Below are 70,608 nucleotides of genomic sequence, written 5' to 3' on the forward strand. Positions count from 1 at the left end.
AACAAATTATTTATTTATTCATTATTTTTGCCTTTATTGATCATTTTCTTTGGAAACGTTTGGGTGTCTGATCAGTTTCTCTCAGCATTCCCTGATGTTATTGTCATTGCATCAGGACTTTTCATTATGGTGACACAGTCACTGACATGAAGAGCTGCTTTAGAGGAACGAGCCATTCATTCTGAATTAGTTCTGAATCTCTTTTGCAGGTTTGCTAGTTTCTGGTGGTGTGGAAATTTTCTTTAAAAATGAGTGAGGGGAAACTCAAGAACCAGAGAAAGAATATATTCTTAATCAGTGTTTATTCGAAGGCTTAACAGCGTTCGAAGTCTCTTCTCACTGAACGAAGTCAGGAGAGAGAGCACCGAGCAAAATACAGCTTACAGTTTTATAGGGAGATCAAGTAAGCTTAAGAGTGACTCATCTAATTCCTGTTCTAGGTTAAAAGTAATCTTGTCATGAAGTGGGGTTTGCAGTGGAGAGGAGAGACGCAGGTAGACCCAGGATGTAGATGAAAATGGTGATTTATTGATTAACAAATGCTCAGTCAAGGATGACAGGTGGCACAGAAGAGGGGTTAGCATACAGCTAATTACCAGTAGCAACTGAAGACACTGAAGACTGAATACGAAAGCTAAGCTAACCAGGACCATACAGTTCAACTGGCAAGCACGCAGTAGACAACAACTGACATAAGACGAGGACCCGAAAAGAGACAAAGACAACAGGTGGGTTTAAATGCACTGAGAGGGTGATCGAGGAACGAGACACAGCTGGGATCAGTCAACAGGGGAAGACGCAGAGACAGAAACTCACAAGTCAGAAACTGAACACAGAAAAACCTTACAGTAAATACACAGAAACACAGATCAGATAAGGGCAGCTACCAGATGTCCAAACCCAACAAGGGTGGGTGTAGGGGTGCTGGACAGGGGGCTAGAGTCCAGAAAACAAAAAACCCAATCCAAACAAAAAAACTACCCAACCAGGGTGGGTGAAAAACCAGGAGGCATGGAGGCAGGTCCGGCGGCCGTCACCGGCACAGGAAGTGGAGTCGAAGAGGCGGGTCCAGCGGTCGCCGCAGGAAGAGGAGTCGAGGAGGCGTTCCAGTGGTCGCCGTCGCCGCAGGAGGCCTTCAGGCCCGTGGGACCGGCTGGAGGCTCTGGAAGGCTGGCAGAGGGGCGGGCCGGCTGGAGCAGAGGGAAGCTCAGGAGGCGGAGGCTCGGATGGAGCACAGGGAAGCTCAGGAGGCGGAGGCTCAGGCAGAGCACAGGGAAGCTCGGACAGAGCACAGGGAAGCTCAGACGGAGCACAGGGAGCACTGGGAATCTAAAACTAAGTAGTGACTGTTCCTGTCAAGTATTCCTGGATTCTATGTTCGTAGTTATTCTCATTCTAATTCTTCTTCCATTTCTGGGCTGTACAATATTGATCTAAAAAGGCATCACTCCACAGTTTCTAACAAAATAAGCTAATAGATGGATAAAAGTAACTAAGTAGTGATTGTTCCTGTTAAGTATTTCTGGATTCAAGTTCATAGTTATTGCAATTCTAACAAAATAAAACAAAAAAGAGCATAGGTCAATAGGGCTAATGGCAACATTCAGACAAAACGAAGAAAACAGACGTGTGAAGGCGGTGACGTCACAGAGCCATGAAACCACGTTGCTGAGGCTCCTGACGAAGCGCAATAAAGATGTTGTTATTGGGTGCTGTGGTGGCACAGGAGCAAAGCCCAATCCATGTATTGAGGCTTTAGTTCTCATGCCGGTGGTTCGATTCCTGGCCTGGTGACATTTGTAGCATGTCTTCCCCCTCTCTCATAACCATCTTTCCTGTCAAACTACTTTCAAATAAAGGCCACAACAAAACCTTTAAAAAGAAAAAGATGTTATCAAGGCATGATGTCCTTGGGAGCACTCAGCTCCACAGCTGCATGGGTAACAGGAGGGGGTGAGGTGGGAAGAGCGTTATATTCACATATTTTCAAGGAGATTGGAAATATGCAGCCCTTCCAAGGCCACACGGGGAAAGCCAGTTCAGAAACAGAATGTCTTAGGTAGGGAAGATTATAAATTTCAGTCTTCCCTAAAGTCTCTCCGATACATTTCAGTTCCCAATCATCCACTTCTCCAAAATCAATTCCATTCTGTTAGTGAGTTTTAGAGTCCTGAGCTGGGCTGCGAGTCTCAGCAAATTTCACATCCAACTTGCGTCTCTTTCCACATCAACAGTCCGAGTGTTCTCTAGTTCGATCAAGTCCATCACAAATTTTTCGAAAATCCAGGAATCCACAAGCTCCAAACAGCAGAAATCCTGTTATCATGAATGAATCCAGGGTGAATCCTGCTGGGTGAGTCCCCACAGAACAAGAGGGCTCTCCTGTGCCCAGACTTCTCATCAAAACTTTGATCAATTGCATTGAGAGATCGGTTGACCAGATCTATAATTTGTAGATTCGGAGGATGTGCAAAGAAAAGCTAAAAAAATATAGATCAAGACAGGACAAAAACAGAGCACGCAGGGCAGGCAAGGGCAGGGAGGGAGCAGAGGAAAAAAGCGTCCGCCTTCACCGAGAGCAAGAGAGCAACCAAGTATCACCCATTTTCCCCTCTGTGCACCACCCAGGTCCTTTACCAGTATCAGGACCCAACTCATTATCTTGAGAAATAATGAGCTTTGGTTAAATATAAAATGGGGCTTTAATGCATAAAAATTATCAAATGTTGCAGAAATCCAAATGGATCAGATACAGAGGGATGCTCACCATCCAGCACTGGGCTCCACTCATCTCACCTTAGGGGTGACACCAAGTAGAACAAAGATTGTAACAAGTTCTGCCTATTTTCTCCTCATTCTGCTCCCTCTCTAAGGTCTTGGCCTGCCTTAATCAATTTTTGTTTATGTGTGAATGTCACCAGTCTTAAATGTTATGGTTATATCAGTGTGCAGCCATGTGCATGTGAGCAGATAAAACAGAGAAAATAAAAAGAGTCCTTTTGTCCATAACAAAGTGTTCCTTATCATTTTTTGTAACATTTCTTGTCTATAAAATCACAAGATTCATAGTTTCTTTTACGAAGAACATTTAGTTCCATTACACAAAATGAAAAACAGTGCAAGACATTCAGAACCAGTACAAAATAGAGGTTTTATTTCACTGCAACAATGTAACACACCAGTCAGTGCATATGATCACGTATCCAGACTTTTTCCACTCCATAACAAGCAGAGAGGCATATTCACTAATAGACTTCCTTATGATACCCTTCATCTCCGTCTCAGACAAGACCTCCTGCAGCTAATAATGTGCTGGTGCTAGGCATCGATAAGGCAAGCGAAACGGCTGGTCATCAGTCAAGTGAATGAGATGGACAAAATCCCTAGTGTCCCCACAATCCAGTTTTCCCCTGGAGAACACATCCTGGTAAGAAACCACAAGTTCAGCCAGCCTTCTCTTGAACTCATCTGACACCTCACAGCTCTCTATGTTGACGTCATGTAGACCACAGTCTCTCAGCATCTGTACAGGATCAGAACTGTAATGTGGTGAGCTTGTTCAAACAGTAGACTGGCGCAGTATCATAGGTTTGTCTTTTGGGTTGAGAACCTTCATAGGGACTGTTGGAATATTAATTTTATTATGCTAGTTTAATTCTAGAGTTAACTTTAACCATATGTTTAAATATTAGACAAAATCAACATTGTTTTGAGCAGGCCTAAATTGACATTAAAAGTAGGTTAATGATTCAATCAACATAATCTGATCAGTAGAATACTGTTCTTATTCATACTACCATGATTTGTTAAAAGTAGTTAAATTGTAGTTTTTATATTAAATCACAGCCCTGATCAGTATGCAAATCATGCATTAATTAGAAAATGTGTGTGCAACGGAAGTCGTCTTACAAATGTAGTTTAAACTTATCCTGTATGTTTTTGGAAGTTAAGTAAATGAGAACTCTGCAAATGTATATGTCTAGGGTCAAAGGACCATTAATATAAGTGTCTTAGCTTTCCTTTGAACCCAGCAACCATTCACAGAGACATGAAATATGCTTTTCTGAAGGCAAAACTTTCTCTGTGTTTAGCTTAGCGTTCAGGCCAGAGTCATAAAAAACACTCTGTCACACTTAGGCAAAGAAAGAAAGTTCATAAAGAAAGTTGTAAATCAAATAAAAGCCTTTGCATTGTTTGTACCAGGTAAAAGGCAACCCTTGTACATTACATTACAGAAAAGGAAGAACACGCCTCCTTAAGGCCCCAATATACTCTGGAGTACTTCAGTCCGCGCAGGCAAGGACTCGAAGCGGACGTCCGCCCGACATGTCCGCGCAAGGATAGATATTTATGACCGCGTACACTTACTGAGTGTCGCACAGTGAACTATATTGGATTATATTGGGGCCTTTAGAAAAAGCTGGGTTCCGGAACTTTAAAAGCGGATCATTGGGGTCTCCTCACATGTTCTCCAGGGATGGGTCCATTCTTGAAAATGTTTCCCAGTGTTTTCTTTTTGTATTTTGTCTTTTGTCTCATGTAATTATGTCTTGATTTATTGGTTTGTGATTTCTAGGATGAGTTGTGTGAGTTTATGCATCTGATTGTTCACTATATTCTGCCATGATTGTACGTAGAACAGCTCGTGTCTTTCTATTGTTTTTTTATGGTTCCGCTGATGCACATGACATTCATGGACCCAGGGAATGAGAAAAAACAATGAGCAGAAGGAGGTTTTTGATATATTATTATATATGATATATTGTGTAATTCTCTCAAAAGGACCCAACAATTCTCCCACATGGGTGTGACTATATGACCCACCAAAATCCACTGCAAAAACAGAAAATGAACCTAGTATTTTCAATATAGTTTCTAGTGTAAATCTCTCAGTTCACTTGAAATAAGGCAAAACCTACAAATAACTTTGCAGCCAAATTTAGGATCTGCTTGTTTTAAGTCAATTCCTTAAAATTGATGAAAGTTTGTGATTAATTGGTTGATTATTTAAGTTATAAGAGGGGAAATGTTTGGATATTAGTGAAATATTTTGTCAATGGAACAACTTTTTCAAGTTTCTTTAGAATGATTAGATGTTAAAGTTACTCTGTATGCAGATGACAGAGCAGATCAGTGTCCATCCTGTGATTGGACAGATCAGTGTCCGTCCTGTGATTGGACAGATCAGTGTCCATCCTGTGATTGGTGGCTTTCTCTCCAGCAGGAAGTTGTGAACATAGTTTAAAAGCTGCTGCAGGACTGCAGACAGTCACAGAAAGCTGGACCAGCAATGGCTCTGCTGAAGGTTCTGCTGCTGTTGGGGTTGGGTGAGTCAGAAACACTGGACACACTGGGGAAACTTCCTCTGGTTCCAGGGAGGCTGCTCCTCTCTGTGACTCTCAAACTTCCCTCTGATTCTGTTTCAGATTGAAACTTTTTTGCATATGAACTGTGATGCTTTTTAATCTTTAACTGTTTTCCCTTTTCTGCTCCAGCAGCCATGTTTGCACCTGGTTTCTGAATAAGGCCCTAATTTTTCTTCTTCAGGTGTTTCAGTGAACTCAGCCATTTCTCTGCAGAAGAGAGTCATTGGAGGTCATGACTGTGATGACACGGACCGGCATTATCATGTTCGGCTAGAAATGACCAATGGTACTCAAACGACCTTCTGTGGAGGATCTCTGATCCACCCTATGTGGATCCTGACTGCAGCTGCCTGCTGGAAGTCAGAGACGGGGTGGTAGGAAAGATTCATGAAGACCCTTTTATCTGCAAATGATCAGGTTTTCTGTGTGTTAATTATAATCTTATCTTTTCTGTAGGAATAATGTAGCAAAGTTAAATGTTCATCCACGGACTGCTAAACAGACGCATTTCAGAGCCATAGACCTTAATGTGGTTTATACTTCTGAAAACGGGAAGCATGAAATCATGTTGCTGAAGCTTCCGAGACCAGTTACAGGTGTCCCACTTGTTCCGCTACCAGACTGCAGTAAACGCCCTAAAGTGTAAGTCTTTCTCTGATCAAAAACATGACTTAAGGTTTTCTGTCTCCACTTCTCCATTCCTGCTGCCTCTGCTTCAGCACACCTGAGTCAGGTAATCAGGCCACCAGTTTATCTCAGGTGTGTTGGACCAGAGACACATGTAAAGGACCACAGGACACTGAGGACTGGAGGAGGACAGTCCTGTGTCAGAGTATGAAGTTCTTCATGGATTTATTTTCTATCCTTCCATTGTTCTTCATAACAATACATTTTCTACATTATCTTGTATTTTTACATTTTATTCTAATTGTGTTTCAGTGGTGCTATTGTTCAGCTGGCAGGAGAGGGAGCAACAACAACCGGCCCCAACAATCAGCGATGTGAGAGAAATATTAAAGTTATGAGAATAAAATCTTTGTTTCTGTCTCTACAGAGAAGGTTGAGTGAAGAACATGTTTATGATTCTCATGTTTCTCTCCAGTACCTAATGATGCTACTGCAACACGTCTTCAGTGTGTCAACATGGAAGTTGCTGGCAGTCCCCAATTTGTGGCCATTTATGGGCATGTATTTTCTGCTGCAGCACCAAGCAAGGATGTATCTCGTGTAAGTTTGATTCTTCAATATCTCTCTGCAGTGATTAGAAGACTTTTCTGTTTTACAACAGAAATAAATATATTAATATATTTTTTTCTACAGGGTGACGTTGGTTCAGCTGTGGTGTTCAACAACATGATATATGGTGTGATTACTCCAGTTGTACCAGAGCAAGCATTTCAGATTCGGGTTTTCATCACGGATGTGTGTGAATACATTGGGTGGATAAGAACAACAATTGGGCTTCAATAAAACAAACTCATGAAATATAACTCTCATCAAATTTCCTCTCAGATATAATTTCATTATAGTATCTTGATCAGTTTGATCCACATGTTTGTAGAATCAGAATAAATCAATAGTTTTGTTTTTTCTCATCTCACCTTGATCTCCCTAATGGATGTTTCTCTGTCTCAGAAATGAACAATAAATCAATAAATGCATGAAAAAGAAACATTTCCTGGCTGATCGTCTTTATATTCATGGTTCAGTTTGTTCAGTTGATATTTTCCCTGAACTGAGTCTAAAAATGTAACAAGTTTTAAATCACATGAAGGGGAACACCAGAAGTAATATATTTTGTTCACTTTGTATCTTTTATATCAGAACTGAACATGCAGCATCTAAACTCTGCAGCTCTGGAGTTACTATTCCTGATTTATTTCTAGAGAACTTTAAACTCCAACAAGACCAAAGAGCTGTGCACAAAAATAATGAAACAGAAGTCACATAAAACAACAACTAACTAATATTGAAATCCTAAATCATTTAAAATGATTTAAATATATCATTTCTAATAAAGGTACAAAGGAAAAAATTAAATGTTTAATACTTCAAAATCTATTACAGTATATCCTAAGTATATCCTCTCTAAGGTCTTGGCCTGCCTTAATCAATTTTTGTTTATGTGTGAATGTCACCAGTCTTAAATGTTATGGTTATTGTCAGTGTGCAGCCGTGTGCATGTAAGCAGATAAAACAGAGAAAATACAAAGAGTCCTTTTGTCCATAACAAAGTGTTCCTTCTCAATTACTTGTAACATTTCTTGTCTATAAAATCACAAGATTCATAGTTTCTTTTACGAAGAACATTTAGTTCCATTACACAAAATGAAAAACAGTGCAAGACATTCAGAACCAATACAAAATAGAGTTTTTTCACTGCAACAATGTAACACACCAGTCAGTGCATATGATCATGTATCAGTCAAGTGAATGAGATGGACAAAATCCCTAGTCTCCCCACAATCCAGTTTTCCCCTGGAGAACACATCCTGGTAAGAAACCACAAGTTCAGCCAGCCTTCTCTTGAACTCATCTGACAGCTCACAGCTCTCTATGTCGATGTCATGTAGACCACAGTCTCAGCATCTATACAGGATCAGAACTGTAATGTGGTGAGCTTGTTGAAACAGTAGAATGGCTGCAGTCCAGTTCAGAGTTCTGCTGACTAAACACAAAGTTCTCCACAGCAACACATAGGAAGATGTCAGCGATTTTAGCATTGCGGCGCAGTATCATAGGTTTGTCTATTGGGTTGAGAACCTTCCTAGAGACCCAACAATCCCCCCACATGGGTGTGACTCCCCGACCCACCAAAATGTTTTTGGGACTGGAATGAGCAGATGACGACTCGACGATCACAGTGCCCCCTAATGTCAGTGGTGCAGTGGACGGCAGCTTTCCCCAAACCACATACTCCTGGCGAGGAAGGAGGGTGACAGCCTGTCTGAGCCTACCTGTTCCAATCTTGTCAGGTAAAGCAGAGGTTGACCACTGTGAAACACAACTCAGCAGCTGCAAAATCTCTTCACACTCTGTGTTTGCAGGATCTGATGTAATGAGTTCCCAATACCTCGAATCAGTTTTCATTCTTTGAATAAGGGACACATTGCTACCAATGATTTAATCATGTTGCCCAGGTATCAAAAATGTTGGTACTGTAAATCTAAAATCATAGATCTCAATGTTCAACTCATAGGTGCACCGAGGCTGCATGAGAAGGCCTCCACACCCGACCACCACTGGGATTTTAAGAAGGTTCAGATCAATACCCACCGCTCTTAATTTTCTCTCTGCCTTCATGCTCAATGTGCATGACATACTCCCAGAGTCCAACATACCCTTCAGTGTAGATTAAACTGAGACTGAGGCATAAAACAAATCATTAGCTCTCTGAACTCAGTGTGACCCCAAGAAAACATAACAAAACTAAAGTAAATTTCTGCTATTTTGCAATCGTAGGTTCACTTAAATATTTACATTATGGAATGAATTCATTTATTCATTCATATTCAGATATTGCAACAGTGATGATAAAAATTTACTTAATAGATCTATAAATAAACTGGATGTATTTAGATGAAAAATAAACAGTACACACCTCTCCGTCAGGACATGACAAAAGGGGAGGGCCTAAGGGACACAAACCATTTAAAGACAAAACCACAGAAGAAGAAAAAAAAGGAGGGGCTTCCAGTCTTAAAGCAACATGGTTAAAATAATGACAGAGATTTTTTAAAGATGTTTCATTTCAGTAAGGAACAACATGAATTACCAAAAAAGAAAGACACTTTGTATACTACATAATGTACACTAGCATTGAGGCTAGCATGAAGAATAGCATGGAGGCTAGTATGGAAGCCAGCATGGAAGCTAGCAAAGATGCTAGCATGGAGGCTAGCTCTCCCACACCCTGAACATCTAAAGGCTTCACTTAAGATTAAGTTTTGTATTTTGTCGTTTAATATGTAGTGATTGATTGGAAAATATGTTTATTTTAAGGCTGATTGTTTGCTTTTGTTGAATTTTTAAAATGTTGTGGCATGGTTTGAGCCTGTTGCTAACAAAATATTTCACTTTGACCCTAAGTGCTGCTGTTCAGTCCCGACTTCACAAATGAATGAAAGTGATTAATGACTGTAAAAGCAAAGAATCATGGTTGATGAAAGAGGTTTGTGCCTTTAATAAAAAGTCACATCGGTTAATATTTTACCATAGGTTTCTTTTTTTAAATGTATTTTAAAAATCTGAATTGTTCTAATTTAATTGGGTACATTTCTGAGTTTTATTTTTTTGTTGTAAATTTTCATTTACAACAAATGCATTAGGTTCAGCACTGTGATGAAATAAAAGAAGCAAACCCTTTCCTATTTGTATAGATGGTGTTTGGAGAATTATCCTTTCTCCGTACTAAATTCTTGATGTATGAGGTTGAGTGGGTGGAAATCTTGATTTCCATTTATTATTAGCAAAATACAGCTGGTCTATAGTTCATGCTATTTTTAAAGGGATAGCAGAACAAAATGGCATCAAACAACAGTTTGTAATTGGGGCCTGCCCATGCAATCCATGGCAGGAACATATTGTTCTACACCAGGGGTCCCCAAACTTTTTCCTGTCAATTTGTAACAGAAAAAGTGTGAAGATTGCAGGAGTGCCTAAATGTAAAAATTTGTTGTTTTCCAGAAAGCACAATCAAATAACCCTCTCTGGGTTTTGCACAGAAAAAATCCAGGAAATAACACTATTTATGAAATAAATACCATATTTTTTCCAGACTATAAGCCGCACCGGACTATAAGCCAACACCCCAAAGTTTTTTTTAAAAAACCAGTAAACATATAAGCCACAGATATCTCTGCTGCTCCAAGTTTCCACAATGCAGCAGCAGCAGAGGGGGGCGGACACCCAAAATTTGAGTCATAACAGGTCAATTGAATATCACATTTATTACAGATGAAAAAGAAAAAGTAGCCAAGTTTAGATTTAACTGACCTGATTACGGTAGTTTCCGAACGGTAACTAACAGTAAAAGTGCTGATCCTTTGTGTCTGCTACTAGCATCTGCTAAATGAAAATAGGTGCTTTCTTCTTTGGATTTCAATGGCAGCTTGCATCCATTATTGTTGCACTACTGCCATCTACTAGATCCTAATATCTATACCTCAAATTCTCATACTGATCCCAGTATTATTTTTTTTTAAAAAAGAAAAATCTTCTTTTTCCCCTAAATGCTATTTAACTGATCAACAACATTCTCAAATTTCAATTCCCTATTAAAACCCAATTCCATTTTAACGGGCACTTTCTTCTTTTATTTCCAATTTTGACTTCCAAAGATTCAGTTCCTGCTAAAGAGCCCCCTGGCGGTTGAAGAAAAATCCACATATAAGCCGCACTGGGCGATAAGCCTCAAGGTTCAAAACTTAGGAAAAAAGTAGCGGCTTAGAGTCCGGAAAATACGGTATATGAAAAATAATCTAAATGCTCTCTAGTATTGTTCAGGGGGCCAGACCAAATGTGGAGGCGGGCCGGATCCGGCCCGCAGGCCATAGTTTGGGGACTACTGTTCTACACCTATCACCCTAAAGGCGGCTCAAACTGCTGCGTGTACCCCCACAAAAGTGGCATCAAACGTTCAGCTTCATCCCGAGAAGTGCACTATTATTTTTAGTGGGATCCTGAGTTAAATTGGTGACATAAATTGCGAAAAATGACAAAATCCCATTCAAGTCAATGGAGGCTCCGATCTGACTCATACACACACAGTCACAGCTACAGTGGTTAATTACCATAGCAACGGAGCCCAGGGCTCCAACTCTGAGCTGCAGGCTATTATGGTCTGTCTCGCAGCTCACCTACTCAGAGGGGCTGCCACTGCTGTGGTCCAAACCACAGTCTGAGAGGGACACAGCACATTTAAATACCAGAAGTACTTTGAAATGTTTGAGGTCAGGTCTTGCAATGCATTGGCTGCATATAATAATGACAGAGGTTTATTTCAAAATAAAAGAACCAAACCCTTTTCTATTTCTATAGATAGTGTTTGGAGAATTATCCTTTCTCCATGCTAGGTTCTTGATGTTTGAGATTGAAGATTAGTGAGTGAGTTGAATTCATGATTTCCATTTATTATTATTAAGATACAGCTGATCTATAGTTCATGCTATCTTTATGGACTAGCAGAACAAAATGGCATCAAACAACAGCTTGTAGTTCCCTTTGTTGGCCTCTATCTAAGCTATGCTGTGAATTGGTTGTTCCCTTATTTAATCTAGCCTTAGCTTTTGTGAGCATGTGATTTATGTGAATTCATCTATGTGTAAATGAGCATGCAAATAGCTAAAAGAGATTATTACACAGAATTATTTATTATCAACACAGGTCATTTTAACAGCTCAACAATGAACAAAATGATTCTACTTTTGGGAGCAAAGGCAGATGTGAATGTTTATGGATTGGAAACCAAACAATTTTACCTTTAAAAAACCCATCAACCTGAAAACAAGGAAGATTTGCTCTTCAGAAAATCAGTTTTATTTAATCAAGTTTATAATCACTTGAGCAAAACTCACTGCAAGCTTGTGTACTGTAAAAGCAGAAAACTTACTGGTTATTTGTGTCTTCTTTCTAATGTAAATCTCTCAGTTCACTTGAAATAAGGAAAAACATACAAGTAACTTTGCAGCCAAAATTAGAATCTGCTTGTTTTAAGTCAATTCCTTTATATTTATGAAAAAGTTCTTGTTTCATTGGCTGATCATTTAAATTATAAGAGGGGAAATGTTTGGATATTAGTGAAAAAATCTATCAATGGAACAAGAACATTTTTCAGGTTTCCTTGATGAGATGAGATGTTAAAGTTACTCTGTATGCAGATGACAGCGCAGACCAGTGTCTGTCCTGTGATTGGATGAATCAGAGTCCATCCTGTGATTGGACAGATCAGTGTCTGTCCTGTGATTGGTGGTTTTCTCTCCAGCAGGAAGTCGTGAACATAGTTTAAAAGCTGCTGCAGGACTGCAGACATTCACAGAAAGCTGGACCAGCAATGGCTCTGCTGAAGGTTCTGCTGCTGTTGGGGCTGGGTGAGTCAGAAACACTGGACACACTGGGGAAACTGGACACACTGTGGAAAATGGTCACATGGGGGACACTTCCTCTGGTTCCAGGGAGGCTGCTCTCTGTGATTCTCAAACTTCCCTCTGATTCTGTTTCAGATTTAAACTTTTTTTGCATATGAACTGTGACGCTTTTTAATCTTTAACTGTTTTTCCTTTTTCTGTTCCAGGGGCCATGTTTGTACCTAGTTTCTGAGTAAAGTCCTCCTTTTTCTTCTCCAGGTGTTTCAGTGAATTCAGCTGTTTCTCTGCAGAAGAGAATCATTGGAGGTCATAACTGTGCTGACACGGAGCGGGGTTATCATGTTCGGCTGCTGATGAGCAATGGTACTCATCGGAGGTTTTGTGGAGGATCTCTGATCCACCCTAAGTGGATCCTGACTACAGATACCTGCTGGGAGTCGGGGACAGGGTGGTAAGAAACAGGCATTAACACAGTTTAATCTGCAAATAATCAGGTTTTCTGTGTGTTCATTATAATCTAACCTTTTCTGCAGGATTAATATAGCAAAGTTCAACATTCATCCACCGGCTGCTAAAGAGACGAGTTTCAGAACCCTAGAACTTAAAGTGGATTATGCTCCAGAAGGCTGGAAACATGACATCATGTTGGTGATGGTTGAAAGACGAGTAAGAGATGTCCCACTTGCTCGGCTACCAGACTGCAGTAAACGCCCTAAAAGGTAAGTCTTTCTCTGATCAAAAACATGACTTCAGGTTTTCTGCTTCCAGTCCTGCTGCCTCTGCTTCAGCACACCTGAGTCAGGTAATCAGGCCGCCAGCAGAACCAGAACCTGTTTAGCTCAGGTGTGTTGGACCAGAGACACATGTAAAGGACACAGGACATTGAGGACTGGAGGACGACACTCCTTTGTCAGTGGATGAAGTCCTTCATTTCCTGTTCGGCCACTGTTCTTCATAACATTACAATTTCTACATTGTTATCTGTATTTTTACATTTTATTCTAATTATGTTTTAGAGATGATATTGTTCAGTTGGCAGGAGAGGGAGCAACAACAACCGGCCCCAATAATCGACGATGTGAGAGAAATATTGAAGTTATGAGAATACAATCTTTGTTTCTGTCTCTACAGAGAAGTTTGAGTGAAGAACACGTTTATGATTCTCATGTTTCTCTACAGTACCCAATGCTGCTACTGCAACACGTCTTCAGTGTGTCAACATGAAAGTTGTTGAGGATTCCCACTTCCTGCCGGTATATGGCCATACATTCTCTGCTGCAGCACCGAACAAAGATGCATGTCATGTAAGTTTGTTTCTTCAATATCTCTCTGCAGTGATTAGAAGACTTTTCTGTTTTACAACAAAAATATATGGACATATGTTTTTCTACAGGGTGATGTTGGTTCAGCTGTGGTGTTCAACAACATGATTTATGGTGTGATTACTCCAGTTGTACCGGGGCAAGCATGTCAGAGACCAGTTTCAATCGCTGATGTGTGTGGATACATTGAGTGGATAAAAACAGTAATTGGGCCTCAATAAAACAAACTCATAAAATATAATTTTCATCAAAATGTTCTTTCCAATATAATTTCATTATTGTATCTTGATCAGTTTGATCCACGTTTGTTGAATCAGAATAAATCAAAAGTTTCGTTTTTTCTCACCTAACCTTGATCTCCCTAATGGATGTTTCTCTGTCTCAGAAATGAACAATAAATCAATAAATGCATAGAAAAGAAACATTTCCTGGCTGATCGTCTTTATATTCATGGTTCAGTTTGTTCAGTTGATATTTTCCCTGAACTGAGTCTGAAAATGTGGCGAGTTTTAAATCACATGAAGATGAACACCAGAAGTCATTTATTTTAACTTTTTCTCTTTTATATCAGAACTGAACATGCAGCATCTAAACTCTGCAGCTCTGGAGTTACTATTCCTGATTTATTTCTAGAGAACTTTAAACTCCAACAAGACCAAAGAGCTGTGCACAAAAATAATGAAACAGAAGTCACATAATACAACAACTAACTTATGTTGAAATCCTAAATCATTTAAACATATAATTTTTAATAAAGATACAAAGGAAATTAAAATGTTCAATAATTCAAAATCTATTAAAGTCAAAGTCTGGAATGAAAGAAGTTCTAAGAAAATAACAGGTAAAACTAACTAATTGTTGCCACACATTTAACATAAAAATTATCGTAAAAAAATGTTCTTTTACAGTTAATGCATTTTTACAGTGACATCTGGAAAAAGTAAAAAGATGTTAGTGCTGCAAAAATATATCATCAAGTACTTTATTGCTACAATGTTTTTCACTGACAATATTACATCAAATTAAACAGGAAAGAAGGTTTGCATCATCAAATATGATGGTCTTAATAATTCAATAATCACCATCCAAATAATAGTATTAATTAACAATCTGACCTTATTTATTTACAACCAGGGAATATTTCATTATACTTTCATTAAATGATACAAACTTTTTCTAGAGTAGTGACTGTCATTCATTTTATTCTTCATACTTAACAAACATCATCCGTGTGCATGTAAGCAGATAAAACAGAAAAAATACAGATTCCTTTTGTCCATAACGGTGTTCCTTATCAATTTCTTGTAACATTTCTTGTCTATAAAATCACAAGATTCATAGTTTCTTTTACGAAGGACATTTAGTTCCATTACGCAAAATGAAAAACAGTGCAAGACATTCAGTACCAGTACAAAATAGAGGTTTTATTTCACTGCAACAATATGGAGTTAACGTGTTAACATAGGTTCGGGAGCAAGACCACGCCTCAAACCACACCTCTAATTTTCTAAGCAGCCCATATATATACCCCGCTCAAGAACCGTTCCACATCTGTCACATTGTTTTGTCAAATCATCTATTTTCACCGCAGACTTACCAAGATTCGGATCTACTTACAATAGAAGACACTCTAACTCTCCAGCCCAACCACTCGGACTCGGACGACCTCTTCGACCCTTCTCCAGCTGCCTCAATCTCTCCTCCCCAGGTCGCAAGACAAGCCTCCGGCTCCAAACACCTTCGTACAGTGATCTTCGACCCTCAAACCCTGACCCATCCATCGACGTCACATCAACCCCATGGCTGAGGGATACGTCGTGGATCCAGCCGTCAACCTTGTTCTCCCGGTCCCAGATGCCATTCCCAAATGCCGCAGCTCCAGAACACCAACCAGGCTTCGTCTCCATGGCCCTCTCCAAATGTTTCAACTCACCAGCTTCTCAAATCCTGGACTGTCCCTCGCCTCCATCGCTCCTTGAAAGAAAAAGGAATCCCCTTCAGTTGCTCTGATAATAAATTAAGGCTCTTTCAATTGCTCTCCTCCTCAGGTCTTCAGCAAACGCCAGCCCTACCATCATACAAATACCCCAGGCTTCCGGGTTTTTCTCCAGCATCCTCTTCCTCCTCCATTTCAGGCGACGTCATCGGGCCCATGCAATTGAGGCCCCACACCCAGCGACAGCTCCCCCTTGTGGGAGACAGTTCGTATTACAACGTCCACCAAATACACCCTGCCTAGCCTATTTCTCTCAGCTTTTATCTTCTGCAATCTCATCGTTGTCTTCACAGACTCCTCAAATCCCTCCCTCTTATTCATTTCTTCACCCCCCATAACTTCTTCAGCTCTTACCACCTCTAAACACTATGATCTCTGGTTCTTCTCAAGTTGCGGTGAATCTAGCTCAGTATAGCGCCTCAGGATTTCCTTCCTCATTCCCTTCTTCACTCCCCTCTAACCTCTTTCCTACCACTACCTCTCACTACCTTTCTGGCGCTTCTTCAGCGTAGTTTGGAAAGGTGCTTTTTACTTCACTGTCCGCCTCACGTTCGGGTGCCATAGAAGCCCCAAAATTTTCGATTCCCTGTCTGAAGCCCTTTGCTGGATTCTTATCAATACCTACAAACTCCCTTATGTCATACACCTTCTTGATGACTTCCTGGTAGTTACTCCTCCATCTTCTCCTCCTTGTTGTGGTCTTAATGCCCTAACTCAAGCTTTTTCCCAGCTGGGAGTTCCCCTCTCAGAGGAGAAAACTGTCGGTCCGTGCACCTCTTTAGAGTTCCTAGGCATCACCCTAGACCAGTGGTTCTTAACCTTTTTTGAGGTACTGAAACCCCCAGTTGCATATGCGCATTCACCGAACCCTTCTTATTCCAACCCCCCGTACCCCCGGACACACAAAATAATTTGCGATATTCTGATTTAGTAATGTAATTATATTAGCTGTGTAACCACCCCCACACCACTAGAGGCAGTAGCAACCCCGAAAAGATGCGACTAAGGAGCAGATTTAGACTATAGAATTTGGTAAAAACTGTGAGCTTTGCTGAAGCAATTAAAGACACAAGTTCAAATCCATGCTGAGAGTGGAACTCCTTCAATCAGGGCTCCTCCGCAGCTCTGATTGGCTAAGCAATGTAACGTGATCCTCTGGAGCAAGTGATGGCAAAGCGGGGCGCGTCATCACGACTTTACACAAGTGTGTCTTTACCTCCGCGGCAGAGGCTCCGCCGAACCCCTGAGGCCGACTCATCGAACCCCTGGGGTTCGATCGAACCCAGGTTAAGAACCACTGCCCTAGACTCTTCACCCTTTCAAGCTTCCCTATCATCTGAAAAGATCAATCGAATCACCTTATTATTGTCTAATTTCTTACTCGCCGACAAATGTTCTAAACAACAGCTGCTTTCTCTTCTCGGCCATCTGAACTACACTGTTCGCATCATTCCACAGGGTAAATCCTTCATTTCTCATCTCCTGTCTAAAGCAGCCAGCGTCCTCTCTCTTCACGGTTCTCTCATTATCGATCACTCCTGCAAAATAGAAATACGTCTGTGGCATTATTTTCTTTCATCCTGGAAAAGAATTTCTTTCTTCTACAACGATTTCCTCACCTACCCCCAAGACATTCAACTCTTTACCGATGCAGCTCCTTCAACCAGTTTTGGCGGTTATTATAGATGAAAATGGCTCGCCAACAAATGGCCACTCGAATTTAAGTCTCTCCAGAACGCCTCGAGCTCTCCTTCTTCTGCACTTTTCGAGCTTTACCCCATCGTCTTCAATGCGATCCTTTGGGGTCACAAATGGTCTAAAAAGTCCATCCTCATTCATTCAGACAACACGGCAGTCGTAGAAATTATTAATAAAGACCGTTCTCGCTCCTCAGAAATCATGCAATTCATGTACAGACTTACTTTAGTTTTCGCCCAACATCAGTTTCTCATTCAAGCTGCCCACATTCCCGGATCAAAAAACCGCATTGCTCACACTCTTTCTTGTTTTTCTTTCCAGAAATTCAGACTCTTGGCCCCAGATTCAGAAGCACGTTCCACACAGGTTACTCCATATTCCTCGACCATATTCAACTGAATCCTCCATTACCTGATCTTCACCGAGCGTCTCAAGACTTAATCCTCAGCAGCTTAGCTCCTTGCATGCTTTTGGCTTCCTCCGCTGTTTCGAATTCGCTCCAACGTCCTCCATCCATAAATCCCCTCATTCACCCTCACCTTTCCAATATTTCCATCCACAGCCACGACACCATGAAATTTACTCTGCAGAGAAGCAAGACTGACCAACTCGCTATCTCTTGTCCCATTTGCCTTTTTCGCCTCGATTCCTTTCTCAGTCCGTACGAGACCATCTTCAATTACGTCCAGTCCCGATCTGCCGCTAATGCTTCTCCTCATGATCCTCTCTTTATTTCTGAACCAGGTAAACAAGCTTCTCGGTTTTGGTTCTCTCATCATTTCTGCCAGGTCTTATCAAAGTCAGGCATATCACCCGATCATTACTCCACTCATTCGTTCCGCATCGGAGCAGCCTCGCCCGCATCTAGTCAGGGCATCTCAGATCACACGATCCAAAGTCTGGGACGCTGGTCTTCGCAAGCTTATCATTCATATATTCGCAATAACCTTAAAGATTTATTTCAAGCCCACTCTCTCCTCAGCTCCATTTAATATCTGACTCTTTTGGGGATCCTAAGTGGACCGGGATATACATAAGATGTGTTTATCTCAAAAGACAGTCCCCACTCAAGTCTTCACTCCCCAAGCCCACCAGCATTCTCCTCGTCCGACTTCATTCATTTCATATATCCCTTCATCCCTCCCTTCTTCCTATCTTCAATAAATCGTTAAATCTATATTTTGTGGCGTGGTCCTTGCTAGTGAAGTAACACACCAGTCAGTGCATATGATCACGTAACCAGACTTTTTCCACTCCATAATAAGCGGAGAGGCATATTCACTAATAGACTTCCTTATGATACCCTTCATCTCCGTCTCAGACAAGACCTCCTGCAGCTAATGTGCTGGTGCTAGGCATTGATAAGGCAAAACAGAAGTGGCATCTTTTTAAGGTTCTAGACCTGGACCATCAGCTCACCATCAACCTGATCAGTTCCATAGTTTATATCATACATAAACGTTTTTTTTCCTCAGCTTGTCTCATGGTAGGTGGCTCCTGCAGCTCATATTAGCCGAGGGCTAATATGCCTAGCAGATAGGCTGTAGTAGCTCCCATGACCCCAGATAACAAATGTGATTGGCTGTTCAATAATCATGTAAGAATGATGATATATTAAAACTATTGTGATATTTACCATAGAAAGTGGAAGAAACAAAGAAAATTATATGAAAGTTGGATTTTAGGGGAGAGAGACAAACAAACCACAGGACAAGAGTCGGATTCCGGACTACGGCAATCTACAGTCTCTATAATATAGAGTCTATATGCTTTTCCGGTAGTCTTTGCTGAAGTTTGTAGTTTCCCTTTGATGAATTATTAAAATTTTTACACAATTTGAGTTGTCTGAGGAGCTCACATAGTTGATCTTTTTTCATTTTCTTGAAAAACCTAGTTTTGTCTCGTGATTGCAAATAGTGGACAAATAGTGCAGCATAAAGAATCAACTAGTCATTGGTGCAGCACACCCCTAATACAGTGACATTGTTAACAAATATAGTGGGATTGATATAAACTGCGTCCATCATCCCCACGAAAAAAAACTCTACCCTAAGACCTAAAAACAACCAACATTAGATTCATCTTATTTAATGAATATTGCAGTTATGCATCTTAAAATAATTCGAATCTAAAAACCAATAATCTCAAAATAAATTAATATTTTTAAAAATATTTTTAAATATTTTACACAGGTTTAACTAACATTATGGCTAAAGCAGGTTACTTTGGTTAGAAACTGAACGCCTCAAAAATCTTTTCTTACCGCTCTTAGTTTTCTACTTTTTCTTCGCTTGATCTTTATTTTGTGATTACTATGTTACGGCCACTTACAGTACAATTAAAAACAACCAGTATAAAAGGGGCAAAATTTATTATTACAAAATAAGAGGATGTGTATTTGCAAAAACAATAGATAAACAAAATAAATGAATAACAATGGAGAAAAAAAATCAAACTCTAAAAGAACAGCAGGGTGCAGCGACAACTGCAAAAAAACAAAAAACAAAAATTACCAAACGCCTATTAAATCTTTGAAATAAAAAACATGCAATTCAATCCAGTTAAAAAATATACAACGCCTACCTGCAGCGTCGATCAACCGCACGCCTAGGTAGAGCAATCGTCAGCTCAAAACATGAAGTGTGGCCCTATATAAAAACACCACAAACACTGACTTAGTATAATCAAATTAAAAGAGTTTTGTCTTTACAACAAAAAACAACACACACAAACCTGATCACAAACGCGTGGGCCAACACACCTGGACGAGCACAGAGGAGATTGACAATTGGCCCCCAGCCTGACAGCTTCCCTTTTATGGGAGCTCACTATGTGGGGGGCGACCCCTGGTGGTTCCACATGTTACAACTACATCATGGTTGATTAGCTAACTTGAAAACCTGCTGGACTGATAACTTGTCAGAGTTAGTGAGGGTCGCGAGAAGCAGAATTTTATAATTGTCTTTATTTATGTTAACTGATAAACAAGCCTTTGGTCACTAGGTGGCAGCAGTGTTCAAAGTAATCAGCAGCCTGCCTGTTCAAGCCAGTAGAAGTAGCCACAGCGCTGTTGTAAACGGAGCAGAAGAAAAAAACAACAAAAAAAGGAAGCGAAGGATACAAGCGCGGATGTTTTGAAATATATCTATCTAGAGGAGAGACGGAGAAGTTTAACAGAGAAAACAAAAATGTCAGTGGCCAGGATAAGAGATTCTTATTTTCAAGCACAAGAATACAGTCATAATACTACCAGAACCCACTTGTATCAGCAGAGCAGTGGTGGGAAGTAACAAGTACTTCGTTACTGTACTTGTGTACAATTTTTGTGTATCTGTACTTTACTTAAGTAGATTTAATAATGAGTAATTTAAATGTTGGCACAGTAAAGAAAAGCCGCACCGGGCTATAAGCCGCATGGTTCGAAGCGTAGAAAAAGTACCAGTTTATAGTCCAAAAAATATGGTAGTAGTCATTATTTTTGCCTTTATTGATTTATTTATTTTTTTTGGGAAACGTCTGTGTGTCTGGTCAGTTTCTCTCAGCATTCCCTAATGTTACTGTCGTTGCGTCAGGACTTTTCATTATGGTGACACGTTCACCGACATGAAGAGGAATCATTCATTCTGAATCACTTTAGCAGGTTTGCTAAATTTCCGGTTGCTCCAATTGTTGTGCAGACGTTAACTTGCAGATAATTGTAGTTTAAAGACTGAAAAAAATTTTGGTAAAACAAAACTTACCAAAAATTTAAGATTTTTGGTAAATATTAGATGCAAATTTAGGTCTAGATAACAGAAAAAAGGGGAAACAATCTTAATTTTACAGATTTGAAATAAAATGTTTTACAAATGAGTGTGAGGAAATGTGAGAATGAATGTGTGTGTGTGTGTGTTGTGCACAACTATTTATCTGTTTCAGCCAGGGAGCGGAGACCAACGCTCCTCCTAACGCGCAGTCCTCCTGCGCGAATCATCGGACAGCTTCTGCTCTCCAGGACTAAATCGATTAAAACCAAGTGAAACAGGAGACAAACGTTGTGGGGGAGAAAACTCGGCGGAGTTCGTGACTTTATTGATCCAAACACGGAGCTCGCGCTGATCGGTGGTAAAGTCACGCGGTGACAGAATGACGAAGCTGCGTTTTCTCATCAGACTTTTTCTCTGCGCCGTATTTTCACTACCAAACGCAATGCAGGCTCAGACAGGTAGGTTTTCACTTCTTCACTGAAAACACACAAAATCTTATCAAGTAACTTTCTGTTTAGTTTACAATGCAAATAAGACAAAACTAGCTTACAAATAACTTTTCAGCGAAATGAAGGAAGGGTTACAATAATGTTTTAAGTCATTGTTTTAAGTCAACAATGCCTTAATATTGGTGAGGAAAAATGCTAGTTCCTTCGGCAGGTTATTTGATTTAGAACAAGACATTCTCCCATGTCATAAGTCAAATAAACATGCCAATTATAAATTAGTGACTCTAAACAAACTGTTATATTTTGCAGAAAAGTTACTTATGAGATGGCTTTGTCCTATTTTAGTGTTTAAAGTGTAGTTTTCTGCATGCCTCCATTTAACAGACTACAAAACCTAGCAGCTATTTTAAAATATATACTAGAAAAATATGTATTTATTTAGCATTTTATTTCACCTTAACGCCTCCCATCATCAATCTATGTTGAAGCCAATTATTTTGGTCCTCCTTCACTGTCAGAAAGCCTTCACAGGAAGTAGTCTCTGAGACTTCCTGTTGCTGGTTCACTGTAAAACATTGGATCTGCATTTAGTTCTGTCTACTTTCTTCTACTCTTTAAGTCAAGAGTTTTAGATTTTGAACCTAAATGTGTGAGTTTGTGAAAGATAAACTTACAGCAGTAAGAAGTGTTAGCCTAAAAATTTAGTTTATTCAACTCTAGTAGGGTTGAACAAATAAATCCTAATAGAACTTTAAAAACTGAAAGTAGAAAAAAAACAGGAGTGGGAACTATTTCCCAGGTTGCTTAGTGGCGTGTTTTTGTGTCCTGAGATGGGAGTCCATTACATTGATTTGACTCTGGTGTTTTATTAAGACAAATGTTTATTTTAATGTCCTGTTCACACTAAATGTTCTTGAGCTAAATTCATTGTGATGTTTAATAAAATGTATTATCAGATCAGAAATTTTGTTCATGCAGTTTGAAACAAGAAATTATTCTAAAGTAAAATAAGTAGTTATTTTAACTTCATAATGTGAATAAAATAAACAGGTGAGAGCCGTTTATTCTTGCACATTGTGAATTATTTAATTTAATTTCCAGTAATTCACATTTATTTGTTGTTTGTTTAGTTTATTTATTCAATTGTGTATAGAATCCAATTAAGTTGAGCCAACCTAATTTATTAAGATGGTTTAACTTGATAAAATTTCATCAGTCTTACAAAATCATTTATTTTGTGTGAGATTTTTTGTCTTTTTGCTAAGAAGCAAGTTCATTTCAGCTTTATTGTTTGGAGGATCAGTCACAAAGCACAACATTTACCAGCAAATGTCCCTCTTCTTATATGAGCTATATTCACGCATCACTATTGTAGTTCAGCCTCGAGGATTAGAGAAGACAATATCATATTTTGTCTGTAATGTTTTATTCCTCAGTCCATTAAAACTTCCCCATATTTAACTTTACAGCTCAACATTTGGGCTGACAGAAACGTTCCATAAATACTTTATCACTTGTTCTTGCAGTCTTAGACCTCCAGTTTTTACAGGGAGTGTCTGGCTGTTGTTGCAGGGCTCCCACCGGAGTGTTTGCCTGGCGGCCACATGGTCCTCCAGAACCCCCACCGCAGCACCACCTTCAGCTCCAGCAGCCTGCAGCAGTCAGCGCCGCAGGACATCATCTGCGACCACTCACTCACTCCAGGCTGGTACCAGTTTCAGATTTTTGACAAGCGTGCCAGAATGCCCACACAGTGTGTGGAGGTAAAAGTTTTTTTGTTTTTGAGTGGGATGTTTAGAAAGGAATTATATTGTGTGTGTTGACCAGTGACTGCAGAGAACTTTAAATATGAAGGAAAATAATATGTTAAAGGTGCTTTATTGTGCTTGCTTGAACAGGTTAAAATAGGTTTATGGGTTAAAATAAAACTTGTTCATTCTTAGAAAATGAGATTTTAGTCTAATCAGTTCTGCTTTTCAGAATGAGACGTTTTGAGGCTTCTTGTCACTTTAAATTCAAATAAGCTGGTGCTGGCCACGCCCCTCAATCAATCAAAATTATTTGTACTGCACATTTCATCAACATGGCAGTTCAAAGTGCTGCACATTGTGAAACACACAAACTCTAGAAAAATGATAAAAAATATCAAATATTGCTGTATACACAGAAAATGAACCTATTAGTAAGTTGGTTTATAAACAGCAACCTAGCATGTTGCTTAAAATGTGCGCTCTGTAGCTGCATTGTAAAGATGTATTTCCTCACACCTGTGTGATCCAGGTAAACCACTGTGGGACCCAGGCTCCGGTGTGGTTGTCTCTGGGAGACGGTGAGACCCTCCCGGGGTCACTGGAGGTCAAGCAGCTGACGGCCTGTGCTGCCTGGAAGATCTTTCAGAGCGGCAGCAAAGACTGCTGCATGTTCCGCATCCCGGTCACCGTCCGGAGCTGTGGAGATTTCTATGTGTACCTGCTGCAGCCCACACCAGGATGCATGGGCTACTGTGCACAAGGTAAATACAAACAGGACATAGGTTCTGTTCTGTGTTTTCTAAAAAACAGTTCTCATATATATTGTTTGCTTATTTAAGGCTGTAGAAATTGTCAAAATAGGTTTGAATCTACAGAGCTACAGTTTCTAAGTTTCAGTATTACAGAGCTGCCCTCACCTGCTCCTTCAAACTAGCCAGCAGCAATTAGCAAAAACCTGGCGAAACTGCACATCTGCTGAGCTCATTATAAGAGCTATTTCTCAGTAAAGACATTATTGAAGGGTTAATAGAGGAGCCATGTTGTGATGACTCCCTGGAGGCGGAGTTTCAGAAACAGCTGGAGTTTTTAAAGAGCCCGATAACAAAGTGTTAAATTACAAAGTCAAATTCCTTTTAAGTCATATTTGAAATAAACAGCATTTTTATAACTGAAGCTAATACAGTTACTTGATTGTGCTATAAAATGGCAGTATATGCTCAATTAAAATACATAAAACTGCTCCTTTAAAAGTGTTTGTTGATGCATTTATTGGAATCGGTCATGCACACTCTGCCCAGCTCCTAGTAATAAATATGTTTCTCCAGTGTTTCGATACGTGCAGCAGCCTGCAAATCTATTGCCACTACTAATTAAAATGTAGAAAAAAAAATCATTTTGGAAAACTGTACTGCATTAACATGGTTACTAATTCAAACATTTAAACTTCTTTACCAGGAGTATAAATCTGATTCTGAAGGACGACATCAGATGTACTTTTTGTGAGTGTTATTTATGCACAGACATAACATTTATCATAACTTTGGATTATTGGTGTAACAGTATTGTGTTTGCAGCTTTTCCCTCCATGAGGTTTAAATCAGGAAACAAATAAACAAAGCCAATATAAAAAGGAAAAACAATAATTCTCATTATCACTCACACATTGAGAGGCTGCAATCTGTTTTATTTGCTGCTGACATGAATCTGCTGTGAAATCTGGATGATTCAGTGTTTGTTGTGTCTGTGAAACATGGGAAAATGTTTGGCAAAATGGTTTTTTTGTTGTTGTTTTTTGCATTGTGTTTGACAGTTTCTTTTGAGAATGTGTTAAACTGTTGGCTCAGACTGTGTTTGTCTCCTTCATTTGAATAAATAACATTTAAACATAACAGTGAATCATAAGTTTTTTCTATAACACATTCCAGCAACAAGTGCTTTAAAATATAAAAACATAACACTGTGAACGAACAAAAAATAAACATTACATTACAGTGACAAAATGAAGAGGAGGGATTAAAAAGTCGCAATCCAGACTGGAATCAATCCATGTTGAAACTTATTTAAAGGAAATCAGTGTTTTGGCTGTTTTGTAGTTTTCTGGATGTTTGTTCCAGATCAAGTGTTAATCCAAGCAGCGGGGTAATTTCAGTGAGAGGAGGATTTAAAGTAGAAGTAAAAACCTAAAAAAATGGCATGTAAATTTTTGTTTTGTTTTCTTGAATTTCTGTTTTGCAGAGATGACAGAAAATTTACCCACAATGCCTTCTTTCCTCTGTGGTCCTGATGAGGTGAACGCCGGTGGATTATGTAAAAGTAAGAGCCTTACTGCTGTGCCTGCTATGCAGTTAACTGTTGTTGATTCACTAAACGCAAAAAAAAAACCTTACAAGTAACTTTTCAGCAAGATATTGGAGCTTGTTTTAAGAAAATAATTACTTAATAGTGGTAAAAATTAAGCACTGGTGCCTCTGGCAGATTATTTCACATGCATCGTGGGGAAAACGTCTTCTTGTAAATTAAATAATTTACCAGTGGAACTGGTGATTTTTAAAATCAATATTAATAAATTATTTGCTTAAAACAAGATAAAAACTACACTGTAAGAAATCATCTCTAATTTATGTCAAATTTATTTGTACGGTAAAATTCTGGCAACATATCTCCAAAGCTGGAGATATGTCTCATCAAACACTGAAAAAAATTACAAAGTTGGATCCGACTTTGGATACTTGGATAGAAATATGATACATAGTTGGATACTATTTATTCAACTATACTTGAATACTATCCAACTAGTATTCATTAGTTGGATACCATGTATTCAACTCTGAATGCATAGTATCCAACTAATGATACTATGTCTCCATAGTATACATAGTATCATATGGATACTATGTATACTATGGAGACATATTATCATTACACCATGTACCTGAGGTACATGGTGTACCTGAGGTACATAGTATCCATATGATACTATGTATAGTATACATAGTATCATATGGATACTATGTATACTATAGTATACATAGTATACATAGTATCCATATGATACTATGTATACTATAGTATACATAGTATCATATTAGTTGGATACTATGTATCCAACTAATGAATACATAGTATCCAACTAATTATACTATGTATCCATATCATACATAGTATCCATATGGATACATATTCATTAGTTGGATACTATATATTCAACTCTGAATACATGATATCCAACTAATGATACTATGTATCCATTAGTTGGATACCATGTATTCATTAGTTGGATACCATGTATTCATTAGTTGGATACCATGTATTCATTAGTTGGATACCATGTATTCATTAGTTGGATACCATGTATTCAACTCTGAATACATGGTATCCAAATATTCATAGATGGATACATAGTTGGATCAAACTGTAGTTACTGATTACTGCACTCAGTAACTGTACAGTTTGTACTGTTACACTCAGTAATCTTGTTTCTCTCTGTTCCCAGCTGAGCCACCTCCCGCTCCCTCTGTGCCTGTGATTGTCTCAGAGGTGAAAGGTCACACCATGTACCTGAGGTGCAGCTTTGACAGCAGCTCCAGCAGCTCTGTGGGTTTTGTGGTGGCCTGGTCGCGCCTCTCACCTGAGGGCAGGAAGGAGGAGCTCAGGCAGGAGGCCACCATCCACACCTCCGCCCTCATTGAGCTGGATGGCTTCAACCTCCGACTGGGGGACAGGGTGGGACTCTGGGCTGCGTTTACTCCATCTTCCTCACTTATGGCTGAAATTGTTCAAACACCAAATACTCCTTAATAAGTGGAAACCATTTTGGCACCACTGCTGAATCTATCTTCCTTATCTTGTGTTGTTGGGTGTCCAGCCAATCTGCGCCAAAAAACACGAATGATACTAATATGATTAAGATGCTTAAGAAAATACATTTTACTGAAATGACTGTGTTTCTACTTGTTTGTTAGATTTACTGCTCCAGCTTCAGTTTCTTGTTGGAGTCACCAGATATTCGAGGCGCTCCCGTAGAAAGTCAGGAGTTTTTCGCTGGAATAAAGGTATATGTCTCTTATTACGCATGTTCATATATAACATGATGAATCCGAATGCAAAGTAAATTTTAACTACATAATTTATTAACTACATTTAGTCACCTTGCTAAAATAATGGCCCAAAGAAATTTTTGCTAAAATCACTTTTGGCAAAATAATGATTTAGGTAACGATAGGTAGCATAATTTTAAAATCTCCTGTTGATATTTTTAATAAATCAAATATGTTGGTCCATAATAAAAATCTTGCTGTTTTCTCTTTGTGCAGTTAAAACCAGAAGTTAGCCGAGTGTCTGAGAACGGGAGGCGGCATCGGCTTCTGGTTGAGAGCTCGGTTCCGGTTCCATGTCCGGACGGTTCTTTCTCTTCTGCAGAGAAGTGCGTTTTATCTCTGCAGCTCAGCACAAGCAGTGAAGGTAAAGACCAAAAAAACTAATGGCTATCGGTCAGGGTTTAACTCATTTTCGCTTTGGGCCAAGTCAAGATCATGAATGTATTGATAAAACTTGATCCCAAACTGATAAAATGTAAATGAATCCTTAAAATTAAATATTGAACATCTTTTCAATCCCTCCAGGATTTTGTGATTTTTTTGCAATAAAAATCCAAGTGTTTGTGGAATATTTTTAATTTTTTTTAAATATCTGGAATCTGGAAATATTTGCGCTTATTTATTAAGGTAAATGTGACTTTTTATTACTCACCGTATAGATCATGGACCATAATCTAACATTAATTAAGGCTGAGGAAGCTGTTTAGTACAAGTAAGAAAGTTTCTAAAACCTTTTGAGAAAAATCTGCAATAAACTCCCAAATATTAGTGCAAAAAATTGCAGAGTTGGTTGCATAAATTTATGAAGGCTCAGTGGATTTGTTTTATTTTTCAAAATCAATTTTGGAACATTTTATATCGATTCTGAATCGTAATAAATTAGAACAGCAAATTTTATGTGAATGGATTTATGTATTTTTGGCTCACGCCATTTCCTGACTTACAAAGACAAACCCTCATCTTGTCCTCAATATGTGCTCCTCTCTTTTCCATCTTGAAGAGTGGATAAGAGAAAATGAGCTCTGCTTCATGTTATATTTGTTCTCAAGGAATAAATGTCGGGCTGCACAGTGGTGCAGTTGGTAGAGCTGTTGCCTTGCAGCAAGAAGGTTCTGGGTTCGATTCCCGTCCCCGGTCTTTCTGCATGGAGTTTGCATGTTCTCCCTGTGCATGCGTGGGTTTTCTCCAGGTACTCCAGTTTCCTCCCACAGTCCAAAAACATGACTGTCATGTTAATTGATCTGTCTAAATTGCCCCTAGGTGTGTGTGTGTGTGTGTGCATGGTTGTGTGTCCTGTGTGTCTCTGTGTTGCCCTGGGACAGACTGGCGACCTGTCCAGGGTGACCCCGCCTCTCACCCGGAACGTTAGCTGGAGAGGAACCAGCAACCCTCCCGACCCCACTGAGGGACAAGGATGTAAAGAAAATGGATGGAATAAATGTCAAGGACAGTTTGATCAACTTAAATAAGTGAAGTGAATTTGAAAAAGGCTTCATTTCTTAGCATTAAACTCATTAAATAAATGAACTTAAATTAGCTGAAAGTTTCTATCAGACTACCGCAGAAAAAGAACCATTCACTGTATTTTAGAGCCTTTTGTGCCTCCGTACCAGAGGTGCAAATGCATTTTAACTCTTTAACATTTTGTTAGTTGAATAAATAAAACATTTTTGCACATTTTCACAGTTTATTAAAATCTGATTTTTTCCAATGTTCGCCCTAACACAATTCTGGTTGCAGAATTAGCCTCTTTCTTAAACAGCCTTTCAAATCTTTTCAAACCAACATCGCATCCTTTTTCCACAGATGAGGATTTGCTGGGTGCAGATTTGTCTCTGTCATCTTGTAAAGTGGCTTTATCTCGGGGTCACTGCAGCGGCCGGGTCTGTAGCCGGGTTCTGGTCCACTTCAGTCCCAACACGGACTTTATCAAAGACGGTGAACGGATCAGTCAGATCTCTGTGAAACCCGTCGTCACGCAGAACTTTCTCTGGAACGGATACTCGCCAGAACCTGTTCAGGTGAACACATCGAGCTTTGAATCCATTTAGTTGGCTTTTCTAATCTTAAATCCAGTTTATTACTTATTTATTACTTTCTTATTATCTTTTCTTAATCCCTATACTCATCAGCTTATTTAATTGAGCCAAGTTTCTGTTGCAGTGTTTATTAATTTACTTGTTTAACAAGTTTTATCAGATCTAATTTGAATTACATCTGAAATTCAAGAACTAATTGAAATTAGAAGCATCTAGTCATTTTCTTAAATATAAGTTAATGTTTTTTTAGTATTTAGCTCGTTACCTAGCAACATAATTCACGGTGAGATAAACCGTAAAAATAAAGGTTAAATTAAATAATTAAACAAATAACCTTTAAATGAAGGAATCAAAATGACTCTTTATTTCCAGATAACTATTACTGATGTTCCCCCAGCTTATTGCTACTCCTTCACGGACCCCCACATGATCACTTTTGACGGCAGGTACTTAATTTTAACCATCTATTGTAATAATTAGAAGGATTTCATAGTATTGTTGTTTGTATTGTTAGTTCAGAGTTTGCTGAAAACAAATCTTGTTGTTTTCCCAGACACTACGAGAATTATCAAATAGGCACCTTTGTTCTTTACAAGAGTGACCTTTGGCCCTTTGAGGTCCATGTCCGTCAGTGGGAATGTGGCAGCCTGGTGCACGCCGCCTCCTGCGTGTGTGGATTTGCGGCGTGGGACGGCGGCGACGTTGTAGCCTTCGACATGTGTGACGGCGAGATGGGCGAGACGAAGCCCCGTCTGTCTGTGAAGAGCACAAACGCTAAACGAGTAAAGAGCGGCTTTCGGATCAGTGAGTCCTACCAAGGACGCAAAGTCACTGTGAGTCAACAGCAGCCGCATTTCATCATGAATAATACTGGAAATCTACTATTGTATAATTTTATTTTTACGTTTTTAAAGGGGCTCTTTTGTGCAATATTAACATTTTGCAAGTTTTTGTACTTTCATCTGGGTTTCTACAGCTTCGAAAAACAGCACAAGTTCTTAAAAAAAAAAAACCTCTAGCCATTTTTTAAAAACAAGTTCATGCTTTTTGGTGTCTGGAAAATGAGTCATTTCAAAACCTTCCAAATGTAACGTCACAGATCAGCAGGCACTGCCCGTTACCTAGCAACCCCATGGAAGCTAAGTCTGTTACCTAGCAACCCAACCTGAGTTTGATTGCCAAGTTATATTCAACAGGGACTGGGCTGTTACCTAGCAAACCCAGCCAAGTCGCACCCTGTTACCTAGCAACCCAAATGGAGCTCCAGTACATTTGGCTTGCTCGTTTTACCGCTGTGTGCGCTGAACGATGACAAGTGTTTTGTTGTTGGCTTATCAAGCAGAAGCCACTTGCTGCATTATTTTTGATTGTGCATTAGCCTCTACTTCTGCTTTTCAAATATGTACAGTTGTGTAATTGCACATATGAGTTTAAACATTGAGTTGGTGGCCTGGTCAGCAGCAGCTTATTTGGATTTAAAGTGACAAGCCGCCCTAAAACAGATCATTCTGAAAGGAGCTCAATTGAGCAGAATAAAATATAATTATCTAAGAATGACTTTGTACAAAACATGTAATGAAAATGTTTTTAACCTGTTCGAGATAACAGGTCACCTTTAATATCTGCAGATTTTGAATAAAACTCATCTTCTGAAACTCTTTGCAGATCACGTTTTCCTCTGGAGCATTTGTTCGAGCAGATGTCTCAGACTGGGGAATGAGTCTGACTCTGAGGGCTCCCAGTTCAGACCAGAATCACACAGTGGGTCTGTGTGGGACGTATGATGGACGGCTGGACAATGACTTCCACTCAGCAGGGGGCGCTGTGCTGGAGAAGCTGCAGGATTTCATATCTGAGTGGAGGTCGGTGGGTTTCAGCTGTGTTTTAAGAATCATAATTTCTGTTTACTGATCCACAGATTAAGATAAATACGCTCAGGAGCTCATTAGTTTTCATTATGTGAGGAAGTTCTTCTTTGTTCTGTATGTGTGAGATTTTAAATGGATATTTCAGCTTTTCTGAAGGTAAATATCACTGAAGAACCTTCCACCACCCTGCGCCACCTTTAAATCACTTGCAGTCATCAAAGCACTTTGGATATCTGGTAAAAACCAGAAGAAGAGGAAGCATTAGAATCAAATATGGCCGCCTGCTGCAGCTAGCCAATGATGCTGACGTTAGCGTCAGATTCTGTTTCCATAACATAGAGGACGATTTTTAAATTATTTTAAAGATTTTGGACTGAAAATGTTCCAAAATTCAGCTTATAAATATTAAAAAGTGCATATTTGGTGCAGTATGTTCTACTTTCCTGTTACACATAAGTAACAAAAATCAAGCAATTAAAATTTGTCAAATAATTAAAATGTTAATTAATGTTCAATCTGTCTACTTGGTTTTTCTCATCTTTTTTTTCTATGTGCAAATTCTGGAAGGGTTTTAGGTAAGGAAAAATAATTAAAAAATTCTGGAGGGACTGGTTGTAAGTCTGCTGATGAAACGTTTTGTTTTACAATTTAATTCAATTTGATTCAGTTCAAATGTATTTAATCAGGGGCAGCACATTAATGTTACATTTGAAAATAATAGATGTAAAAGTAGGTTTTCTGGCCAAACGCTGATTTGCAAACTCAATTCTTGCCAAACTAAAATTAGTTGCTGAATTTCTGCAACTATAAACAAGAAAAACATGAAAATGCATATAAGAGAAAGCTAATTCTCCACAATAAAGTAGGTTAGAGTACATCGTCTGTTTTTTCTGTAGCTTGAGATGTGAAGAAAAACAGCTTCTTGTCTTGAAGGTGGAATATTTTCCTGAAAAATCCTTTCTGTCCCCGTAGTTTCTGGATTAAACTCTTTGACTTCTTCTGTGTTTCTTTCAGACTCCCTGCAGGCAGCAGCTTGTTTGACTCCATGCCAGCCGGTGTGAACACACCAAACATCCACACATACTGCAACTGCCAAGCAGATCACCTGAAACCATCTCTCAGATCTGGATCCAGCTGCTCCAATCACAGACTTGTCAATTTTCTGACTTTTATCCCCGCTCTGGATGTCACAGCTAAATACATCAGTTCAGTGGAGCTACAGAAAGAAAATAATAAAAAACCACAGCTCACTTCTGGTCGCAGTGAAAGTTCCCCACATCCGGAGAGCTTCTCATACTTTTTCCCAGAGGATCATGAGTTCTCGGTTCAGCCAGACGGACTCCCAAGATGGCCGACTCCTGCTGGTCTAACTCAGCAGCAGGCTCAGGCTCAGTGTGAGCGCGCAGTGGGAAACTCGAGTGTCGCCGTCGGCTGCCGGCTCCTGTTAGCGGGTTCAACAGTTAGCCGAGTAGTGGCCATGTGCGTCGCCGACCTGCAGCTGAAAGACGAGCCGTCGTGGCTGAACGCCACCTTGCCGCTGCTGGAGAACGAGTGCGAGCGAAAGCTGGTGGAGGAGCGGAGGAGGTGGGAGGAGCACCGGGACGCGGCGTCCATCCTGAGGTGTCCGGACCTGTGCAACGGGAACGGCCAGTGCTCCGAGTCGGGCTGCGTCTGCTTCCCTGGGTTCGGTTCACATGACTGCAGCGAGCTGACGGGTAAAACAGACACAAAACCCGAGAGATTATGCCAAAAAACACAGATTTTAAAGGCTTTGTTGAACCCCTTAGGAGAGGTCTATGATTTTTGCACAAAATCATTCCTGGATAATGAGATTTTAGCCTGGGATCCTTTCAGAATGAGCTGTTTTAGAGCCTCTGAGGCTTACTTGAAAAGCCTTTCAATTATACAACCGTACACCTTTGCAATTTGTAACAGAACACTTGTGTTTTCCAGCAGTCATTGTACCAGTGGTAAAACCAGCTGACCAAACTTTCTGGATCTCTGGTTGGGTTACTAGGTGACAGACTGCACTGAAAAACACAAAATCTTACCAAGTATTTTTGGTCTAGTTTCTAGTGCAAATATGTTAGGAAACTTGAAATAAGACAAAACTTATAACTTTTTTGTAAGGTATATAAGCTTGTTTTAAGTAAATAATGCCTTAATATTGATTTTTTTAAAAGTACTAGTTCCATTGGCAGATTATTTAACTTATTACAAGACATCTTTCCCAGTTAATTTATCAGCCAATAGAACAAGTACTTTTCATCAGTATCAAGGAATTATTTACTTAAAACAAGCCTCTACATCTTGCTGAGAAGTTACTTTTAAGTTGATTTGTCTTATTTTAAGTGTATTAATATATTTGCACTAGAAACTAGACCAAAATACATGGTAAGACTTTGTGTTTTACAGTGTGGGTTTCGCTGGGGTTGCTAGGTAACGTCGCGTTATCAGGAGGTTTTTGAAACTGCTAATTTTCCAGTATGGCTCTGGCAATATATCAGTAACAACCTATATGGCGATTGACACATGATCAATATTAATTAGTTAGAATATTCAGTAATTTTACTGAACTTCTATCCAGAACAGCACAGCATTCTGGGAAATGTAGGCAGAGGAAAGAATCTCACGGCCAGCTAGGCAAGGCTGGTGGAATCAACTAACTCACTCACTCTTTGGTTACCTAGCAACTCACTCACTCTTTGGTTACCTAGCAACTCACTCACTCTTTGGTTACCTAACTACTCACTCACTCTTTGGTTACCTAGCAACTCACTCACTCTTTGGTTACCTAGCAACTCACTCACTCTTTGGTTACCTAGCAACAATCTACTGAGTAACAGTAGCAGAATGTTTCGCCATAGCGCCTCAGTTGCTTAAAAATAAAACGGCGTAGAGTGAAAGAAAATGACCTTGAGAGAAAATTGATAAAACAGGAAAGGTCACACCACCAGCTTGGCAGTATTTTCAGATATTTTAAACAAAAGATTTATCAATAATTATTGATATCATGATAAATTTTTCTGCCCAATCGTCCAGCCCTATTTTAACTTGTTGCCAATAAATAGCGAGGTAGCTTTTTTTTTTTAAAGCTTGGACTGTTTTAGAAGCAGTTCAGATCCAAATGGAAGGACAAGAACATGAAATATGTGAATTTTGAATAATAGATGCCCCTTAACATCTATGAAACCAAAAATGTTTTTATGAATGTAAATAACTGAGGATGCAGTAACGGTTAAAGCAGTGGATACTCTGCTCTTAGCCTGTTTTCAGGCCTTAGCTGACCTTATGCTAATTTTGTAAAGACCAGATTCCAGAGATCACCAAGTTGAGGAAGGACGGTCTGTGCAACATCCGTCAGGAAGACTGTTCCACCATCCGGGTCTCTGGTCATGGTTTCAAGGACTCCAGCCAGCTCACGTGTGAGTTTGTTAAAGAAAAGGTACTTCATCTAGTCTGACCTCATTTTGAATACATTAAACTATTAAACTCTGGCTTTTATTGACCTTTTTTCTGTCCCTTCTTATTTTCCTGCTTCTCTGTTTTAATCAAGATTGAAGACGGGGAGTCGGTCACGGTTTCTCCTTGGTTTGTTCAGGCCACTTTTCTGAATGAAACAGGTCTTGAGTGCCGGCTCCCTCTAGAGGACAACCAGGGTCCTGCAGACACGGTGACAAACCGAGCTGTTACGCACTGGCAGATCAAAGTTAGTCACAACTGAAGCACTCTGTTCAAAAATAAATTGGTAAATCTTCAGTAATATCATCTGTTTATGTGTTTTACCATTAAAAAAAATCAATACCTGCCTTGTTACTGCAGCTGGGTGTCGTAAATACAGCTCTGACATGGAGACTACAACTTTTCCATGACTCTGTTTGTGTTTGGGGTTTTGATGCGCCGCAGTAATCAAACTTCTGCTGATGGCAGGTTTCAAACGACGGCTACAGCTACAGCAACGCCAAGATCCTGACTCTGTATGACGGAGGCTGTCAGATCTGCAGCCTCGACACAGAAATCATGTGCACCCTCAGGGTGAGACATCTTTCTTCCTAATCCTTTAACCGTGACGCAGCTTTAATCTCCTCAGGTCTGTTTCGGTCGGTGATGGAGGGTTTTTAAGGATGTAGCGTAACGGAGCTGGAGCAGAAAGTTGGAGACAATCAAATATTATTTTCGCTGAGTTTGTTTTGGGCTAAAGATTAAACCGAGAAACTTGAGTGTGCATTAACACCAGTTTGGTCCAGTTTAATCAAACTTTAGTTAATTTGCCAGGAAAGTCAGGATTGTGCTGGATGATAAATTGACCCAGAAGTTATCACGATAAACGATGATATTGTTGTTTTGACACCATTTTCAAGGAAAATAATGGTAATGTCATAGCAACGTAAAAACCAATAAACATTAAATTCTAATTGATATTTGACACTGGAACTGGAAGACATTTTAAATATCCAAAATAAAGAAAGAAAACAACAAATAAAATTAATAATCAAGTCTCTCTTAACAAAATTGCCCTTCAAAAAATAGCTGGTTGAGACCAGACTTTTGTAATCCAGTTTTTGGTAGAAAAAGAAAAGAGAAACAATAAATCATGCAAATTATTGGGGCAATTTTAGTTTACAATGCGATTAATTGGTTTATTGCAACAGGCCTACTGATCCATTACTCAGTGTAAATGAGGCATGTTGCCCTGGCACCAACCAGACATACTAAAAATGCGACACACTTAAATGTTTCTGTGGTATCCTCAACAGATTATGTATTCGTAATGATAATTTAAATGATTTTTCACCAGGAGAAGACCTGCATCATTGGGGATTTGTGCTACAATGAAGGGGAGTCCAATCCCAGCGGTCCTTGCTTCACTTGCCGTCCGGACCTTTCCAAACACACATGGTCCAAAGCTGAGAGTATGTGCAAGAAATGACTTACTCCTGTTTGAGTCGGTGTAATTAGACTCTAAGAGCGGAGAATAGTTGCATAACAATGCATGAAAGCAGAGGAAGTTCTTAGAAAGACGAGACCTTAAATAATGTTCATAAGATTTTGTATCTTGTAAATTTGCAGATGGTTTTACAATTTGAGTGTTTTTGTTTTAGGTTAAATATACTTGGGAGATTAAAGATTAATCATGTGCAAAGATAACATTATACCTGTGTTACAAAGAATATAAGTTAGTTCTTGTTTTTTGTCATTCTTTATCCTGGTGCAAACTAAGCAAAGTAAAAACAAAATTGCAATGATCAGTTTGTATAATATTCAAATAAACACAAACTTAAAACACAGGTTTAGACATTTAATGTAAACCATAAGCATATTATCACAAATCACGCTTGATTTAACTAATAAGGCATGTAGTTTACTGCATGAACACTTTGTATAATAATAAAACATTAGCATTAAACCCCACTGTCCAATAAACAATAACTAACATTGAACTAATTAGCTGCCAATGTACAAAATAACCCACGGAACCGCTAACATTTCCATTAGCTTAAAGCTAATTTTCCAAAACCGATATTTAGAACAAAACAGACATATTTCCCTGAAGCTTACAACATTCAACATCAACTCACCACGTCGAGCAATACTCAAAAACGCAAATAAGAAGCAGTGTCAAGGTTAATTTAGCTCACTAGTTGCATCTAAAGGCGATTTAAAACGCTTCCGGTTCGAGGTCAAGTAACTTCCGGTTTTGTCATTTGAACTAACATAAACACACTGCAGAGCCCCCTAGTGGAATGGGAGGAGTGAATCCAACAAAAACGGAAAAAAAGGTAGAGGAACTTTAAAAAAAAAAAAAAAAAGATGGATTTTGACAAAGCAGAAAACCACATGTAAAACACTGTATGAAAACCCAAAGTCCTACCTTATCTTCCTCTCAGAGCAATTGGACCGTGTCTCTAATCGCACCTGAACACCTCCCAGCTCAGCCGTGTCATCCATCTGACGGCTGCTGCTCACCGGAGGCAGTTTGGATGATTTGTCAGCAGCTCAGAGCTGATTGAAGTCACATCTGTCCTTCGGCGCTGATGTTAAGGCTGCAGATCTCATTGTTACACTTTTTGGCTAACTTTTACCTCTGAAGCTCAAACTAGGTCAGCCAGGGCTTAGAAACATGACAAAATCTCACAGGAGTTACTGAATAATCTGCTGATGGCAGAGTTTATGGAAGACATTTCCACCACTCTGATGAAAAAATTTTTTATCTTGTATATTTAAGAGATATCATCTCAAACTTTTAAATTAACTGCCTCATAATTATGACTTGGCTATCATAATTATGAGATAGCTAAGTCAAACGATAGCAATTTTTTTAGCTATCATAAATTTAACTAAATCATTAGCTGAATTGATTTAGCTAATTATGGTTATAGCTAAATCATAATCATAGCTCTCATAATTATCACATACAAGTTTTTTTTTCATCAAAGTGGTGGAAATACACTGAGTTGGGTGTGAATAAACATATTTTTAAAACATGCCAAACATTTCTAAACCAAATTCTTTTAAAATTCACCTTCCGTATTTGAGTTGTTTCTTGTTTTTCATCCAGAAAACGAGCCTCCGTTGTTCCAGCCGCCACAGATCCCTCTCCGCTCCTTCCAGGAGGAAAGTTTCATCTACCAGCTGCAGGCTCAGGACCCTGAGGGCTCCGCGGTTCTTTTCAACCTGGTATCGGGTCCAAAAGGGGCTTCGCTCTCTTCAGCTGGACTCCTGATGTGGAAGGCAACCTCTGAACCCACAGACACCCACACGTTCCAGTTTGCTGTCACTGATGCCTGCAGTGCAGAGACGCTCGCCTCAGTCCAGGTGAGATCGACCTGCAGGCAGATCGACAAACTATTTTATTATTTACCTACTTTTAATTTAGACAGTTGTAAAAACAACAAAAAAATCAAAAGCAGCTGTGAAGAGTTTGAAACTCATCGAACATTTAAAGTTTGAAAAATATGTTTCAGCTCATGAAGAAAAACTGGAACATAATAAATAATAATCCAGTATTAATAAATTAGTCCTAAATGAAACAATTATTTCCTAAGAATTGTTTCAACTTCCTACCACTAGAGGGTAACAGTGCATCATTTTATTTTATAATTTAAAGGAGATGCGGAAAGACCCCCCCTCCCCCCCCACCACCACCAAAAAAAAAAAAATCAAAACCAGAGAAAATAAGGATTTGCAAATATATATCTTGTTCAACTGCACATAAAAATAAAAATAATATTTTTTGGCAGAGCCTACATATCCCAGAATCTTAACAGTGATAATTACTTGTGAAAAGTTGGACAAAAATAGAAAAAAAGTTAAGAAATGTTAAAATTTACAAAATTTCAAAGTCAAATGAGAAAATCTGTATTTAAAATAAATGTACAACTAATTTTAGCTTCACAATTCTACGGTTTGTAGTCTCATTTAAAAATTTATATGATCTTTATAAAACTATTAAAATAAAGATGTAGCACATTTATATACTTTTAAATTATGTCAGTTATGTTTTTGTATCTATATTTCTTGCCAAATATTAATTTAAAAAAAAAAGTATAATTGAACACTACACTGGTTTTCACAGTAAAACACATAAGTGGTGACATTTTTATTTATTTATTGTTAAATAAATAAAAGAAATGCATAATTTTGTCAGACATAACCAATCTTTCTGAAACTGATGGGTAAAATAATCCATTTTAAAATACTTTTTTTTCTCTTCTTGCATTTGTGGGACCAAGTTTGTCACAGATGGATATAAATATCTAATCCAGCAGCAGACAGACAAAGAAACAGATTTAATTTTGCCCTCAGGTTTCTGTGCAGTCCTGCGATTGTCTCAACGCTGCGTCCTGCATCACCAATGCGAACTCCCCGGTCGGAAGCGCTGAGTATGTCTGCGTCTGTCCTGATGGGTTCACGGGTCGGCGGTGTGAGGTGGACGTAGACGACTGCAAGCCGAACCCCTGCAGGCTGGGCCGCTGCGTGGACCGACCCAACTCCTTTTCCTGCTTCTGCCCTCCTGGAATGACGGGTAGGAGGAGCTGGGCCCGTTTGGTCCAACTAACATACATTATTTAATCAATTAATCATTTAAGTGGATAAAAATAATGGTCAGATTCTGCAGATTTTGTATTTAAGCCTTTTATGCAATATTGGAAATACATTAAATTTATGCAAATAAACAAATCAATTCATTTTATCAAGAATAAATGTAACATTTTATTGCGTAAAATGCAATAACATAGCGTTCCTTTAGTGAACGCTTCATTTGTAGAAAACAGAGTCGGCCCAAAGCATGTGCGAGTTAAGCTGTTGGTTAGGGTCTCCACGCCACCAGGGGGCCCCCAAGAGCACCAAGCTAAAATGTTTTGTTTTTCTTTGTCTTGTATGCAAAATGTAATTTTTTTACAACTCTGAGTATTTTGCTCTTTAAGCTAATGGCCTTTTTTGAGTCAGTCAATACTCAGTTACTAAATTAGTTGACAATTATTTCAATAGTTGATTCCTCAGGATTAACCGTTTCATCCCTAGCTCAAATTAAGAAGTGATAAAAGGAAGAACTGCTCTCTTGATTCATACTTCTTTGTTTGTATAGTATTAGAAAATATTCAAACATTATTAAATACATGTAAAATGGTTGAAATCGTTAAAAAAATCAAACATTTGCATTTTTCACAGTAAACCTGTTAATTTTTTAATATTAAAAAACATTAAAAAGATGAAAACAACACACTTAGAAAAAACAGACATCCCTACCTGATAGGTCAGTTTACTTTCCAGGTTTCATACAAAACTTTAGCATTAGACACAAGTAACTCATTGACTTTTATTTTAATCTACAATAAAACATATTTTTATCTCACATCAGCTAAACACTTATTTATCCAAACAAATGTGAAACACATTGAGCTACTTGAAATAAAAATTATTTAAAGAAAGTGTTTACTAGAGAAAGAGGTCTTGGTTTTAGGATATTGATAAGTGAATAACGTGTATGTATCGTTGGTGGTTTTGAACGCTACCATGTTTCCCCGAAAGTAAGACAGTGTCTTACTTTCTTTTTATCCCCAAAAGCCCCACTATGTCTTACTTTCGTGGTATGTCTTATATTGGAAAAAAATTGTCGAATTTTTTTGTTTTGACCATAAAATTAACATTTATTAACAACCTGAACAGTATTGTATTCACCACAAAACAGTTTTATAAAAGGAAGTGCAGGGGACGGCGCGGTGACGTATGGAGAGGGGGACGGCGCGCAGCTAGATGAGAGGGAGGCGGCAATACCCCCGTGTTTTGGCTTATATTAGCCGACCCCCCTGAAACCCCCGATACGTCTTACAATCGGGGGTGTCTTACTATCGGGGAAACACGGTATTAGTCTCTGTAACGTTTCATTCGTTGTCAGGACGAACATGCAGGGAAGATGTAGACGAGTGTCTGTCCCAGCCGTGCTTCGCTGCAGTGAGCTGCAGCAACACTCTGGGCTCCTTCGTCTGTGGATTCTGTCCACCAGGATTCACAGGTGATGGGAAAACCTGCCAAGGTACGCACAATGTTAAGGTTTCCCTAGCTGAACGTGACCCGTTTTTAGCTTATTGTTCTGAACTTTGTGCCCTTACACAGAGGAAAGCACCACAGGTTCTCCAGTGAGAGCGCCGCAGGTTTCCCAGAGACCCAAACCGTCGGGTCCTTCGCCGTGCAGCAGGACGCCGTGTTACCCGGGGGTTCTGTGCTTCGAGAGCGTCCATGTTTCAGCCGGGTTCGCCTGTGGACCCTGTCCTCCTGGTCTCCAAGGAAACGGACAAATGTGCACAAAAACGGGTGAGATTTTAAGCAGTTTGATCCAATATGGTGATAAACTTTGATAAAAAAAGGAGCTGGACTTTTCTCTGAATGTTTTAACATGCTTTGGATCAAATGTTCTGCCTTCTGATGACCTTTGAACGCATTGCTTATTGTTTTGTCTTCTTCTTTTTCACTGACTAAGAAAAGGGTACAAAAAATGTAAAAAAGAAAAGATGGGATTTTGGACCCGGGAGGTCCATGATCCTTCAGCAAATTAATCTTTAGCATTATCTGTTTGGTGGCTATCTGGTTTTAAAGAATGAAAGTGATTTGAAATTCATGTCAAACGGTGAAAAAGACAAGTATAGAAAAAGATAAACAATATTTAAATTCTTGTCAATGGCAAGAACACAGTGTAAAGAGAAGCTTATTGTACTTTCACTTTGTATACATCATTATCAGAATAAAAGCTGCAAAATATTTCCTCCATATTTTCTAAAACATGAAATTCCAGCTAAATCTCTAGACAAGCATATTCATCCTGATCTTTGTTTCTTTAAACAAACCTTTCTTTCTTAATTCCAAACAAGAAATAACACAAAATAAATAAAACCAAACATCTCAGTTTTACTTCAGTGTAATGTATGAAATCAAGGCTATGTTTTTGTCGTAACTTTCTCTAACTTTAAGTGTCTTGCAGGTCAGGAAACACTCACCAGCGGAGCATATGTTGGGACTCCTGTGTCTAATTCCACCTATGAAAGGACCCACTCCACCTCCTCCTCTTCCTCCTCTTCCTCCCCCTCGTCGTCTTCTTCTTCTCCTGCCTCAAACAACCAACCACCGGACAGAAAGTGGAGACCAGACACTAGAAGAGCTTCTTTCAATAACAAGCAGCCCACTGGTTCTCCTCAGAACAAAACAGGAGTTCGAATATTTTCTCCCTCCGTCCACAGGGGGCAGCATAGCACAGTGGCGCTGTCCTCGGATACTGGTCACGTGACCTGCTCAGATTCTCCCTGCTTTCCCGGTGTTACCTGTGAACCGACGCGCTCAGGATCCCTCAGGTGTGGACGCTGCCCGAACGGTTACACCGGGGATGGACTCGTATGTAAAGGTGATGCTGAGTAATGACGTCAAACTACTACATTTAGAACAGCGCACCGCGGCCATTTTAGTTTCGGACAAACAACAGTTGTAAGCAGTGATCGGCTGATGTACAATTTAATGCCCATCAAAAATTGTCAAATGAAATAAAAATGAACAGTTTTATATTTAAATATTATTTATGATGCAAAATTCACATTTTACACATTTTTGTTCTCCCAACTGATTCTAAAAATAAGAAAGAAAAAAAACAAGAGCTTAAAAAAATGCATCTGGATGTTTTCTGGCCATAAATAATAAGTTAATGTTTTGGGTGTCTGGAAAATGAGCCGTTTCACAAAGTCAAATTTTACAATACTACGGTTACCTAGCAACCCCAGCCAAGCCCTGCCCCCACACCTAGCAACCAAGCTGAACGTCAGGTTGTTTGGTTTTACCGTTGTGTGCCCTGTAGAATGGCTGCTGGTTAAAAATAAATACATGTGTTTTGTTGTTGACATACGTTCAGAAACCACTTAATAATAATAATCTTTATTTAGACAGGGACAAAGTACAGCTCAAACATAAATGTCACCATTTAATGTGCTGTCCCAGATTATAGCGTTAGCTAACTCGCTTCTGCAGTCCCTTGACAAGATATACAATACAATAATAAAATAAACCATAAACTGTAACAGTATAAGTTTCTTTCTAATCACAGTACACAGAGAAAAGTACACACACACAGTTGCTGCATTTTTGGTGGTGGTGCAGGAGGCTCCACTTCTGCTTTTCAAAGATGTACGGTTGTGTAATTTCGCATCTGTTTGTAAACATTTTGATGTGCGAGTGTAAACATTGAGTTGGGCGGCGTGATGTTTTAGTTTCCCTCTTTTTTGAAAACTATTTTGTTTACAGATACTTCATGATAAATTGTATTTGTTGTTTCTGTTGTTTATTGTTTTGTTGATTCTTAATAATGTGTTCTATTATGTCATTATCAACATATTACTTGAAAACAACAACATTATTGTTTATCATAACAACTCCTGGGACAATTTATTGTCCAGGGAAATTTGTTACAGCGACAGACCTGGGCCTGAATTTTTCTCCCTCATCTTACTGTCTTTGTTTAAAATGTATTTTCTGTTTCAGCTGTTTGCAGATATCCCTGCGGGCAGAACATGGAGTGCTCTCTGCCCAACACCTGCACCTGCAGAGAAGGTTACACCGGATACAACTGTCACACAGGTGAGAGTGACGGAACTTTCTCACTTTGTTTAGGAGCTTGTTTTCCTTGCGCAGGAAAACGAGCTCATTAACACATCAGCACCTCTCCAGATTCGTCCCGTTTATCTCAGCGTCTGATTGTGTGTGTTCACCCCGCCTCTCAGCCGTGTGTCGGCCTGACTGCCAGAACCAGGGCAGGTGTGTGAAGCCCGACGTGTGTGAATGTCCTGTGGGCTACAGCGGGCCGTCCTGTGAGGAAGGTAATCTGAGCAGATCCTGAGATGAATCGAACCTGCTGAGAGACACACGGCTCACTAATTACTGCTGGGTGTTTTGGTGTTGTGCAGCGAGCTGCGAGCCGCCATGTCAACATGGAGGCACTTGTCTGGCCAGAAACCTTTGTACCTGCGCCTACGGCTACGTGGGGCCCAGATGCGAAATCAGTGAGATCCACCTTAACTTTTTAAACAGTTTTTTCCAGCCAGTCTGCTGACTTTAGATCTTTTTTATGTTCATTTTGTTGGTGCAACTCCATTATTACAGATGTGTCAAAAGTTCTCACATTCTCTAATTAAACAGAAGTACACATACTTGTATGAAAAAATATTCTAGTAAAAGTAAAAGTACAGGTTGAGCTGTTTTACTCAAGCAAAAGTAAAAAAGTACAAAAAGTAAAAAGTAATTTTCACCTTCAAGAATACAAAATGACTTCCGACAAGTCTAAAATACTTAAAAAGTTCTAGTCATACATCCTTTTACTGACAACATGCTATGTGTTGGTATAGTTTAAAAAAATATCAAATACTTAAAACTTTTCAGGAAATTATAACATGGGGAGAGTGTCTTTGCCGTTACCTAGCAACCCCAGCCACGCCAAACCCGTTACCTAGCAACCCAGTTCTAGTTCCGCTGGCAGATTATTTCACAATAAAATAGGGAAATGTTTTGTGTAAGTGAAATAATCTCAGTGGAACTAGTACTTCTTCATCTGTATTAAGGAATTATTGACTGAAAACAAGCTCCTGTATTTTGCTGAAAAGTTGCTTTTAAGTTAGTTTTGTCTTATTTCAGGTGAACTAAGATCAGTGCCAAACTGTACTAGAAACCAGACCAAAAATACTTGGTAAGATTTTGTGTTTTTGCAGTGAAGTTCTCACACATCTTCAGGTTGTCCACGTCTGCAGTTCATCCTGACAGAACATGATCCAGTTCATTAGCTCTGTGCTAATATTTCCATTCATCAGGGCTAACTGGGCCGATCTGTTTCTCCCAGTGGTGTGTAGCAGGCACTGTGAAAACGGAGGCGAGTGTGTTTCTCCAGACGTCTGCAGATGTAAACACGGCTGGAACGGACCAACATGCAGCTCAGGTAGGGAAGGAAGCACACAGTCAGGCTTCACCTCAGAGACGCAGCCTAAGCTAGGCCAGCGTGAGCTAAGCTAACAGCTGTTTCCCCTGCAGCTCAGTGTAACCCCGTCTGCCTGAACGGAGGATTGTGTGTGAGGCCAAATGTCTGCGCCTGTCCCACTGGCTTCTTTGGCTTTCAGTGCCAAATTGGTAATCTTTATTTAAAGCATTTGGAATGTGCATGTCTCCTTGCACTGCAAAAACTAAATAATTCCTTAATATTTATGAAAAAGTACTACACTGCTCAAAAAAAAAAAAAAGGGAACACTTAAACAACACAATATAACTCCAAGTAAATCAAACTTCTGTGAAATCAAACTGTCCACTTAGGAAGCAACACTGATGGACCCGACGAAGGTCCCCGTGGTCAATCAGTTTACTTGGAGTAATATTGTGTTGTTTAAGTGTTCCCTTTATTTTTTTGAGCAGTGTAGTTCCACTGGCAGATTATTTCACTTAGAACTAGAACATTTTCATCAATATTATGGAATCACTGACTTAAAACAAGCTCCTAAACCTTGCTGAAAAGTTACTTGTTAGTTAGTTTTGTCTTATTTCAAGTGTACCAAGATATTTGCACTAAAAACTAGATAAAAATACTTAAGAGTTTGTGTGTTTGCAGTGTTTCTTATTTGCAGAGGTTGTAAAGTACCCAAAAATTGTACTGAAGTAAAAATAGCACTACTACAACATATTTTTACTCAAGTCAAAGTAAAATGTAGACTTCGAAGAAATTACCCAAGTAAGAGTAAAAAGGTATTTGGTTAATAATCTGATCAAATTATCAATCATTTAATATTTAAACATTACATAATGAGTCTGACCAGTATGTAAAGTTAAGTGGAGTTTTTTTAATTACGAAAATGAAAATAACTCGTATAAGTAACGACCAAAATAAAATATTTCCAAATCAGTTTCATTCAATAAAAAATGTAATGAAACTTTCATAAACAAAAACTGCAGTTGTGGGAATTTTTGGTTGAAACATGTTTTTTTCCATTCAGTGGGTAGAAAATCCACTGAAATTTTATTCAAGAGTAGAAATACTTCATAATAAAATTACTCAAATAAAAATAAAAAGTACAGCGTAGTAAAAATACTCCTAAAAGTACATTTTTCGAAAAAGTTACTCAAGTAAATGTAACTTGTTCACTACCAAATTCTGCATATTTGTTACTTCTGACATGGTTGTTGGATGAAAAAATCAACTTATTGTGGAAGAAGTTCGTTTTTTTTGTTTTGTTTTAGCTGTTTGCAGTCCGCCCTGTAAAAACGGGGGTCAGTGTATCAGAAACAACGTCTGCTCCTGCCCAGAGGGCTACACAGGAAAAAGATGCCAACAAAGTAAGTAATCAGTGTGTTTTTTATTGAGTATGTATTGCAACTTCAGGTTAGTGCAAAGGTCATCAAACTTTCTGCAATCTTTTGAAGGTGACCTACTTGTACAGGTTTAGCATCAGGAAAAGAACAGCTAGCTTCTCTGCAGACCCCGCACATCCTGGACACAAATAGTTTTACCTTCATGTTGGTGCAACGCAGCATTGTTTACAAAAACTAGCCGCTACAAAGGCTGTCTCTGATGGACACTATTTTAACATTTCACCCCATTTTTTTAAAACCATATTTTTACAAAAAAATGACAACTTTCATTTTTATTTCCCTTCTTGTATATTTATTTTTGAGTCAAATTCCTTATTTTTGTGCACAAACTTTGCAAATAAAACTGATTCTGGTGTGATTTTTCTTTGAATTTCTGCTGCTTTTTCCACATACAGCAGCTGAGCTAAGAAAACTTTAGTAACACGACATTTTAAGACAATTTGATAATATTTTACTTCTTTTGTCCTCCTGCACAATATGATGTTGAACTCAGGTTCAAATATTGGACCAAGAATCGGTTTAAAACGCAGCTAAAGTTCCAAGAAAAGACTTTCTGAGCGACTGAACAATTATCAGTCAACGACATTTTAAATGATAACAGGATCATGTGACTTCTTGGCAGTAACGTAAAAAAAAATTAAAGGTTTTTGAAGAATTAAGAAATGGTTTTTTGTTCCAGGTGTCTGTGAGCCGACGTGCATGAACGGAGGGAAGTGTGTCGGACCGAACACGTGCTCCTGTTCTTCAGGCTGGAGCGGGAAAAGATGCAACATGCGTGAGTTTATTTGACTTTTTATTTCTAATCACTGATTATACAGCAGGAATAAAAAATAATCGGGAGATATTTGAGTTTAATCTCCAATAATTTATGAAAGCAATTAAGATTCCTTTAAAAAGTCTAAATCTTCTGTTGAATTTGTTTTACTTTACTTCTACCCTGCAGAGAATACAGAAAAAACATTTTGATGTATAATTTAAAAATATAATCAAATGCTGATTATATCAATTAGACAACTAACTGATCGAAGTATCAGTTCAATATTATTTTGAGACTTGAACAGCGAAAGTAACAATCATATTGTCAGGATTTGAAGATGGAATCAGTTGTTTAAGATGATAACTACTCATTAGTACACAACAAAACTTTAAAATAAATGTAAGAAAGACATCTTACATGACATAATAACATAAGATTTTAAATCTGTGACGTGGAGACCCACCACACGAGGATTTACTTTTTATTAAGTCGTCTGTAAATCTTTTTTTTTATTAATCTGTTACACTTTGATGCACATCGTTTCGTAAATTTCTGCTCTTACAATCTGTGCATCCCTCATATCAAACGTTGTGTTTGTAATGTACAAGTAAGTCCTGAGAGACTTTGACTCTCTGTCTGCTTCCGTTGCAGCCGTTTGTTTACAGAAGTGTAAAAATGGCGGCGAGTGCGTGGGAGCAAACACGTGTCAGTGTCCTGCCGGCTGGGAAGGGCTGCACTGTCAAACGCGTGAGTCGATAAATCACAGACGACGCTGTAAAAAGATTTTACTTACTGCAAATGGAATAAATTCATGTTTTCATCAACATTTTACACACAATAGATCACTCACATCTTCATCGAGAAATGAAAACACATTTTAAGTCAATTAACTCTTTATTGAGTTAAAGAGTTAATTGACTCTTTAACTCAATAAAGAGTTAGTCTTTATTGACTCTTTAACTTAAGATTTAAATCTTGAGTTAAAGATCTTTAAATATTTTAAATTTAAATCTTTAAATTTAAAGATTTAAATTAAAAAATTTTAATCTTTAAATTTAAAAATTGTAATCTTTTTAAGTATAGTAATAATATACTTTAATAACACATCAGGCACCTTTCTACCCAGGTCTTATGTTGTTTGTTTCCATTTTATTCTTTAAACGTTCCTTTTCTTCTAGTTTTTAATGCAAATATCTTAAAACACTTAAAACAAGGGTTTATTTCTTGCTGAAAAGTTACTTGTAAGTTAGTTTGGTCTTATTTTAAATCAATAATTCCTTAAAATTAATGAAAAAGACGAACAGGAAAGAGGACTGTAAAAGATTATAGCACTCTGTGTGAACAGATGAAAGACGTTTTCTTCATGTTTGCAAAAATAAAAAAAATTAGAATAAAAAACATTATGAGAAATTGATGGTTCCACTTATAGATTGTTTCACTAATAATGTAATCTAATTAAGATCAGGCACCTGTGTACCCATGTTTATTCTCTAGGTTTTTAAATGAAATATTCAGCATAAGCTGTGAATACTTGTGCACACGCTTTTGTTTGTTTGTTTTTTAAAAATTTCCAAACATTTTCTTATGATTTTGAGAAGATGAACAAATCAAATTAATGTTAACTGGAACATTTATTTTCTCAGTAGTTGACCGTCAGTTAGATTTTTTTCTATGTGAACTTGAATAAATGTCATCAGAGCCTCGGCTCTGCAGGAATATTTTTTCTTGACGCTGTTTCTGCTCAGCCTCCTGCAGGCGGCCGTGCCTCAACGGCGGGCGGTGCGTGCTGCCCGACTACTGCCACTGCCGCAGAGGCTTCAAGGGCCTCACCTGCGCCGTAAAGGTGAGACGTGAGGTCACGATTCTTAAAAGCTGAACTGCTTTATGGCTTCAGAAGAGTTTACAGAAACACAGGAGATTATTTTGCATCATTTATATGTCATAAATGTTGTGTAAATCTGGTTTTCTTAAAATCTTTTTGTCTTTTTCACAGGCTTCACACGCATGAGAAGATTTACTGCAAAAAGCATAAGACAACCGGATGTGTTTGAATGTATGACGGAGAGCAAAATGTGCTCATTTCTGCACGTTTCAGCTGAGGGAGATGATTTATTGCACTTGTGTTTTTGTCCCTGCATTTCACTACCTCAAGGCTAAAAGTAAAATCTGTTGAATTCATTTAAATACTTTAAATATAGACGACTCTGTAAGCAGTGGATGAACATGTCAGAGTCAGGTTTTAATATTTTAAAAACAAAACCATGACAGAAAATATCCTTTTCCATTATTTTCTTTAATATTATAGTTGATATAACTCGTATAGTCCAACAGAAAAACTAAACCTCATTTCAGTTTCTGCAAATGATTAATTTTTAATGGAAATGCATCATTCAGTTTTCAGTTCAATCTTGATTTGACAACATTTGTTCTTGCAAAGATTTTCCAAATCTATCAGATTGACAAAATCTCTTAAAAACGCCTTCACTGCAAAAAAAAGATTTTCTTGTTTTCCAGTTGAATTATAAAAAAATACGTGTAACATTAAAGATTTATCAGTGTTTCATTTTATAAAATCACATCAGGAGTGTGTTATTGCAATTGTTACAATTATGATATTTTAACTCATTTATTTTACAAACATTAACTTCCAGCAAATATTTGATGGCAAAAATTAATTACAAATTTAAGTTATGATTCTGCCATAAACAAATTATAGTCTGTTTTATCAAAACGCTTATGTTGTATTTATTTACATTTAACACAGATATTGTTGAAAGCCTATTTATAAACATTCATGTTTTGCAATTATGATGCAGATAAATTTACTTATTTTGTCTGTTTTGTAAATAAATGTTTGACATCATTTATTATTTATTGACAAATTACAGTATTTGAAAAACAAGCACAGCACAAATGTTTCATTTATTTTTTTTAAAAGGTGATACATTTTATTATCCAGAACAATGTTGGAGCTACAAGAGAATAATCCTTATTTTGGAGTCTGGAATCGATTAGTGGATTTTTTTCCTCTCCTCGCAGCGAGGACCGGAGAAAGGCGGCCGGCAGCGGCACTTGTTTGGAGAAATGCACTTCCCTCCGTTCAGGCAGGGCTGATCGCAGACGGCTGAACCCGACACAAAGGACACAAAACCAAAATCTGTTAGCTTTTTCTGTGAAATCCCAACAGGCTGACTTCATAAACTCTACAGCTGCACTCACAAAAAGGCAGAAAAAAGTAAAATCTGAGCAGCAAATATGATGAAAAGGTAGAAGCGTTGACCTCACCGTTGTGGCACGCTCCACCCAGCCATCCCTCTGGACAGCTGCAGATTCCTGGAGCCACACAGATCCCACCGTTCCTGCAGCCCTGGGGACAGATCGCTGTTTGGAGGACAAACCAAACAAATGCTCAAGGAAACCAGGAAACAAACTGAATATTTAGTCAATACATCCAAAGAGAACAAAATCCCACATCGGTTTGTCCAGGATGTTGAGATGTTTTCATGACTGTTGTGTCCTAAAGTTAATGACTTTTTTCAAACTTTTCAAAAATGTACAAAGCTGCAAGTCTTTCCAAAGTGGGCAGCATTATGTATTTTCCAGGCACATAGCACCATGTTACACCACAATCAAGTAAGTATGTCTGCTTCAGTTGTTATAAAAATGCTACTTTTTACTTAAATGTAACTTTGTGACTTAATGCCTTTAAATTGGGCCTCTGTCTCTTTAAGAAACTCCGCCTTCAGGAAGTCATCACAACATGGCTCCTCTATTAAACACTTTTTACCAGCGTTGTTGTAAAAAGATCAACATGCGTAATTTCACCAGGTGTTTGCTAATTGCTGCTGGCTAGTCTGAAGGATCTGCAGCTTGGAGGAGGAGCTGCATTGTTGATGGCGGAGCTACGTCCACGCAGGCGTTTAGCACAGCTGAATGGTTGCTATGGCGACAATGATTTCTCAAACATTCATGAAAAAGAATCAAAGCAGTAAAGTATTCTTTAATATTAGTGAAAATTACTCGTTTAACTGGCAGATTATTTCACAGTAACATTTTCTTATGGCATAAGTGAAATAACCTGCCAACAGAACTAGAAGTTTTTAATCAGTATTAAGTAATTATTGATTTAAAACAAGCTCCTACATCTCGCTGAAACGTTATTTATAAGTCAGTTTTGTCTTATTTCAAGTTTACTAAGATATTTGCCTTAGAAACTAGACCAAAATTAGTTGGTGATATTTTGTGTTTTTGCAGTGTATGTGGCACCTTTGACCTTTGTGTGATGATCACAGGACCAGACGCAGCCATATTAAACTCACCATCCTGGCATTTTGATCCGCTCCAGCTGGACGGACAGATGCATTTGGCCTCGCCGTTGACGGCGTTGCATTCCCCTCCGTTCCAGCATCCGCCCGCACACGACACTGTGGAACGCCACATTTATTGATTAATATAACAAACTGATGGATCTATTGATTGATTTGTCAACCTTCTGACCTGTGTGACAGTATCTTCCTCCGTATCCATGCTGGCATCTGCATTTCCCTGGACGGAGACAAGCTCCGCCATTTTTACATTTGGGGAAACAGTTGGCTGCAACAGAACCAATAATGTCTTTTAGGGCAAATTAATTTTTTTGCAAATCAGTTTCTTTAAATTAAAAAAAAAAAACAACTGATGAATCTTTAACAGAAACAAAAATGTTACTCAAGTAAATTTAACTGAGTAAATGTAACTAGTTACTACCCAACTCTGCAATTATGTGAAGTTACCAAATTAGTCAACCAGACCAATTTTAAACAAACCACTAATGGCGGAAATGCAAACTATTAATTGACTCTAATCTTAGATAAACAACAAAGTATTATTATCACACCATTAAAATACCTGGATGAATTAAAGTGTCGTGTTTTCCTAGATACTCAAACTTTACCAACTGTTCTAACAACATGTCGGAACCAGAGTTAGCATCGTTAGCTCCTCACCGTACTGGCACGTCTCTCCTTCGTAGCCCTTGGAGCAGTGGCAGGTGTTGTTTCGGATGCAGACTCCTCCGTGTTTGCACGGCGGGTCGCACTTCGCCTGGAGGTCGAAGACGAACCCGACCGCGACCCCGCGCGGCGCGTCCGAACCTCCGGAGCAAACACCGACAGCAGCGAGCAGGAAGATAACGAGAGGAAAGGCTGGTTTGTGGACAAAACGGCTCATGGTTGGTGCTTATTCCGTTTTGTTTGGCGGCTGGAAAGAAAGAAAGAGCGGTTTTGCTCCGGTTTCCACACAGAGGCTCCAGTTGGAGCGGGACCGAAGGAGGATGCGCCCTGGGCGGGGAGAGCGCCGCCTCCCGGGGGGCTGGTTGACCGGAGCTGGAGGTAAGATTAGAAGAAACTTTACATGGGTACAACAGCGTGTGAAGATAGGGGAAAAAACTCACTTTTTTTTTTTTTTTTTAATACAATATCTGACTGTGAAAACTCAAAACATTTGTAGGAGTAAAATTCTACAAACCAAAAGAAAAGTCTGAATTTTCTGAGCTCCAAAAGTTCAAAATTTGCAAGAAAAAAATCAGAAAGTTTGAGATTCAGCTCATAGATTTTATAAACTTTCCTAGAAAACACTCAAAAAAAATTGTAAAAAAAATTATAGGAAGAAATTTGAACATTTCTGAGCTCCAACAGTTGAAAATTTGAAGAAAAATATCTAAAATTTTGAGATTAAGCAGACATTATCTTGGGGGGTGGTAGGAGGAAGGATATTTCTGAGTTTCAAAAGTGGAAAATCCAAAAAAATGTGGACATTTTCCTAATTTTCTTCCTAGGATTTCTTTCTATACATTTTTTCAAGATTAATTTAAATTTTTTCATATTTTCTCAAATGTTCAACTTAAAGAAAACAATTTAGAAATTGGAATTACACACTCTTAACTTCAAACAATAAGCATAATTTTCCAACCACTTCCTGTTGTCTTCATCGTCGTTTCCGCCAGTAGTAACATCCGGTTGTTGATCACGACTCGTGCGATACGAAAAAAGCGTATTTGCAGTTTTGCGAAATACACCAACTTCCATACGACTGAAAAACACCTCATCCTAGCGCAAAAACTTTTTGTCAAAAAACACATTTTTCAAAATTGACGTTTCCATAAAGCAAATTTAATTTTGTAATTCTAATTTGCCTAATCATATATAGGCAATGGAAATGCAGGTACTGTAGCCAGAAATTTAATTTCAACTCAGAACTCAGAGTTACATATAACTTGTTGGAATAATTATATTTATTCATCTTGGAAAGTTTGAAAGTATCTCACCAGTAACGTCAACTTGGAAATCTAATATGGCTGCCACATGTATAGAACTGTAATAACTACAGAAACGGTACATTTGCACTTCTGATAATTAAGACAGAAGCACAAATACTTGTTTAACATCTATTAATAAACATGTTTCTATAATGTTTGAATGCTCAAAAATATGTTGATGGTTTTTATGGGATATTAATGGGAAGGAGTAGGAGGCAAGTTTTAATGCTGCTGCAGTAAATCATCCTGGGAACAAACAAAAACATGTTATGTTTAAAAACCTGCCAGTAGATTGATAAAATATTAAATTTTATCACTATGTTGGATTAACCCTCAAACTTTTATCTGAACTTCAAATTCAGAGTTGCTAGTTTCAAACAAAAGGAACCTGTGTGGATTTCCAACAAAACATTACTGAGAGAGCACATGTGGAAAAGCCATTTCCTTTCGGCTTGTTAAAAAAAAATGCTGGACATATATATGAACTATGGAGGAAGGTTTGCTCTAATGACAATAACAGACGTGAGAGAGGATGTAGCCGTCTGCTCCGGAAGCCACTTTGGCTCGTTAGGTACAAACTCTCTGGAAAGTTTTAACACGTTTAAATGAATCCTAGACGAAGGGATTTTTCTGTTATTATCGTTTTTGTGTTGCTGAGGAATAAGCTTTATTGAGAAAATCATTTATATAAACAAACTTATCTTTAAAACTTCACTACATGGAGGAAACAAGTAGAGCACATTCAAAATGCAGAATAAAAGACTAATTTCACCATAAATGTGTATAATTTCTCTCTGTATATTTAGTTTGACACATTTACTCTGGTGTTGCTTTGGGTTTGACCACTGATAGGCAAAGACAGTAAGCAAACTGGTGTTTGATGCTTTCAGCAGATGTGAGCATCCCAAGACCCTCAGGAAGATGTTTTTAAAAAGCTAAAGAAGCCTGAGTGTATTTAATAACCTGGCACAGAATATAAACAGTAGGCTGAAAACATTAAAATAGTGTTCAGACATGGACTTTATGCATTTAACATTAAATACAAAACCTTCCCACAATGTAACCGACCTGGACAATATGACGGTATATTAGTGCCACTGAAGATTAAAAATAAAATAAAAACTCAGAAATGTTTTGATTAATCCCAGACTTTCTATCCATTTGCTGAAAAAGAAAAATCAGATTTTTTTTCTAGAAAAACAAAAAAAAGGAAATCTCACATCTGAAAAGTAAATAAAAAGAGCTAAAATTTTGTGATTAATCTCAGAAATTGTATACAGAAAAGAACATTTCTCAGAGTTGAACATTTGTAAAAAAAAAAAAAAAAGCTTGATTTGAAAATTTTTTTATTTTTGAAATTGAATTCGTAACTTCAAGCTCAGAAAAGTCCTTGCTATTATTTCTGTAGTGTTTATTGCAAGAATTTTTTGGCAATTTGTACAGTATTAATGCAAATGTCAATCGTTTTGAATGTCCCTTGTCAAATTCACCTTCGTTATATGAACATTTATCAAGATGTGTAAACATTTCACTTTAAACTATGGGTTTCTGTTTCTAGAGTAAATAAATGGCTAAATCTGGCACTTTTACAGGATTCAATGTTCACCAATGTGAAAGCAACATGGACCTGGCGCCACCCAGTGGCAACAAGGAAAACTAACAGTTTCCCCAACAAAAACACAGAAACGTACAGAATCGACTTATAATTTTATTTTCCACTTCATGCATCAAAAGCCACAAAAACCAAACTGCTGATGTTAAAAACTATGCACATCTATACTGTTATGATAATAACGACGGCGCTTAGAGTGTAAAACTGGTAGGAAAAGTCACATTAAGGTTTCAACGTTAGTCAACCTGGACGATTACTAATTAAGTTAGACGGAAAGACCTAGTTTAGTTAGAAAAACTAATAGTTTCAGAACACATTAAATGGATTAAAATGAAACGAAAAGGGTAGCAACAAACAGGAGATGAACTCGTGATTTGAGTATTAAAGTTACACAGTGCAGAGTGGATAAAACAAGAACAGCAAACTGTACAAAGCTCCCGTTAAGTTGGAAAAAATTTGATTTAGCTTAAATTTTTATTAAAACGCAGAAAGAGTAAATTTGCAGATTCCTGCATTTTTAGCCTTTTGTACTGTGCTGATTTGGACCAAAACAACAACATTTTCCCTTTTACACACTTTTTCTTCTTTTTAATCACTAAATAAAATCAGTTTACTTTAAAACTTTTCACATTTGCCTTTAATTGTGCTTGATGAGAACAGAAAGAAAAGAAAAAGTGACATGAGATAGCTGTTGTTAATATTGCACTACTTTACATCAAAAGACCAGAAATGAAATAAAATAATTAAAAATAAGGTTACGTATGGGTAGAAATGTAGCTCAGTGGTTTTCTGTCTCAGCTTGCCGACAGAGGAAAGAGGTTTGCAACGATCCAACTTCCACTAAAACGCTCTAAAGTGCATCAAATCTACTGCTTTCCAACAGGTTCAACATGGAGGAACACTGCAAAAACAAAATATTACCCCGTATTTTTGGTCTAAATTCTAGTGCAAATATCTTAGTTCACTTAAAATAAGACAAAACTAACAAGTGACTTTTCAGGAAGATATGGTACTAGATTAGTTTACTTTAAAACATTATAAGTGAAAATAACTTGCCAGTGGAACTAATACTGGGTTGCTAGGCAACGGGCTGGGCTAGGCTGGGGTTGCTAGGTAACGGCGCAGTAAGAAGGAATTATTCACCTTAAAAAAAAAAGCTCCTACATCTTTCTGAAAAGTTACTTGTAAGTTTATTTTGTCTACCAAGATATTTGAACTGGAAACCAGAGCAGCAATACTTGGTGATGTTTTTGCGTTTTTGCAGTGAGGAACTCTGCAGTCTAAAAGGGGGAAAACGTCAAATTTCAAAGCACATATTGCAAAAGATACTGTGAAGGAGGGCAACGTTTCAGGCCAGATGAGTATTTTAGGAGAAACCATTTTCACTGAGAAATGAGTTTTGCTGACGGAGACTTTTTCCTTCCTACTGGTAGACCTGAACATGGCCATGCATGGAGGTCGTGTTCCCGCCGCAGTCCACGTACTGGTACATTTCCTGAGAGACCTGCTCCGCGTGACCGAAGTACGACGTCGTTACCGTCACCCTGAAACAAAAACAACACAAGGAGTGATTTATGCAGTAAGTTTTTCAAGTTTAGCCTCAATGCAGTGCTTTTTTTAAAGTGGGCGGCCATCAGCGGGGTTGAGAAGGTTGCAAAAAAATTAAATAAAATTGAATACCATTAAGTTTATCATAATCTTTGTTCTTATCTTTTTTTTTTTTTTTTTTTTTAAACACAAAAATTTTTTCTAGCAAATTCCTGAGATTAATCTCAAAATTTCAGAATTTTATTAAATTTTTTTTTTTTTTACTTTTCAAACACAGATATTTCCAAGTTTTTAACTCAAACATTGAGATAATTTTCAAAATTTCTGATTTTCCTTTAGCAAATTTCACACTTTCAAATTCAGAAATGTCCATTTTTTCCCTACTAGATTTCTGAGGCCAATCTCAAACTTTCTGAATTTCCTTTTTAGCAAATTTTCAACTTTTCAAATTCAGAAATTTCCAAGTTTTTCTCAAAACTTTCTCAAATTAATCAAAGTTTCAGAATATTTTTTTTAGCATTTTTTTTATTATTTCAAATTAAGAAATTTCTCTGTTTTTTTTTATTTCTGAGATTAATCTCAAACTTTCAGATTTAAACAAAAAAAATATTTAGCAAATTTTTAACTATTCAAGCTCAAAAATTCCCCCCAAAAATCTTTAGGAAATATTTGAGATTAATCTCCAAATTTCTGAGTTTTTTGGCAGAAAGTTTTTCCTCTTTTTTCTTTCTAAAATGGCCCCAATACGGCATCGTAGTTTAGTGATAATAAAAATCACACTTCTTTATAGGACTGGTGTCCTAAAGAAGCCGATAAAGTAGAAATGTTTTCCAAGAGCCGTATTTATGTTTGTGTGCCTGTGAATACTGTGTCCTGCAATCACTGAAAAAGATATATTATCATAAAAGTGTTTCAAAATATTGTGATACATCCAATTCCATATCTCTCACATCTAAATACAGTAGTTTTTCTTGAAGGATGGATAAATCCATTTTATTCCCTTGTTAACGCCATAAAAAAATCACATTTAGAAGCAGATAAATGAAATGTTTCAAGGTTTAGCAGCAAATCTAATGAAAAGCAGCTGCAGACGTTCTGGATTTCTCTGCTTCTGCACTTCAGTGTGATCATATTAAGACTCAGACCTGCTGCATGACTTTGAGCAAATAAAATTAGGTGAGCTAATTAAGCTCTGGAGAAATGTTTGCTTTGATAAAGATGATGAATGGAGGAGGAAGCAGAAGTCTTTGGGCTGCTTCGGCTCCAGGCGGCTCTTCGACGTGTGTGGGTGCAACAATGTGAGCGTGGAGCAGGAAAATATTCGGGACTAATGAGACTCAAACAAATCCCTCACTGTTACAAGAACTTCAAATTAAAGCCATACTTACTGCATCATGACCACTATGTTGTGGACTTTAATAGTTGGTAAGGTGCAGTAATCACTAAAGGACAGAAAAAACAACTTAGAATGAAACATAAAGAATTTACTGATATTTAAGATAATCCGGATACTCACAACATGTAGCTCATCTCATCAGCGATGGTTGTGGGAACGGTGTAGTCAAGCTGCATAACACACAAGACATTTAGAGAACTCAGCACAATTAAACACACCAATAACTTCACAAGCTTGATTAAACATGTAAAGAACAACATTAATTTGTTCAGTTAGTGCAGATAGGAGTAAAACAGCCAAATAATCAATAATGGCAAAAACAATGTAAAAATAAACGTAAACAAACTGTCTTTGAAATGGCTCAGAAGGTGCAATTATTGACCCTAAATATGATGCAAAATGAACAATAAATCATGTCATCGCTCAGAGCGCCAAGCATAGAATTAGACTGAATAGATCTGCTCTAATGGATTATCACGATACCCGATACAGATGTTTTTTTTAAAATATCAGAATCAGTACAAACATTAACATCAGATTGATGCATCTCTAATTTTGAGAGCAGAATACTTTGATTCTGCTCTCAAATCCTTTGAGAGCACTACCTTCACTACCTTCTTCCAGTGCTTTGAGATCCTTTGAGAACTTTTCACACTCAGCCTACACTGCAAAACAACATCTCTCCAAGTATTTTTGGTCGACTTTCTAGCGGAAATATCTCAGTACACTTGAAATAAAACAAAAAACTCATAAGAAACTTTTCAGCAAAATAAGGGAGCTTTTCCAAGAACATAATTCCATAACATGGATGAAAAATTAATAGTTTCATTGGCAGATTATTTCACTTCCAAAGACATTTTCCCCATTTTATAAGCCAATGGAACCAGAACCTTTTCATGATTATACATTTGATTGGATTTTCTTCACTGTAGTGGCTTCAGGTGACTGCGACTCCATCTCTGAAACGCTGCTGCCGTTGACCAGTGTAGCTACTGGTGTTGGGTTTACCTGCCGTTCATCCAGAGGCATGATCACCGTCGTGTTGTTGAATTTGGTTTTCCCAATCACCGTCTTGGAGAACTGCACCTGCGCTGTTATGTTGGTCACAGATATGGCGTAGTAGTTGTTATTAGTGATGTTCAGAGTGTTCTGTTGGGAAGAGATTCAAGTGGAAATAAAGTTATTCTTACACAAAAGTCGAACAAACAATTAAAAAGCCAACTTTGATTGGTGGAATTTATCACACAACGGACATTTTAATCTAACGTGGTGAGCATTTTGACAAAAGGAAAGCCAAGGTTTCCCCCAGAAAACCTGGTGAGCCTGGCGGTTGGGCGCTACAGTAGTCATTCATCCTGTGGCCCGTCGCGTTTTTAAGTTAAAAAATGTTTACAGTTGGCAGAAAATTTTAAAATATCACTCGATAATTATGTGTTATTGAAAAATTGGAAGGTTAATACATCATCACCAACTATAAAGTCTTAAAAAATGCAAACATTAAAAAAATAAAATAAAATGCTTATCCCGGTGGGAACACAAGTAAAGCCTGGTGGCCCGCCAGGCTTATAATACACCGGTGGGTATATAATACACCGGTCTTTCCTCTAAAAGAGGAAAGACCATATATGGACAAGTGTTTTCTGTCAGAGTCAACAGTACACAGTACACACTCAGTGTCTAATTTATGACACATAAACCAAACCATGCTTTAATGAAAGGTTTGGTTAAAGTCTACCAACTACAACAAATATACGGATTCAGGTTTGGAAGAATTGTTGTGAGGAGTTCAAACTGCGTTTTTACTCTTTAAATAATAATAAATGTATAAAAGTCATTTGCTAAACAAATTCAATAAGGTTCGATTAAACTGGTTTATTTTCTTTTGTCTACACACTTAAAAGGGGAAATGTTTTAGAAAAATGTATAATGTTCTGCCTTTTGGTTTTGATGATGCTGTATATCTCAGGCTTCTACCCAACTACGTGTTTTTTATCTGCGCTTTGTGTTCTTGCCATTGACAGAAATTTAAATATTGTTTATCCATTTCTGTACCAATTCTGTCTTTTTTTTTTTTTTACCATTAGCTTCTTTTGTTTTGCTTGTTTTGTTAGCATTGTTTGTTTTTCTATTTCTGTGTTGTGTAGGGTTAGGGTTACCAAAACCTGATAAAAGTCTTCAGTCTGGTGCTTTGGCCTCAACTAGCCTTTTTTTTTTGAAGGACAATTTTGTTTACAGAAACTTCTTTTTTTTTTTACTTTCATTCCCAGTTTTTAAATGTTCAGAATTTAAAGTTTACTAATCTCTGGGAATCCATTTTGCATTATTATTACATTATCAATATCACTACAAAAAAAGTCTTACTAAGTATTTTTGGTTTAGTTACTAGTGGAAATGTTAGTACACTTAAAATAAGAAAACTAACTCAGAAGCTGCTTTTCAGGAAGATATAGCAGCTTGTTTATAATTCCCTAATATTGATGAAAAAGTATTAGTTGCAGACTGTTTAACTTATAACATGGGAAAAATGTCTCGTTACAAGTGAAATAATCTACCAGTGGAATTAGTAATTTTTAATCAATATTAAATATTTTTCTTAAAATAAGCTCCTATTTCTTGCTGTAAAGCTACTTGTGAGTTAGTTTTGTCTTATTTCATGTGAACTAAGATATTTGCAATAAAATTTGGCCAAAATTGCTTGGTAAGATTTTGTATTTTTGCGGTGATATTGCTTGAAAATGGTTTCAAAACAACATTTATTACAATAATTTCTGGCCCAATTATTCGCCCAGCAAAATTTGTTATTCTGACAGGCCTAACATCATTCATGGAAATGTTAAAAAGGACCAAAATAAATGAAGTTAATTCTTACTGTAATGGTGAGATAGACAATTCGCTGCTCCTGATTATAGGAAACGTAGGCAGACTTGACTCCGACGTACGTGACATCGATGGAGCGCGGGAAGAGGAAGAAAACGGCGAGGCAGGACAGCAGGAGGCAGAGAGCCACAGATATGGTGACATACAGCTTCCTGGAGGAGAAAGGAAACAAGAAGTGATGCTTATGGCTTCACACCTCTTCCTACTGCGGCTGCGTTTTCATTTCATCAGACGGAAAACTACAACAGCTAATCCTTAAGACGGGGTCAGAGTGCAGACTTACGTCCTGCTTGGCCGCAGCCTTTGGTCGCTGTATGGAATCAGAGCCACGAGTTGATTCTCCTGACCTGTGGGAAAAACAAACGGCTGAGTGTCCTGCAGCAGACTTAGTAAGAAACAACATTTTTACAGTAAACAGAACTTAATGCTAAATGTTCACTGATCTGATATTAATATCTGCACTGGCCCCAGTATTTAAAACATTCTAGATATCTGTGCCAATGTGCCAATCTATAACAGCTCTATTCATTTATGACATCACTCTTTTGTACATTATATTTAGAATAGGGCTGTCACTGTAGCAAATTTTGCTGAATGATAAATGATATTTGTTTTGAGACTAAACTCTCAATTTCTATATTTTTTAAGGCAGTTTTGGTTTAAGTACTGCCATGATTGTTCTTTTAGCAAAAAGGCCCTTTTTCTGTATAGTCCAGCTAACAATTGCTAAAATAGTTGATTAATTCAGTAAACGATTAATCATTTCAGCCCTAATGTATGTAAATGCAAATCTATATATTTTGGTGCAGCTTTAGCTTAATTACTGCTCTGGGAATGTTGATTTTCAGCAAACGGCCTTATTTGAGTCTTTATGCTCCAGTTAATGATTAATATGATTAATCGATTACTAAAGAGAGCTGCTTTGAACCATAATGAATGAAACGTTGGTCAACATTTTGATGTGACCAACATCAAAATGTTGGTCACATCAACATTTTGATGTGATGTAAAGCATCACATCAAAATGATGCCTTGTTGCTCAAATGTGCTATCCAATTAAATTTGTCTGACAGATTAAATTAATGATTAATTCAAAAATCAATTAATCACAATTAATCATTTCTGGCCAAAACACAACATGTAAATCTTAGCTTGCATCCCAGATGTTTAACAACCTGAGATTCTCACTGCAGACACCAAAACGCTGCGTTACATAATTACACACAATCCACTTCAGCAGCTGCTGGTCAGGACCTTCTTGCTAAATACGGCTAAACAATCCAGCCTTGTATGAAATGAAGCGTTTACCTCGTGGGATTCTGCCAGTACCCTGACATGTCGGGCACGTGACGCTGTCCCGTCCAGTGAACTCCACGTACGGGAACTGAGACACGTCTCCGTGCTTCCCATCGTCCTCCGTTTGACCGTCTCTGAACTCGCCAGCAGCCGTCAGCGCGTCTTGACTCTCGTCTTTGCTTTTGGACAAGTGTGACTGGCCCTTGCCCATGGCTGCTGCTGCTGCTGCAAACAGAAAAGATAACAGAGCGAGAGGAAGTGAGACAGAGGAGCATGACGGTTGACTAACAACGTGCCAGGGAATCATTTGGATGTGAAATTGGAATTTGGACCGATTCCAGGAAATATTTCCCAGGAGAAGAAGCTGCAGCTGGTGCAAATGAAATGATCCTCTGTGACACTAAACACTGAGCTTATTATTACATCAAATATTTCTTGGATGTTCTAGTACTTTTGTTATTTCCCTCCAATTTCTTAGGTGAATTCATCACAGTACAACAAAATTAACTCCTGAGTCAGTTTGTTTTTACTGACAGAGTCTCATTAATGACTAAAAACGTTTCCGCTTCAAGTTTTTTAACATATTCATACAATGATGGCAAGTCTGAAGCAGTATTTTCTAGTATTTAAAATAACACGAATTGCATAATTAAATTTGAATGAAGTCATAGTAAACAGAAGAGCCCACTCTTCTTTTTCCAGGGCTTATTTAAATGAACCATAAATGTACAAAGCAGCAGTTTCCACACTGTCAACATGCATTAGATAAGAACAAAACTGGCTCTCCCAGATTCAGGAGATGGAAAAAACAGAAAACTCAGCCAGGTGTTGCTAATAAAATGCACTTCAGTAACTGTTCAACAAGTCCCAGCAAATTCACCTTGAAATCATGTTGAACAAACTGAAGCTCCATTTCAGCCTCAGTTAGCATGTTAAATATTAAAGTTCATGACAGAAATGTTAGAAAAAGATTAAAAAGTTGAAAAAAATGCCTCTGTTTGGTTTTAAAAATTCAGGATCAGTATTTTTTTGAAACTATGAGCTCAAAGTGTAAATGTTTGGCTGTAATCCAGAGCATTATGCTTGGAGAAAAATTATTTCTGATCTCCAAAAACACCCCAATCCAACTCTCAGGTGTTTAAGAGTCTTTATAAAAACTAATATCTCTGCCACATCCTTTAAAAAAATTTAAAAAACAGTTTGGTGAAAGTTTGTTATAAATATGCCAAACCTATAGGGGGCAGTGCAGCACAAAGCTGAAACGTGTCAGCCAGATTGCTTCAAAACAACCATGACTTCCTGTTAGAAATTAAACATGGCTGCAGGTTTATTTTTGTTTTTAATACTGTATTAGAATATAAAGTTATTAAAACAAAACAATGTCGATGGGGAATCATGTCAAAGTAAATGGATTTATTGGTGCATTATTTGTCACATACTCTGATGTTAATTACATTAAATATCAGTTTTTTCCATGTAGACATACAAACACAAATATGTCTCCACTTTGGTCAGAATTATTAAAAATAATCATGTTCATGTATATTAATAGAGTTTTCATGTGGCTGAAAATGGCTAAATCAAAGTTTTCATTTCTACTCCATCTTTGTTTAATATGAGTGCTTTTGTACTCTTCAGTTTAACTTTAGTAAGCATGAATTGACAGTCATGGATAAAGTTTCCCATGACTGTAGTTTATCTAATGAAGAATTTCCTTCTCTTAATGAGAAAGTTTGGTTTAGAAAAATGTCATCCGTTTATTATGGGTGTATTTTTATAGTTCCTAAGAAACAACTGAAAGTGGTCTAAAACCAATCTATCTGTGGTTCATGTCTTCCTGTGTCTGTTCCCTGTCAGACACAGGAAATGGCAGCTCGCTTTTAACTGGGTTAGGTTAAAAGGAAGCCGTTTCTGTCCACTGCTGCCACATGCTTGCTCAATACAGAACATTGCTGACACATCAATGACTTGATCCCATTAGCCGAATTTCCTTAGGCTGCATGCTATCAAATCTAAATATCCCTCCAGTCCTCAAAGCTTGTCGTCTTGTCCAATGCATTTTTTATTTTTATTTTTATAAATAATATGCCTTAGACAACTTGTCTTGTAAAGTTCCTTTAGGTATCATTTGTTGTGAGTAAGAACAACATAAACAGTTCAATTCAATCATTTTAAATTTAAAGTTTTGTAAACAGGGCACTTTTTTAACTCATATTTACTCTAACAGTTCAGTAGTTTCACCTTTGACTTTTCTAACCTGACATGCATATTTGCAAATTTTTACTTATAAATTAATTTGTATTAGAATCATATTTGGCTTTATTAGGAATGTTTGTGCAAACAGTCAACAATAAAAATATAATTTAAAAAAAGTCCAATTTTTTGTGATACAAAGAAGGAAAACAAGGTTCAATTTGTGCAAAATTTGTATAATTTGGGCATAAATATGCTTTTTCCCCATTGTCATGTTTCTTTCTGTTTCTACATCGTGTTATATTTTTATCATGTAAAACACTTTGAACTGCTGAAATGTTCTAATGAAATGAGCTCGATATGTTTAATGTTTTGGCTTGGCCATGACAAAGCCCTGATCTTAATCCTATAGAGAAGTTGTGGGCAGAAATGACTCAAATCGGTTACACCGGTTCTGTCAGGAGGAATGGGCCAGAACTCCAGCAGTTGAAGGAAAATCAACAAATTTGACCCAAGTCAAAGAGTTCAAAACAACCTCTCATTCTGAAAGCATGTAATGTAAAAAAAGTTATATTCAGTCATTTAGAATATTACTAATTTTTCAGATTAAAACTGGCTTGATGCAATATTCTCATTTGTAAATGTTTTCAATAGCCGTAAGTGGAAAACCAAAATAATTAATTAAAATATTTTTTAAGTATTTGTTGATATTGTCACTATGTTGTGAGAGTATGTCATAATACAGAATCTGTGGAAAAAAAGAAAAAAAAAAAGTCACACTACCTTCTTCCAGTGCTATTTAGAAACAACCAATCAGAGTCCGGAGGGTCTTGGCGCCGTCAATAACCGCTCCTGTGGCGCTGCAGCTAGCACAGCCTACCAGGCTAGATAACATGTCCGCCAACGACAGTGAATAAACAGTTTTCCTGAAGCAGTAAGTTGTTTCTTCACCATTAGCACATTTAGCAGCGAATGCATTAGATTGATTGAAAGCGTTAATACCCTCCTCCTGGCTCTGATTGGTTGTTTTTGGTTGGGACGACTTGGGTGTGCTGCATTTCCTCAAAAGGCTAAATGTTTTCACAACATACTGACATGATATGGTGACAGTTTTAACAAATATGTAAAAAAAAAAAAAAAAAAAAAACTTTACAAAAGTTACATTCTGCAGCATTAGGAGAACCTTTCAAAATTAAGTGGGCTAAAAATTTATGTTTTAAAATTAGTTACGTTTTTATACAGAGTCAGTTGAAACATAAATTTACAAATTATGAAAGGGAAAAGGAGGATCTCAATATTTCTAATTGTATCCACCATATCAACCTATCTTGCTTGTAAAATTCTGATCCAGTTTTTGATTTTGGTGTGCCATTATTATTAGCTGCCCTTTACAAACTTTTCTAGAAGCGCCTTTGCACTTTTGACTATTTTTGTGTGGAAAATGTGGAGTTAAAGCCTCGGCTCTTCCCACTTAACAGCTTAATAGGTTTAGTCCGTTGTAGTCTGCTGATTATTAGGCCACACCAACCTTTGTCGACCTCATTCACTGACAGTTTTAACTCATTTCAGCCGGACATATATAATACTGAGTGATGAAAACAGGCTGTGGTGTGTCCGTTTGCTGTTTGAATATTAAAACAAACCAGGCCTCCGCCATGCTGCTGCCACAGGAGCTAACCAAAAACACAACGTACCGACCAGCTGGGGAACAAAAGAAGAGCTAAACCTCTTTTAATCTCAACACTAAACGCGACTGTTATTTTATTTAGTTTATTCGTCCACATTTAGAAGAAACAGACTATTCTTTGGAGGCGTTAATATGACGCTCAAAATTACATTTCACGACTAAAATGTTTGCTCGACGACGCATGTCGCGCGAGATTAGCCGCTAATCCAAACCGTTAAATATAAATAAATGAAAACTTACACAGGTGAGTTTTTCTTCAAACGTAAGGTCTTACCTTTGATGGGTTTTATCCGAACGCGTCTCCCATCCGCTGTAAATGCTCGCCGTTTGTTTGGGTTCACGCAACAGACCAGAATAAGGCCGGCAACGCCCCTCGCCTCTCCTATTGGTCAGGTCACTGCATCAGAGCCTCTGATTGGTCAATATCTGCAGCAGTAGTTTGAGGCGAATCATTTACTGATAAAATTTGAGTAACACCTGCAATGACCGCCACATTTTCAAGCATGATGAGGAAGAGAGCATTGTTGGCAGAGCAGTTTCACAATCCATTTTTTTAAATATTATTTGATGTATCAGCTTTATTTATTTGTTTATTTATTCATATAGCATTCAGTATTTTCATCTGGTATTTTTTATTAAACACATAAATACTAAACTTTTCTTAAAAATACATGGAAATGAATATAACTTTGTCCCAAACTGTATTTGTGGCCTCGATCAGAGTTGCCTTCATTTGCATGATGGTTTTGTAACACTATAGTTCAAACCAAATACTTAATGCATTAAAGACAAAGGCATCAGGCTCATTTCTTGTTTTTAGGCCATAATTCCCAAAATATTTTTTATTCACTCAATGCCACAACTAGAAGATAAATAGATTTAGTTTATTTTTTACTTTCTTCAAATTCAAACGTTTGCTATTCCCAGGAGTAGATAGTAACCAGTTATATTTTGTTGCATTTACTTGAGTAACTTTTTAAAGAAAAAAAAATAACTTATGAGTAATTTTACTGCACAGTTCGTTTTATCTCTATTTCAGTAATATCATTTTGAACCCTTACTCTGACTTGAGTTAAATTTCTGACTACACTGTCGTCTCTTTTTACATAATTAAATTATGCATAATCATGTTTTAATTAAAAAAATACACACATAGTCACACTTACAGCTTATGCTGAAGCAACAGTTGTTTGTATACAAGCTTTAAATGTAATTGAATAATTCCCTCTAAATGCAATAAATTGTGAATTTAAAGAGTGAAAAATAGGAATACAGATATGTTATATTGTCTGATGTGACTGGTATCAATTACAGATTGAATTGAAGCAATAATTTGGCTTCATCAAGATAAAATTATGTGATATTTTTGTCTTAAAAATCCAAAATAGTCTGCAACTCGTGTTTGAAAACTCTGCTGTTTGTAGTGAACCAGACAGCATTGTGCATGAGGATTGCTGCAGTTCCTGGAAATCTGAGTCAGCTGACTGTCAGTCAACAGAAATTAGGTTTAGGCTTAGTGAGGAAACTTTGCAACAAGTGTTTCCATTGTTACTCTTAATCTGACAGGACTTACCTTATGATTTCATGAATATGTCTTAAAATATGTGGAAAATGTCTAAACCTGCAAGAAAAAGCTGAAAATGAAAGGCACACAACCATAAATATACATTGAGCTATACAACTGTTTTCAATAAAATTATAGAAAAACCCTTTAAATAGCTGCATTTTCTTACTGTGTGATTTAACTTTTTATTTTTATGAGTTCATATGTTCAGCTTCTAATTAGAAAAAGAATGGCTTCCTGTTTTTCTGTTATAAATATGATGCCTATTACTTATCACCATGCTGGTCAAGCAAATAGTTAGGAAGATGGTAAAAAATGTAGTAAGTATATAATTTAGGGAGATTAAATGTAAAAGTCTGAGCATGAAGGCTGCACAGTTTATAATGGTGGGCCATTGAAACTGTGGAGAATATGAATTACCTCCAATAAAACCTTTTAATAGCACTACAAAAATATTGTATTTGGTTATTTCATGCATAAAAAATACATAAATTGCCCTGTAACTCTTCTTGTCCAGGAGTGTCTGCAGTGTTGATGTCTGACTCTTTATAATGACTTTGGCAAAACCTAAGCAATCGGCATAAAAAATGTTACTTTTGAAAAGTAAATATGAAAGAAAGGTGGATAAAATCTAACACAAAGGAAAATATGAATAAGTGTTTAATGTATAACGTAGGGTTGGTTAATAAATAGTTGTTACCAGTTAATTTAATTTTTAACAGAAGATATATTTTTTTATTAATTTATACCAGAACACCAGGAATGTCTGCAGGTACTCCATCATCCAGATGATGGCGCTGTGCTGCCGCGATTGAGATCATAATTTAACAGCAGTGAGCTTCTTATGAACAACATGGCCATTAAAACCCAGGAGCAAACATCAAATTATAATGGATTTAATCTAATCTGTCCTAATCTCTGTGATCTCAGAGAGGCCGGCCTGAGCATTTCATACACAGGTGAGTTTGGTGAAGACAGAGAATGGCTGATATAGATTATAACTTCTGCTCCACTACAAACTCTCCATATCAATCAATTTTAAGAATCTGACAGATTTCCAGTTTAAAATGTTCATTTTTGTCATTATGTATTATTATGTTAGTATGTAACTTTTATAAAGAATATTTGTTAGTGACAGTTTGTTATAAGACATATTATCTTCTCCCTGAGCAACTTTTGCAATCTGAAGAAATCCATCGCTTCCAACCAAAAACAACCAATGAGAGCCAGGGGGAGGGTCTTAGCGCTGTCAATCAACACCATGTACTGGCTACTAAATTCGCTAATGGCGGAGAAACAACTTACTGTTACTGGAAAGCCATTTATCTGCTGTCATTTCATGTTATGCTAGCTAGCCTTGGCATTAACAATGCTATGCTAACTAGCCTTAGCATTCACTGACTGGCATGTTTGGTCTCCTACTAGTTATGCTAATTGTAGCAGAGAGGAAGTGGGGGAGGGTGGATCAGCAGTGCCACAGGTGCTTGTGATTGGCAGTGCTAAGACCCGCCTCCTGGCTCTGATTGGTTGTTTCTAGTTAGCATTGAGCACACTGGGAGAAGGCAGAGGAGCTAATATCTGTTTCTTTCACAATGTAGTGAGTTTCAGAAATCATATTAAAAATATATTTTTTTTTTATAAAAGTTACGTACTGTAGCTTTCTCCAGCTCACTCACCCAAATAAATCACATATAAATGTAGAAAAAGATATATTAATTTCCCGTTTGATGCAGGTTTTTTCGTCCTATTTGGCATCATCATGTCTGTCCCAGAGCCAGATCTAAACGACAGGAATCAACATCAACAGCAGCTCTGAATATCCCCGCCTAAATACGGATTTGCTGCTTGAGAGAAAATATGATTTTAATGACGTGCACTCTCAGTGTTCTCTAAATGTTCTGCCAACCATCTAGACTGCGAATCCCCCAGAGTTTCACAATGATTATGTGATGAGTGTACAGCAAGAAGCAACATTAACTGAGGGCTGAACCTGAGGGGGTTGAAGGCTGACGTGAAAAAGATGAAGCTTGGATCTCAGAGTTCGGGATCAGATCACTTCTTCTTCTATTATTAACCGAGTTAGAAATTACCACCGGCTTCTTGATGTGCCAGCAGGCGTTGGTGGGAATGTCAGCTCACTGGGCTCTCTGGCAGCAAACCAGTTATTGTTGCAGTTGAAAGGAGGACATCACTGTGAGCTGATTTCTGTTTCTCTGATCTGAACCAATGTGAATATTTTTATCTCATCAGGTTAGAGATGCTGTGCAGTGGATGTAATGTGGATTCAAGCTTGATTTTCATATTGTTCTTTTTTTTTTAATTAAAGCAACTTATTTTTATAAAATAAAATGAATTTTAAAAAAATATTTGTTGAAACTGTCACTATTTTCTGACAGTATGAGACAAATAATATGTGACAAAATTGATTCCTCTGCCTTCTCCCTATGCTAACTAGAAACAGCCAATCAGAGCCAGGAAGCGGGGCTTAACGCTGTCAATCAATCCCACCATCAGCAGAGCCTGTTGTGAATTCTAAGCAAGTTAGCATAATCACCTATGACAGCGAATAAATTGTTTTCCTGTAATGGTAAGTTGTTGTTGCCATTAGCACATTTAGCAGCGTTCACAAAGTTGATTGACAGCGCTAAGACCCGCCTCCTGATTCTGATTGGTTGTTTTTTGGTGCATTTCTTCATCAGCAGTAATAATAGCACAGGCAGAAAGTGGAGAAGGTCAATTTTTCCACATGTGACGACATGGTGACAGTTAAAAGAAATATGGAAAAAGACATTTCTCTAAATGTTTCCTACTGATGCAGCTCTAACATAATAGATTTTTATTTCCTTTGGGTTATTTCCAGATATTTCTCACCCTACTGAGCATCAGACATCATTTTGACATTTAAGCTAAACTTAATCTCACTTTAGTTTTGACTTGGCATCAAAGTAGAAAGATAGTTCAGTCCAGTTTGGGTTTATTCAAGTACTAAAGGGCAATAAAAGTTACAGTGAGTCAAATATAAATCCATTCATGACAGGGAGAGTCCTAGCAGTAGATATCAGCATCCCTTTTGTAAGCCAGCC

General features: G+C 37.8%; 5 protein-coding genes across 8 annotated transcripts; 3 read left to right on the forward strand and 2 right to left on the reverse strand.

Annotated features, from left to right (window-relative positions):
• Window positions 1-5,247: 5,247 nt before the first annotated feature.
• Window positions 5,248-7,040, forward strand: LOC103477687 (kallikrein 1-related peptidase b27-like). The gene is made up of 6 exons (XM_008430953.1): window positions 5,248-5,327; window positions 5,548-5,740; window positions 5,823-6,008; window positions 6,306-6,367; window positions 6,469-6,593; window positions 6,687-7,040. The coding sequence occupies exons 1-6, from the start codon at window positions 5,291-5,293 to the stop codon at window positions 6,834-6,836; spliced, it is 753 nt and encodes a 250-aa protein (XP_008429175.1). The 5' UTR covers window positions 5,248-5,290; the 3' UTR covers window positions 6,837-7,040.
• A 5,317-nt stretch (window positions 7,041-12,357) lies between these two features.
• On the forward strand, window positions 12,358-14,186 carry LOC103477686 (trypsin I-P38-like). Its single transcript, XM_008430952.1, has 6 exons — window positions 12,358-12,454; window positions 12,710-12,902; window positions 12,985-13,170; window positions 13,468-13,529; window positions 13,631-13,755; window positions 13,845-14,186. Exons 1-6 carry the CDS (start codon window positions 12,418-12,420, stop codon window positions 13,992-13,994), a joined length of 753 nt encoding a protein of 250 aa, XP_008429174.1. The 5' UTR covers window positions 12,358-12,417; the 3' UTR covers window positions 13,995-14,186.
• A 7,155-nt stretch (window positions 14,187-21,341) lies between these two features.
• vwde (von Willebrand factor D and EGF domains) lies at window positions 21,342-49,859 on the forward strand. Of its 2 annotated transcripts, XM_008430957.2 has the most exons (32): window positions 21,342-21,671; window positions 23,235-23,425; window positions 23,943-24,174; window positions 25,649-25,726; window positions 26,907-27,136; window positions 27,376-27,465; window positions 27,727-27,874; window positions 29,317-29,531; window positions 29,922-29,995; window positions 30,103-30,382; window positions 31,215-31,411; window positions 32,432-33,132; window positions 34,726-34,862; window positions 34,974-35,126; window positions 35,348-35,452; window positions 36,216-36,330; window positions 37,977-38,233; window positions 39,224-39,443; window positions 40,818-40,955; window positions 41,036-41,233; window positions 41,898-42,314; window positions 43,439-43,534; window positions 43,678-43,773; window positions 43,861-43,956; window positions 44,585-44,636; window positions 44,758-44,882; window positions 44,975-45,070; window positions 46,169-46,264; window positions 46,980-47,075; window positions 47,709-47,804; window positions 48,803-48,900; window positions 49,051-49,859. In XM_008430957.2, exons 1-32 carry the CDS (start codon window positions 21,593-21,595, stop codon window positions 49,063-49,065), a joined length of 5,217 nt encoding a protein of 1,738 aa, XP_008429179.1. In that variant the 5' UTR covers window positions 21,342-21,592; the 3' UTR covers window positions 49,066-49,859. The 2 variants fall into 2 exon arrangements, with proteins under 2 accessions (XP_008429179.1, XP_008429180.1); XM_008430958.2 differs by lacking the exon at window positions 44,585-44,636 and having other exon boundaries at window positions 44,787-44,882.
• Window positions 49,860-49,960: 101 nt separating this feature from the next.
• seraf (Schwann cell-specific EGF-like repeat autocrine factor) lies at window positions 49,961-52,491 on the reverse strand. The gene is made up of 5 exons (XM_008430956.2): window positions 52,043-52,491; window positions 51,555-51,650; window positions 51,377-51,481; window positions 50,343-50,438; window positions 49,961-50,181 (listed from the first exon to the last, which is right to left on the reverse strand). Exons 1-5 carry the CDS (start codon window positions 52,263-52,265, stop codon window positions 50,069-50,071), a joined length of 633 nt encoding a protein of 210 aa, XP_008429178.1. The 5' UTR covers window positions 52,266-52,491; the 3' UTR covers window positions 49,961-50,068.
• A 3,587-nt stretch (window positions 52,492-56,078) lies between these two features.
• On the reverse strand, window positions 56,079-66,343 carry tmem106ba (transmembrane protein 106Ba). 3 transcript variants are annotated; one of them, XM_008430961.2, is made up of 8 exons: window positions 66,236-66,343; window positions 62,094-62,306; window positions 61,069-61,132; window positions 60,778-60,937; window positions 58,917-59,057; window positions 58,029-58,078; window positions 57,901-57,954; window positions 56,079-56,508 (listed from the first exon to the last, which is right to left on the reverse strand). In XM_008430961.2, the coding sequence occupies exons 2-8, from the start codon at window positions 62,290-62,292 to the stop codon at window positions 56,388-56,390; spliced, it is 789 nt and encodes a 262-aa protein (XP_008429183.1). In that variant the 5' UTR covers window positions 62,293-62,306; window positions 66,236-66,343; the 3' UTR covers window positions 56,079-56,387. The 3 variants fall into 3 exon arrangements, with proteins under 3 accessions (XP_008429183.1, XP_008429181.1, XP_008429182.1); XM_008430959.1 differs by having other exon boundaries at window positions 62,094-62,300; window positions 66,236-66,342; XM_008430960.1 differs by having other exon boundaries at window positions 62,094-62,303; window positions 66,236-66,341.
• Window positions 66,344-70,608: the final 4,265 nt, after the last annotated feature.

Source organism: Poecilia reticulata, linkage group LG16 (assembly GCF_000633615.1).
Source record: "Poecilia reticulata strain Guanapo linkage group LG16, Guppy_female_1.0+MT, whole genome shotgun sequence".
In the NCBI taxonomy this organism is placed as follows: Eukaryota; Metazoa; Chordata; class Actinopteri; order Cyprinodontiformes; family Poeciliidae; genus Poecilia; species Poecilia reticulata.

Bases quoted from the DNA above. Each gene is read 5' to 3' on its own strand.
- LOC103477686 (XM_008430952.1), top strand. From the start codon at position 12,418: ATGGCTCTGCTGAAGGTTCTGCTGCTGTTGGGGCTGG. The intron at 12,455-12,709 runs GTGAGTCAGAAA...TTTCTTCTCCAG, and splicing joins TCTGCTGCTGTTGGGGCTGG to GTGTTTCAGTGAATTCAGCT. The intron at 12,903-12,984 runs GTAAGAAACAGG...CCTTTTCTGCAG, and splicing joins TGGGAGTCGGGGACAGGGTG to GATTAATATAGCAAAGTTCA.
- tmem106ba (XM_008430961.2), bottom strand. From the start codon at position 62,292: ATGGGCAAGGGCCAGTCACACTTGTCCAAAAGCAAAGACGAGAGTCAA. The intron at 58,079-58,916 runs GTAAACCCAACA...TGTGTTATGCAG, and splicing joins TGCCTCTGGATGAACGGCAG to CTTGACTACACCGTTCCCAC. The intron at 57,955-58,028 runs GTGAGTATCCGG...TCTGTCCTTTAG, and splicing joins GATGAGATGAGCTACATGTT to TGATTACTGCACCTTACCAA.
- vwde (XM_008430957.2), top strand. From the start codon at position 21,593: ATGACGAAGCTGCGTTTTCTCATCAGACTTTTTCTCTGCGCCGTATTT. The intron at 24,175-25,648 runs GTAAATACAAAC...TCTGTTTTGCAG, and splicing joins CATGGGCTACTGTGCACAAG to AGATGACAGAAAATTTACCC. The intron at 43,535-43,677 runs GTGAGAGTGACG...CCCGCCTCTCAG, and splicing joins CGGATACAACTGTCACACAG to CCGTGTGTCGGCCTGACTGC.
- LOC103477687 (XM_008430953.1), top strand. From the start codon at position 5,291: ATGGCTCTGCTGAAGGTTCTGCTGCTGTTGGGGTTGG. The intron at 5,741-5,822 runs GTAGGAAAGATT...TCTTTTCTGTAG, and splicing joins TGGAAGTCAGAGACGGGGTG to GAATAATGTAGCAAAGTTAA. The intron at 6,368-6,468 runs GTGAGAGAAATA...GTTTCTCTCCAG, and splicing joins CGGCCCCAACAATCAGCGAT to TACCTAATGATGCTACTGCA.
- seraf (XM_008430956.2), bottom strand. From the start codon at position 52,265: ATGAGCCGTTTTGTCCACAAACCAGCCTTTCCTCTCGTTATCTTCCTG. The intron at 51,651-52,042 runs GTGAGGAGCTAA...GTTCTGTTGCAG, and splicing joins AGGAGAGACGTGCCAGTACG to CCAACTGTTTCCCCAAATGT. The intron at 51,482-51,554 runs GTCAGAAGGTTG...GGCGTTCCACAG, and splicing joins AGGAAGATACTGTCACACAG to TGTCGTGTGCGGGCGGATGC.